Raw genomic sequence first — 56,452 nt, forward strand, 5'->3', positions numbered from 1 at the left:
ATTATACCAGCCTCTCCTAACTAGATGCCTCGTTTATATTAAACCACAATATATCTGCAGGGCATAACATGAGGAAATACTGCAGTAAAACTTCAAATGGGATGGCTTGCAAAGTATTAAGACCAGCCGCATTTAGGGCTTCCTGCAGTGGGTGAAAATCATCTACTCTGCTTCGCTTTGGTTAATAATTAGCAGGCCGCGCTGAAATTAGAATTGAGTGCAGTGTTTGATCCAGCCACTACTTTATGCAGGGAAAGCTTTTCAAGGGATGGAGAAACTGGTGTGAGGTTGTATTGCCACAAAAGCATCTGTTCTGTCTTGCAACTAGAGAGGGTTAAATGCAACAGGAGCCCTGAGAGAATGAAAAGATGGCTACTTTGCTGGGGTGCAGAATAGAATAGAATAGAATAGAATAGAATAGAATAGAATAGAATAGAATAGAATAGAATAGAATAGAACAGATTGTAGAATAGAATAGAATAGAATAGAATAGAATAGGAATAGGAATAGAAGTAGGAATAGAAATAGAAATAGAATAGAATAGGAATAGGAATAGAATAGAAGAGAATAGAATAGGAATAGGAATAGAATAGAATAGAATAGAATAGAAGTAGGAATAGGAATAGGAATAGAATAGAATAGAATAGAATAGAATAGAATAGAATAGAATAGAATAGAATAGAAGCAGGAATAGTAATAGGAATAGGAATAGGAATAGAATAGAATAGAATAGAATAGAATAGAATAGAATAGAATAGAATAGAATAGAATAGAATAGAACCTTGGAGGTCTTCTAGTCCAGCCCCCCCAACGCCCCGCTCAAGCAGAAGTCCCTATACCATGTCAGACAAGTGACTGTCTAGCCTCTTCTTAAAAATCTCCAGTGATGGAGCACCCACGATTTCTGGTGGCAAGCTGTTCCACTGGTTGATTGTCCTCACTGTCAGGAAGTTTCTCCTTAATTCCAGGTTTAGATCTGCCTTGCTCTAATTAACCCCTTGGGTTAATTTTCTCCAGCTTAGTGCATTGTGCAAATCCATGGTGCTTATCGATTCGGTGTGTCCTGCAAAAGCAAAGTTGGATAAAACCATGCTTCAGCTAACTGCAATCGGCACATGTAGCCTCTGACTTGCCGATAGGAGGTTTCACAGAGGGCCACATCCTTCTACCAAAAGGCTTGGCCTCCTGCTTCTTTCGCTGGTCCACACAACTGACTACGCCTCCGATTTCTTCCTTTTACCCCTCCTTTCTCGGTGTGGTAATTCACACCTATCAGACCTTTGGGTCGATGGAGCTTCTCGGTCGCCCAGGTGATGCTTGTCCCAAAGGTGCTTTTTTCTTTTTGTTTTTTTTAAGAAGGCAACTGGACTTTCCCGGTTTTTCCTTGAAGACATTTCATTTCTCATCCAAGATGCATCTTCAGTTCTTAAGAAGCTTCTTGGATGAGAAGCAAAACTTCTTCAAGGAAGAAGCTCCTTTTTTCAAATTTTTATTTAATCCTTCCTCTTGAAATACCCTCAAGAGAAGCCACGTTTTGCAGCTATTACTGCAAAATTAATAACCCCTTAGAGATGTTGAACACATGTTATAAACATCTTTTGCAAGAAGATGGCTGGTGGAGGGTTAACCTGGATGGTCATCCAAGTATTTTCCTTTACAGCTCTTCTCCTCTAGATACTATGGTTGGCTTCCTCTCCAAGGGATATATATACATTCTCATGTACTTGTGACAGTGACGCTTCTGAAACAGTTTGGCTGAGTTGTTGTCCATTTCTATGAGGGAAGGGAAAGTGGATGGCTTAGCAGAGGTCAACATCTTAACCAGAATTCCAAAGACAGTGGATTGCTGGTCACATAAGGACCGGATTCACAAAACATGCTAAACTCGAATCGGCAAAGCACAATTGCTGTGTTCATGTACAACAGAGAAAAGGAATCTGCCTTGATCTACTTGAACTTTTGTTAATCCTCAAGGAAATCCACCCTGGTTGTTCCTTGGAAGGACAGGGCTTGAAGCTGAAACTCAAATCCTTTGGCCACCAAAGGAGAAGAGGGGAGCTCAGTGGCAAAGACCCTGATGCTGGGAAAGATGAAAGGCAAAAGGAGAAGGGGAAGGAACAGGATGAGATGGTTAGATGGGGGTCATGGATGCAATGAACATGAGTTTGTGCAAACTCTGGGAGACAGTGCAGGATGGGGAGGGGGAAACCTGGTGTATTGCAGACCTTGGGGTTTCAAGGAGATGGACACGATTTAGGAACTGAACGACAATTATTTGAATTTTCTAAAGCTTCCTTGGCATAATCCCGCCAACTTTTGGAACGCTATTCCTAAAAGCCATGCCACGGCTATCTGGAAGAGCACGCTAAGTTTTGGCTACAAGTTTCATCTTTACATTCAACAAGCGTAACTGCAGGCATCTCATACAATCCACCAATCATATCACATGATGTCTGCTGTGCTGAGTGAACTCAGGCACTGGACTGAATCAAATCTTCATGGTTTGCTTTTGAGCAGGGGTCTTCAAACTCGGCCCTTTGAGGACTGGTGGACTTCAACTCCCAGAATTCCTCAGCCAGCGTGTCAGGCATGCTGGCAGAGGAATTCTGGGAGTTGAAGTCCACGAGTCCTAAAAGGGCCGGGTTTGAAGACCCTTGCTTTTGAGTAAAAGGCTGTGAGACTATAAACACCCAGTGGGATGTAGCCAAGGGCAAAAGCCAATTGCTTTAATGCAATGGGGCCTCAAAGAAAAGGGAATGGAGATCAGGGCATAAAGGGGCACTTTACCCTTATCCGCTCGCTCTGTTGGTCACTTAATACAAAGCAAAAAAGCAGATTTTCATGAGCACTCAACTTCATGAGATATTCCAGAGCTTCCCATGCAGAGCAGTGTAGCTTTACTACCACCCGGTGATCATTTTCAGCAATACTAAACCTTTTACTAAGAATATCTATGGAGATTCTCAGTCACGGCTGTCCCAAAGGTGCTTTTTGAAGAGGCAACTGGACTTCCTTTGTTTTTCCTCGAAGACGTTTCGCTTCTCATCCGAGACGCTTCCTGAGTTCTTCGGTCCAGATGCCTCTTTGGGACATTTACTAAGAAAGACAGGTGACTTCCTAATGGCAAAGGTAATTTAGCTCCAGGATTTATACCTCCCCAGGAAGGAGCCAACTTCTCCTTTATTTATTTGAATCATTTAAGCGAGGGGTCTTCAAACTTGGCCCATTTGAGACTTGTGGACTTCAACTCCCAGAATTCCTCAGCCAGCATGCCTGGCTGATGAATTCTGGGAGATGAAGTCCACAAGTCTCAAATGGGCCAAGTTTGAAGACCCCTGATTTAAGCAAACGTTGCCCATGGGGTTGCAATGGGTCAGACACAACTTCGCAACTAACAACAACAACAACAACAAGTAGACATTTGCCTATGATGTTCTGATTTGGAATCCTTTGCCAAGAGGGAGCAAGATTTGATGGACAGGTTGCCATGATTGATTGATTCCCTGTATAAGTTAGGATGGTGGCAGCATTTGTATCTTGGGCCAAGAGTTATGTTTGAAAAAAGGGTAGGTGGGTCTGGCACAACCTAGTGGTGACAATCTTGATTCTTTGGGGAAAAAGTTTCATTGTTGGGATGTTCTTCTCTAAAAATAACTCATTTTCTCTGCCTGCTAGCCTGTCCCTTAGTGGTGGCAAGAACTATAACTGGGTTTCTATTAATTATTATAAATTATAAGGTGGTTAATATGTTGAAGGCTGACCTTCAGATATTTATTCCAAATAGCCATTGTATTGCTCATTCTGAGAAGAGCTGGGTTATTGATCGGTTTGGAATGCATTTGTTCAAAAAGTCCCAGGAAGTCAAACCCAATTAATTGGCATCTAAGTGACATCGTATTTTCTTTCTTACGTTACTATTAGTTAACCATTCTAAAAATCTGTAGTGGTGAAAGTGCACAACAGAGTCACACATCTTGATTCACACATTATAAGAAGCCACACTGGGCTTTGCTTGTTTTTTAGCATCTTTTGTGAACCCAGAAAATTGTGGTTTACTTCACAAACTGTGGTTTGCATTCAGTTATCCAGCCCAATCAACAAAAACCAACACAATCCTGCTCTGTTCTGTACTGTCCTTTAAGCTCTTTGCTTAAACCTGGTTTGCTAAATAGCTAAAATCCATGGTTTACACCTCTTCTGTTAGGTTAAATCCAAGCTATAATGAAACATTCCGCAAGCCTTCTTGTCATCAGTGATGACAAATTGCAGCCCTCTTGAACACTGGGAGGTTGAGAAGAGAAAGTAGTTGATTTATTAAAGGTAAAGGTTCCCCCGCACACGCGTGCTAGTCGTTTCCGACTCTAGGGGCCGGTGCTCATCTCCGTTTTAAAGCCGAAGAGCCAGCACATGTCCGAGGACGTCTCCGTGGTCATGTGGCTGGCATGACTAGACGCCAAAGGCGCACGGAACACTGTTACCTTCCCACCAGAGTGGTCCCTATTTTTCTACTTGTATTTTTATGTGCTTTCGAACTGCTAGGTTGGCGGAAGCTGGGACGAGTAGCAGGCGCTCACTCTGCTACGTGGCACTTGGGATTCGACCCGCCAAACTGCCGACCTTCTGATCGACAAGCTCAGCGTCTTAACCCACTGAGCCACCGCGTCCATAAATACTTTTTTGTCTATCACTCAGTACTTGAGCATTGTGAAGAATTAGTACAACATAGCTGTATTTGTTTATTTTCCTAACATAGGAAAAGGGGCACCCGTAAAAATGCAGTCATTGCAGCTGTATAGATCACAAACAAGTTTTTAAAACATTTATTGAAAAACTGGTCAGTTAACTTAAATCTTAATTTAATGACCTGATGAAGGATTTCTTTTTCTAAACAGAACTTTTAAAGGAGTGTTTTCTGTACACAGCGTTTGCCTGTCTTTTTCAGCCAAGCGTCCTTTTCACTCGTGCAACTGATACCATAACTCACAATCTTGTCTCTTGTTTCTTCTTTTTCATTTCTTCATTGTCCTGATAGCCGGTCTTACGTACTTAATTCCAGACTGAGGCCTAGATTCACACTCTATCTCTAAATAAAATAATTCAGAATGCACAAAGAATAAAAATCAAGACTCTATAAGGAAAGAGGAAGTATAAATAAAAAGGAATGCAGAGTTGAAGAGTTCAAAAAAAGAAAAAGGGTGGACATTGATATAGTTCAAGCAGATGGTTTTAATCCTAATCTAGATATTCCTGTCTACCTTTGCTAATTTTCTATATACGGTAAATAGTCCAACATATTTGGAACACTACTTTGGTGTAGTGGTTAAAAGTATTGGGAGACCAGCTGCGTGATTTGGGGAACAGTCACTCACTCTCACTCATGGGAAAATATTTATTTATTTATTTATTTATTTATTTATTTATTTATTTATTTATTTATTTATTTAATTTTATTTTATTTTATTTAATTTTAATCCCATTTATATCCCGCCCTTCTCCGAAGACTCAGGGCGGCTTACAATCTAAAGCACAAATCAATGTGCTTAGCAATAGCCTTCATTCTATGTATATGCCTGCTTATTAGGGCTTTCGGGGGCCCCCCAGAGGCATTATTACAAAGTCAGCTTAGTGTGTGTGTGTGTGTGTGTGTGTGTGTGTGTGTAAATTTTTTGAATTGCTAACAAAGAATTAAAGGGAGACTGATGAGAGCAAATAAGTTTGAAATGCATATCCGTCTCCCTTTAATCCTTTGTTAGCAATTCAAAAAATTTACACAAATATGAGCTGTCACTATTGTGACCACTGCCTGTGGATGGCCCTGGGTTGGGCTGAAACAGGAAATAAGATTTGTCCCATGTTTGGGGCCTAGCAAGGTAATCTGAATACTTAGCAGACATTTAACATATATGTATGTATGTATGCAGTGCTTTCTTTGTAAAAGAAAAAGGTGCCGGAACTCACACGTGTCATACAACCCGCCTTGCCTACCCTATAAGGTTCCATCCCCAAAAGGTGCTGGAACTCCGTTCTGAGCGTTCTATGAGAAAAAAAGCCCTGTATGTATGTATGTATGTGTGTGTGTGTATATATATATATATAAATTTTATATGGTCACCCAACCTGGTCTCAATGACTCCTGCTGGCTTATGACATCAGCTTCCAAAAATGTTGTCAAATCCATGGCAGTTGCAAGAATTCAATATTGACTGCAAATTGCACTCAGGAATCAGTGGCATTTCTTTCAACTTGAGTTGAAAGCTGAAACTTGAATTGAAAGAGCACTAAAATCAGAATTCATTCCTGGGCTCTGCAATTGCGTCTGACAATTACATCCAGGGCTTCCCTGATAGAGATGAATTGAGAAAGAGCAGGATTGACAAAGCCTTCCTATCTCTACTTGGAGCCCACCAATAAGCAGCCTACCGATCAAATATGGTTAACCTTTCCCTAAAGCAGATTCCAGCTGCGTGGATTTTCCTTGTATAAAGCCATTCCGCTCTTCGATAAAATCAGTAGGAAGCCACACTTCTGAAATCATATTAGAACATTATTAAAAACTTGTCCAAACTGTTTTAGGTCTTATCAAAATTTAAATGCATGAAGATCTCTGTCTAAAAAGGTTATGCTCTAAATTCTTTCCCATTCTTAAGTGTTCGGAGTTTTGTTTTGTTTTTAAAAATAATAATAATAATAATTTCATTGCATATCCCCCAGACTGCATATTACAAAAGAGGCTCTTTTTTCAAGTTCTCTGCTAAGTCTACTGATCTGCAATAAAACCAATCATGGACTTTGGTTTAGATGTGGATGCAAAAAGTCTTATTTGGTGGGTTGGGTTTATGATACAGCAGGTAATGACGCGAGACGGTACTGGCTGGGCATTAATTAATATTATTGTTATTTAGGAGAGGATTATTTAGTCCATTCTTCATTCCATTCTTCATACATTCCCCTTCCGTATCGCTGAGAGAGTTGTCTTCTTCTTCTTCATCACTCCGTTCATCTTTAACATTCTAGGAAGAGAGAACATCAAGAGCGTTAAGAAGAGTCAACTGTGCACTATGTGAATTGCTTGGTGTCACATCAAACAAGGAGAGAAAAAAATGTGACGTTCAGAAGAAGTGTAAGCCGGCAGTTTTTGATCATCAGACACAAAGGATCAGGACCATATGTGAAGTTGGGATAAGTTTCAGTACCATTCAACCGACTTATGGGTAAGTGTTTTTGAAAAGTGTACATAGAAGTTCCAAAGCAATGAGAAAAGATTATAAGATTTTATAGTCGTTATGGGCATCTTTTCCATTTGTGGCACTCCCTAAAATTTGATGCTCTAGGGGGATTGTTTATGTTGCCTAAGCATAGAACTGGCCCTAGAGCAATCATATACACATATATCTTACACCAACTTTGCAGAGGTTTATGAATTGTTTAGTTACTTTTTATACTAAAATAGTACAATGCAAGTTAAACCTTTAGCTTGGAAGAATGTTACTTTGACAGCGACACAAAATATTCTTGCACAACAAGAACACATTTTCATTGGATCTTTGGCGGGGGTGTGTGTGTGTTTGTTGGGTTTGATTTGGGATTTTATTTTTGTAAACCACCCAGAGTTCTCTTGAGTTGCGCAGCCATATACCGGTACATTTTCTTAATAAGTAAATAAATACATCTTAAATTATTCTTAGATCTGCCTCTTCATATATATGCTCAAAAGGCCATATCACACTACTCTTAGGATAGTAGTCTAGCCAGGTTTGGGACTGAGCGGTCTGTCCTTGGTGCTCTCTGAGCTTGGTTATTTTCTTGCAGATGTTTCATTACCCAAACTAGGTAACATATCAGCACTGATGATGCTACCTAGTTGGGTAATGAAATATCTGGAAGAAAACCATTAAGCTCAGAGAGCACCAAGGACCCCACAGTTGTTGTCCTCTCTTTTTCCTCTCCACAAACCCCACTCCCTTCTAGCACCGATGATGTTACCTAGTTGGGTAATGAAACATCTGCAAGACCAACAAGCTCAGAGAGCACCAAGGACCCTACAGTCTACTTCCACCTCCTCTTCCTCCTTCTCCCCATCTCTGCAAACCCCACTTCCTTCTAGCACTTTGATGTTACCTAGTTGGGTAATGAAACGTCTGCAAGAAACCAAGCAAGCTCAGAGAGCATCAAGGACCCCCTCCATTTCAACCCTGAGCTAGTAATATTCTCCTTTATTGGTACTGTAGGTAGGCATCAAACTTCAGAAACCATGCAAGTTTGGGATTGCCCATTTTCAGCTCAGTACGCTTCGGTTTGATGAAAACGGAGCAAAGCTAGAACAGAAAATGAAAACATAAACTCCATCAGCTTTGGCCACACAGCACAGACTTCCTGGAGTTTTCTTTTCCGAAGCTATATGCAGAAGTGTATCCAAACAAACAATCTATAGTGTAAATATTGAAAGATAAACTTGGCAGACGATCAGATAAAGGAAAGGAAAAGCATCTTTCTGCACACAAACAATTGATGAGGTATCATGTTGGCCAAATCACCCCTAGGACTTCCTGGGTAGAATTTCCCTTTGCCCTGAACATAAGGCAACAAGTTCTTCTGGGGCTCCATGACGACCGTTGTTAGCATTTTACAGAGAGGGGGGGGGGAAAGCCCTCCACGAATCAAAAAATAATATATGTGCCTCCTACAGAGAGCGGAAATATTTTGATGGAAACCTGGCTTATGTTCCAGGGTTGGGTCAGCAGGTTTTAAGGTTGCCTTGTTGATCAAGCTCTTGATGATGTGTCGTTGTGGGGATGGCTCTTTGAATAGTCTCTGAGTGCTTTTTATATTGAACTTTATGCTGACTTTTGCTTTTGGACTATCAAAGGGAAAGGTATATGCATAATTGCTCTGTTGAAACATATGTGAAATTTTGCCATATGGCATTAAGCATATTAAGGAGCCCAACCAGTTCTGCATCAAATGAATATATATTGTTTGGCTAAAAAGATAATAGAATAATAGAATGAAGAGAAGGACGAGGGGTGACATGGTAACAGTGTTCCAATATTTGAGGGTCTGCCACAAAGAAGGGGGGCTCAAGCTATTCTCCAAAACACCTGAAGGCAGGACAAGAAGCAATGGATGGAAACAAATCAAGGAGAGAAGCAACCTAGAACTAAGGTGAAATTTCCTCACAGGGAGGACAATTAACCAACAGAACAGCTTGCCTCCAGAAGTTGTGGGTGCTCCAACACTGGAGGTTATTTAAGAAGAGATTGGACAATCATTTGTCTGTAACGGTATAGGGTTTCCTGCCTGAGCAGGCGGATTGGACTAGAAGACCTCCAGGATCCCTTCCAACTCTGTTATTTTGTTATCCTGTTAATTATTCCATGTATGTACATCTAATTTAAAAGTCAGCATTTGTTCATTTCAACATATAAACAGATGGTTACATGTAAATCTTGAGGATAACATTCAGCTGGCCCATTAATAAACGATTTGTGCAGTGATTAGCAACAGTTCTATTTATGTGTATTAGTACCGTATGACAGCCATCATTGCCCTATCATAGTTTGGTTCATTTTGAGAATATTTATCATGGGATGCTCATTTATAGCCTACTTTGATTGAAAGCAATTTTTCCCAGTCTGGTGTTCTCCAAATCTATTAGATCACAATTCCCATAAACCATTGTGGATCTGCAGTTTTGACATTGGTGAATATGTCTGTTGAGAATTTCCATTAAAGACAGAATATTGATGTCGGGGAAATTTGTCTCTTAAGGAAAACAACTTTAATAGCTGTGGGTTTTGCCAAATTACAAAGATTGGGAGATTTCTAAATTCTCAGGGATCAGACTGATGAGCCAACTCAGCAATTGGAAACTTAAAGGAACTATTGAGCAATGAAAATATTACTCCAACCTATCTGTAAATTATTGTTACCAAATCATTCCAGGGGCATCCGTGTAACTCCATCCACATTGTTAATATAATCAGCTAAAATAGCCAGCCCTTTCCTATAGAGTTTAACTCAAAAGTGAGTTTCCCCGAGTTAGAATGGGTATTACTCCAAAGGAAGTGTATATAAAATTATAGGCCCTCTATAGAACACAGATAGTTCTCGACTTATGACAAGTGAGCCCAAAAGGTCTGTTGCTAAATGAGACATCTGCCCCATTTTACGACCTTTCTTGTCACAATTGTTAAGTTGGGGGTTTTCAAACTTGGCCCTTTTATGACTTGTGGACTTCAACTTCCAGAATTCCTCAGCCAGGCACGCAGGCTGAGGAATTCTGGGTGTTGAAGTCCACAAGTCATAAAAGGGCCAAGTTTGAAGACCCCTGTGTTAAGTCACTGCAGTTGTTAAGTTAGTAACATGGTTGTTAAGTGAATCTAACTTCCCCGTTGACTTTGGTTATCAGAAGGTTGCAAAAGGGGATCCCAGAAAGACACACACACACACACACACACACACACACACATCCCGGGACACTACAACCATCATAAATATGAGTCAGTTGCCAAGCGTCTGAATTTTGATCATGTGGCCCTGGAGATGCTGCAACGGTTGTAAGTGTGAAACATGGTCATAAGTCACCTTTTTCAGTGCTCTTGTAACTTTCAATGGGCACTAAGCCAAACAGTTGAAAGTCAAGGACTGTCTGTAAATGACAAAACAGCAAGTAATCTTGATTGGGAGTGATCCTGCACGAAGAAATGAAAGGCGGATGCCTTTTACTTTTCTACCCAAACAAACCACATTAATTTGCCTTTCTCAAATCTAAGTCCTGGCATGTCCGCGCCTTTTCTGAAACCAAAACAAGCCTCCAATATTATCATTCCTTAAAAAGGTAAAGGTAAAGGTTCCCCCGCACATGCGTGCTAGTCGTTTCCGACTCTAGGGGCCGGTGCTCATCTCCGTTTCAAAGCCGAAGAGCCAGCGCTTGTCCGAGGACGTCTCCGTGGTCATGTGGCCGGCATGACTAGACACCAAAGGCGCACGGAACACTGTTACGTTCCCACCGTAGTGGTCCCTATTTTTCTACTTGCATTTTTACATGCTTTCGAACTGCTAGGTTGGCAGAAGCTGGGACGAGTAACAGGCGCTCACTCTGCTACGCGGCACTTGGGATTCGACCCGCCAAACTGCCGACCTTCCGATCGACAAGCTCAGCGTACTAACCCACTGAGCCACCGCATCTTGCCAAAGCACAGTGCTTCTTTTCAGGTTTGCTTCATAATTGTTTGGCTGAATCCAGTGGAGATATAATGACTGTAAGTAAACAGTTTTTAATACTGGTTGCAGACTTCCTTCATTCTGCTAACTGGGTTATTGAAATTCAATAAGTTCTCCTGGGCACAAATCTCTGGACTCATGTCAAAAGCCCAGGTGATCAAGTGTGAATCCCGAAGTCCCACTGTTTTCTGAGTGAATCCAATTATGAATCCATTCTTTGGCAGTAAAAACAAAGGACACCATCCCAAGACTTCTAAGCATTGTTTTAAATGCCTTTGTTAACCCTAAAATGATGCTGTGAGTCAAGCTGAAGGGGTTTCTTGCTATGAGAATTTGACCATCTCAAAGCTAACCAAAACCAATCCAAAACAATTTAGATAATAAGATTTACTGCATCCTGCTGAGTACTGTAATTGGAGGGATTCAAAGAAAAACTGTAGGCTTGCATTTTCCTCTAATCCTTTCTTTGAAACTTTCCTCTGTGTATATTCATCTATTCTGAAAGATCATTCACGATGCAGTTTGTTTTCTAGACCGCCCTGACTACAAGGACCAGCAATCTTACTGAATTATCCATTTCGGTTTGCAATTTAACCTCGCTTCCTTCTCATCTACTGCTGTCAGCTAAGCGATTTTTAGCAACCAAACACTTAATCTGTGATTAAACCTGGACATTGGAAGGGGCCCACATCCCAGTTATTAATAAACGTTGCTTCTATATGGAAACTTGGTTGGCAAATTCAAACTAGGTTCTCCTTTGCCAGAAAGTGCATTCTTGTAAAACGTGGCTTAGTTCATTCCACAGCTGCCCTCTTTGGAGAAACGCCCCAGATGAGTCTAGAACAAGGGTGTCAAACTGCTGGCCGGCGGGCCAGTTGCATCATGCAGAGGCTGTGCCCACCCTGGCTCCAGCAATGCAAAAAAAAGTTGCAATACGTTGCCACAAGTCACGTGACATGGCGAGTTTGACACCCGTGGTCTAGAATAAATCCCCACTACTTCAGGACTTTTTCATAGTTGGTGGATCTGGCAGGTAGTCCTTGACTTATGGTCACAACTGACCCCAACATTTCCAAAAGTGAGTTTTGCCCCATTGTGCCAGCTTTCTCACCACAGTTAAGTGAATCACTGCAGTGGATAAGTTAGTAATACGGTTGTTAAATGAAATTGGCTTTCCCAATGCTTTTGTTTGTCAGCACTTATAAGGATAAAATACAAATGTGAAACAAATCTATACACAGCTGAAGTTCAGCATGACAGGGATGCGATAAGAAAGCACCACATTCAGTACCTCCCTCCAGTTTGTTGAAAGAAAATACTACTAGTAATAATGATAACAACAACAATAATAATGTTGTTTGTAGAAGATCACCCAGACTGACTACAAACAACGGCATAACAAAGTAGCAACAATGGTGCATTGGAAGATCTGCAAGAAATATCATTTGCCTGCAAACAAGAACTGGTGGGACCATAAAATAGAAAAAGTCATAGAAAATGAAGAAGTTAAATTGCTCTGGGACTTCAGAATTCAAACAGATGAGCACCTGCCACATAACACCCTAGTCTTAACAATTGTCGATAAGAAAGACAAAAAAGTCTGGATCATGGATGTGGCAGTGCCTGAAGACAGCGGAATAGGAGAGAAAGAACTGGAGAGGATAACAAAATGCTAAGACCTACAAATAGAAATAGAATGCCTGTGGCAGAAGCAAGCAAAGGTAGCACCAATAGTCATAGGCGCCTTGGGTGCAATCCCCAAACAACTGGAGCACCACTTGAACACCATCATCGGCACTGACAAATTCGCCATCAGTCAATTGCAAAAGGCGGCTTTACTGGAAACAACTTCCGTCCTGTGACAATATCTGTAACACCATCAAACATCCACATCTGCCTATCCCAGGTCCTTGGTAAGGACTCGATAGGTAGACAAAAATGCCAAATCCAGTCTGAACATCTGGCTGACTGTGCAATGATCAAGAATAGTAATAATCAGAATAGAGCTGGAAGGGACCTTGGCGGTCTTCTAGTCCAATCTCCTGCTGAAGCAGGAGAACCATTTCAGACAGGTATGTTGTGATTCAGGGTCAGCCTGTGGGTTCGGCAGTTGGGTCGGACGACTCAGAGGAGGAGGGGGGTGTTGAAGACCTTGCTGAGGGGGTTGAAGATCTTGATGATGATAGCCCTCAGCCAGGCCCCTCCCACTTGGTCACCATGGAGACCCAGCTGTGTGAGCCTGACAGTGTGGATGAAGATGACCCACAGCTGGCCCTGTTCAAGGACGCCCGACGCAGGAGGCAGTCAAGTAGGAGTAAACAGAGGAAGGCTGTGGGGCTTCTCGGAAGGAGGCAGAGAGAGGCCACGCCCTGAACTCTTTATAAAGGGAATGTGTGGGGAGGGCTGGTTTGCTGAAAGCAACCGCTCAGATAGTGTTTCAAAGCTCCTGTATCTTGGTACGTGTCTTGTTTGTTTTTTGTAGTAATAAATTTGGCAGACGTCATTCTAGCCTCTTGCCATTTATAAAGGGGTTGCCTTTTCTGCAGGGCCGGTAGCAGGCTGGTACAGAACAAGGTATGATACATGGCTGTATCCTAAATATCATAAATACATGCAAGTTGCCAACCACCCAAATTCTGATCCTGTGACCATGGGGATGCTGCAACAGTCATAAGTATGAAAAACAGTTATAGGCCACTTTTTTCAATGCCCTTGTAACTTTAAACGGTCACTAAACAAATGTTTGTAAAGCGAGGGCTACCTGTACAATATAGGAAAGTGTCTATGGAGATTTTTGGTCATCCAGGTCTTGGTTGTCCCAAAAGTCCTTTTTGAAAAGGCAAATGGAGTTGGTTTTCCTTGCAGACATTTCTCTCGTCATCCGAGAAGCTTGGTCAGAACTAAAAAAGCTTCCTGGAGGAGAAGCAAAATATCTTCAAGGAAAAAACAAAGTCCAGTTGCCTTTTGAAAAAGCACCTTTGGGATACATAGGAAAGCCTTTTGTTTCGCCTTTGATTGAGAAATGATGCTCTTTTCTAGGGTGGGCAATCAATTTGCCCAAGGGGTCATATGAAAAACTGGGATTGCTATGGATGGCCAGACTAACAGGGCTGTGAGAGGCATATAGGAACACACAAATGTAAATCGAAAATAAGCAGTCACGTACAAAATAAAAGCAGTGCAGTTGCATTGTGTGCACGGTGTACACTTGAGGTATTTACATTTGATTTCTAATTTCCGATTGACCTCAGGCAGGCAGGACACGGGCAGTCACACGGCTGTAAAAGGCCCAGGTCTACTCTGTCTGGTAAAAGTTCTCTCCCTGCCAAACATTTAAATCTGAATGGAACTTAAATGTTAAGTTAATTAAAAGTTAACTTCAAAGTTAACATTTAATACTCTACATCTAATTGCTATGCTAATTCCAGCCTTCGCCAACTAGCTATGCAGGAGACCCACTCTAAAGGGAAGTTGCCCAAAACCTAACCTTTTTTTGCCTAAGTAAAAAAGGCAGGGGAAAAAAAATTGAATTCTAGACGCTTACAGGAACATTCCACTTGTTTAAATCCTTGGCTAGCTAAGAGGAAGTGACACCATCTTCCCCAAATAAAATAAAATAAAAAAGCCACCCAGATGTAGGAGGAAATTAGAGTGTCACAGAGATTCTCAAAAAACATTTTCTGAGAGAAACTCTACTCGGTTCGACACTGTTTCGAGACCTGGTTTGGAAACTGATTTGATGGGGTTTGGGCCAAAATACTGGGGAGGAAAGGGAAGAGGACACTAGATATTAAATAATATACAAAATGGGGTTGAGATAGTGACAGCAAGTGTGTTATGAACTGTTCTAGTCTTCCCAAAATGCGGATCAAATTGTAACATAAAAAAATAAGGTCTATACTTTTTCCAGTTATTGGTGAGTGATTACGCACCCTTTGAACAAAGATAATTTGTTCATGAAGAAAAATAGCCAAGGAACAGACATCAGCCCCTCCCTCTCTCTCATATGCTACTTCTTTAGGAGCTCTGGTGCTGCAGTCGTTAGAATGCAGTATTGCAGGCAAACTCTGCCCACAACCCAGAGTTCAATCCTGACCAGCTCAAGGTTGACTCAGCCTCCCATCCTTCCAAGGTTGGTAAAATGAGGACCCAGATTGTTGGGGGCAATAGGCTGACCCCGTCAACCTCTTAGAGAGTGCAGTAAAGAACTATGAACTGGCATACAAGTCAAAGGGCTACTGCTATTTAGAGGCACTCAAGATTCCCCCACCACAGAGAAAAAAATGCTGAATCCTGACGTGTCTTTTCCTTAAATCCAAGAACGTTTTCTCCATTTGATTTTGCAGATTCAAATTAGAGGTTACAAAGCTTTTTCGCTGTGTGTGTAATAGAACAAGGTTCCCAAAAGAGGGTTGCAAATAGTTTGACTTCAGATCTTCAGTTCACTTATAAAAAGTAACTGTCATGAGATGTGGAGATAACAAGAATTTACATGGTGTCTAAGAAAAAAAAGCAGACAATTTCACAGAGACCCATTACCGCTATTAATTTGTATGTTCTGAAGTTGGAAGCAAACAGCAGAGAAAGAACTGTGATTTTGGGGAGGGGGCATTACTCATGTGTCTGCTGGAAACAGTTGGCTTGCAGTTGGTGGAAACATTATTCTGGCTAAGTGAAAATAGATTGGAAAGACCCATTCTTGAGTCTGGAACTGGGATGCCTCAGGGGATCTAGCATATTAACAGATGTTTTGTTTGGGGAAAAAAGTGAATAGCAAAATACATCCATAATTAGCAAAGCTGAAATACAGGAAAGTTAAAACAAGAGGTAAAGTTGTGAATGGCCCATGTAAACAAAATGGCACTGACATCTGACAATGTCATCAATTCATCAATCCTTGGCACATGCATTGCCATGGCGACCACTTGTTTTCTTCCTGTGTGCTTCACAGAAATTTAAGCAATAGAATCTATTTTAAAAAGTAGCGTTTTCCTTTACCATCTACTAAACATGCTCCTGTCGAAGCACCTGAGATCTGGTTTGTCAAGACCAAGATCAGCATTGCCCACTCCACCTTGAATTTAATGAGAATGCAATCCAAAGAAAGTGATCAGTGTCGTAAAGGAAACGATCTGAGAAATCTGTTGGATCTCTGAATATCAGTGACATTCAAATCAGGAGAGGGAGAAAAAGAATTTAAGACGATCAGCCACCCCAGTGTGGAAACCTATTCTTCCATCAAATCAAGTCAAGATTGATATTGAAAGTCCTACCAGTTACATTAGGCTAGTAGTGTTAGTTGTTGTTTTTTTAGGATGATTAAAAGGTTGGTCTTCCATCTACTGGGGGGAAGCAGTAGAGGGAAAACTTGATTGTGAAGAAAAACGATTTTCAGAATCAAGACAATCAATAACCCATTTAGAGAATGAATTGTATTTCCAGAGGAGATGACTGGACAGTACATTTCGAAACTATTCATTAGCAGGTAATTTGGGTTGATCCAGAGATTCCAGTTGATTTTTCACAAGGACACAGCTGTCCTCACATCAAACATCCAAGATTGAATACCTCTGATAAAGCATGCATAGACCACACACTGCTTACCTTATCATTGCCTATTTTAGCCCAAGCTGGTATAGGAATCCTGAGCACCTGGAAAGGGTAACTGGTTGTAGAATAAACAACACCCAAGATGCAAGATGCTGGGTTGGCCCAGGGAAAGGTGATCTTCTGCTCACTTCTTGAATTCAAACTTAAATGTTTGGCCTTGGAAGATTTGACACCATAGTTGTGGTTTGTAGCTATGTTCTTCATTGGAAGTCATAAAACCATTGCTCGTAAAACTGTCATTTAAACTAAGAATATAAGGAGTTACGTGCTTATGAAAGAAAAGTCAATTCTTTAACTCATCCTTTTCTCAATCCTAGCACATAGGTAGCAGCCCGATTCTGAATTTAGGTGGCTCAACACAGGCTGCATTCATGTTTCCCAACATGGCGTCCATCTCTGTTTTCTCTGTGGAGATTCTCTGTCATCCAGGTCACAGTTGTCCCAAAGGTGCTTTTTCAAAAGGCAGCTTGACTTTTGTTTTTCTTTGAAGGCATTTCGCTTCTCATCCAAGAAGCTGAATGAGGAGCGAAACGTCTTCAAGGAAAAACAAAGCCCAGTTGCCTTTTGAAAAAGCACTTTGGGGATCTCTGTTTTCTCCTCCTGTAGCCTGAGAGAGCAGGGAGTTTTGAAATCCAATATATTCAGAGTTCACCAGCTCAACTTGATTACCCAGTTTTTGTGATTTCCAGTTTTGAAATAGCAGTAACCTTTTTTTCACTTCTTTGCGCATAACATTTCGCTACTCAGAGGCCCTTTGCAGGAAGGCTACTAAGAAAGCGATGCATTTAAATATCTAGTGTACTGTCCATCCTTACCTTCACAAAAATGAATTTCTTCAGAATCTTGAAAACTAAATAGGCCCAATAGAGGTGAAGACCTTGGAGGACCAATAGCTGCCCATTGTATACAAAATATGCTAGGACAAGTGTCTGGGTATAAAACACAGGATAATATAGTGAGGCCCGTAAAATCCTGTTAGGAAAACAAGAGGGGAAAAAAACAGTTGGATTTTTAGCTGCTATTTCTCCTAGCCTAAATTTAAGCATAAATATTCATATAGGTTATGAATATGTTTGGCATCCAGCCTAAAAAAATATCTAGAGTTCATTTGTTTCTTGGGTGCTTGCTAAGAACAGGTGTAGCATCCAGAGATCAGATTTCTCAAGCCAAACAGTCCAGAACAAAACTTACCAAAATGGAAAGAGAATGAGCCGTGTGATAAAGAACACAACTGCGAAAATGAGAAACAGACCACCGCAGGTATTATCCCAGCGAGCGTAGTTAAACAACTTTGCAGCCTGAAATTGAACAATTTGGAGAAGTTACCACCTTGAGATCATCTCCTGAAAAACCATCAGCTGTAACTGGTTGGAGAAAAAAAAATGCTTAGTGAGTTCTGGAAGTGACATTTCCTTCTCAGGATAAAATATAAATGCCTTTATAACAGCTGTGGCTGTTTCTTTTTCTCTGCTTTCATTTCTTTATTTCTGTACTTATGGGTCTTCTCTTCTTTTCTTTTGTTTAAATTTTTTATTATTTTTACTCTGTAACAATGTCTTCAATAAATGTAAAATATTGAAATATATTATGCTATACACACACACACACACACACACACACACAGAGAGAGAGAGAGAGAGAGAGAGAGAGAGAGAGAGAGAGATACAGGTAGTCCTCGACTTTCAAGAGTTCATTTAGTGACAGCTCAAAGTTACAACGGCACAGTGCCATTGTAACTTTGAACTGTCACTAAATAAACTCTTGAAAGTCGAGGACTACCTGTATCTCTCTCTCTCTCTCTCTCTCTCTCTCTCTCTCTCTCTGTGTGTGTGTGTGTGTGTGTGTGTGTGTGTGTGTTTATAGCATAATATATTTCAATATTTTACATTTATTGAAGATGACCGTTTTTCACAGTTACAACCTTTGCAACATTTCCCGGGGTCACGTGATCGAAATTCAGACGCTTGGCAACTGACTCATATTTACGACGGTTGCAGTGTCCTGGGATCCCCTTTTGCAGCCATCTGACAAGCAAAGTCAATGGGGAGGCCAGGTTCACTTCACAACTGTGTTTCTAAGTTAATGACTGCAGTGATTCACTTGACAACTGTGGCAAGAAAGGTTGTAAAATGAAGCAAAACTCACTTAACAGATGTCTCACTTAACAACAGAAATGTTGGGTTCAACTGTGGTCGTGAGTTCAAGGACTACCTGTATACACTCCCCTTCAACCCTAATCAAAGAGGAATACATTGTTTTTACATCTTTGTAACTTTAGGAAGAGATACCTTTGAGGGGGAAAATCTACCCAATGTTAACATTGGACACTTGGTCCAGAAACATTACTAGTTGGTAGCTGTCCCAGACAAAAGGTACAATATTTATATTTCAGTTATAAGGCCTATAAGATGTAACACTGCTTCCCTCTGACAAAAATAGTTTAGGACAGAGTCTTGAAGATATGTACAGGGAGTGCAGAATTATTAGGCAAATGAGTATTTTGACCACATCATCCTCTTTATGCATGTTGTCTTACTCCAAGCTGTATAGGCTCGAAAGCCTACTACCAATTAAGCATATTAGGTGATGTGCATCTCTGTAATGAGAAGAGGTGTGGTCTAATGACATCAACACCCTGTATCAGGTGTGCATAATTATTAGGCAACTTCCTTTCCTTTGGCAAAATGGGTCAAAAGAAGGACTTGACAGGCTCAGAAAAGTCAAAAATAGTGAGATATCTTGCAGAGGGATGCAGCACTCTTAAAATTGCAAAGCTTCTGAAGCGTGATCATCGAACAATCAAGCGTTTCATTCAAAATAGTCAACAGGGTCGCAAGAAGCGTGTGGAGAAACCAAGGCGCAAAATAACTGCCCATGAACTGACAAAAGTCAAGCGTGCAGCTGCCAAGATGCCACTTGCCACCAGTTTGGCCATATTTCAGAGCTGCAACATCACTGGAGTGCCCAAAAGCACAAGGTGTGCAATACTCAGAGACATGGCCAAGGTAAGAAAGGCTGAAAGACGACCACCACTGAACAAGACACACAAGCTGAAACGTCAAGACTGGGCCAAGAAATATCTCAAGACTGATTTTTCTAAGGTTTTATGGACTGATGAAATGAGAGTGAGTCTTGATGGGCCAGATGGATGGGCCCATGGCTGGATTGGTAAAGGGCAGAGAGCTCCAGTCCGACTCAGACGCCAGCAAGGTGGAGGTGGAGTACTGGTTTGGGCTGGTATCATCAAAGATGAGCTTGTGGGGCCTTTTCGGGTTGAGGATGGAGTCAAGCTCAACTCCCAGTCCTACTGCCAGTTTCTGGAAGACACCTTCTTCAAGCAGTGGTACAGGAAGAAGTCTGCATCCTTCAAGAAAAACATGATTTTCATGCAGGACAATGCTCCATCACACGCGTCCAAGTACTCCACAGCGTGGCTGGCAAGAAAGGGTATAAAAGAAGGAAATCTAATGACATGGCCTCCTTGTTCACCTGATCTGAACCCCATTTAGAACCTGTGGTCCATCATCAAATGTGAGATTTACAAGGAGGGAAAACAGTACACCTCTCTGAACAGTGTCTGGGAGGCTGTGGTTGCTGCTGCACGCAATGTTGATGGTGAACAGATCAAAACACTGACAGAATCCATGGATGGCAGGCTTTTGAGTGTCCTTGCAAAGAAAGGTGGCTATATTGGTCACTGATTTGTTTTTGTTATGTTTTTGAATGTCAGAAATGTATATTTGTGAATGTTGAGATGTTATATTGGTTTCACTGGTAAAAATAAATAATTGAAATGGGTATATATTTGTTTTTTGTTAAGTTGCCTAATAATTATGCACAGTAATAGTCACCTGCACACACAGATATCCCCCTAAAATAGCTATAACTAAAAACAAACTAAAAACTACTTCCAAAAATATTCAGCTTTGATATTAATGAGTTTTTTGGGTTCATTGAGAACATGGTTGTTGTTCAATAATAAAATTAATCCTCAAAAATACAACTTGCCTAATAATTCTGCACTCCTTGTAGAACTGGTTCCAAAGTTGGTAGCAACATTGAGAGACAGCCTTGTCTGTTCTTGGGGGGCGGTGGGGGGATTGAGCTGGGTTAGGCCTTAGTTTCTTCTTGGAGGGAAGACCACCAGGTATGTTTTTTTCTGGGTCCAATGAACCAATATTTAAGGTCAGGCCTTGATGGGACAGCTCATCATTCAGGCTGAGGGTTCCTTTAGAACTCCTTCAGATATCACAGTGAATTAAAAATGATATTAACGAAATTCTGACGTGTAACTGAACACAAGCATAGACAGATGCGGAGATTTACCTCTAGCCAGATATCTGCAGAATCGTGGACAATCATCACCACTGTTCCAAGACGGAGGTAATTGGCACTAAAGGAACAGAACATCAAGCTAAGGGCGGCAAAATGATGCACCACATGGGCCATGAAATCCTGAGGAAAAGAAATAGATAACTTCTTAAAGCCAAGAAGATTTTGGAAGGTGGAGATTGATGGCTCTGTCTTAGGTAAAGCCAGTCTGGCCAAAAGGATTCTGGATGAGTAGCTGAAAATAAGGAACTCATCTATTTAACTGCTTCAAAGCCATAAAACGGCAACCCACAACTTTTTGGGCACCAGGGACCAGTTCTGCGGAGAGAGATTGCACTGGTAAGACCACACTTGGAATACCGCATCCAGTTCTGATCACCACAAAACAAAAAGGATTTTTAGATTACAGAAAGAGTTCAGAGAAGAACAACAAAGATGATTGGATTTGTGTGTGTGTGCAGGATAAAATATACAGTACAATGAGCAGTTGGAGGAAGTGGGTATATCTAGTTGTTAGAGAAGGACAAGGGGTGACACAACTTCTCCCAATATTTGAGGGACTGTCCCAGAGAAAAGGGTTCAACATATTCTCCAAAGCACTTGAAGATAGGACACGAAATAACAGAAGGAATCTTATCAAAGGGAGATCCAATCTAGAATTAAGGAGAAATGTCTTCCGTGAGTACAATTAATCAGTGAAACTTGCTTGTCTAGACATTGTGGGTGCTCCATCACTGGAGGTCTTCAAGAAGAGGCTGGACAACCATTTGTCTGGAGTGGTATAGGGTCTCCTGCTTGAGTAGGGGGTTGGAGTAGAAGACCTCCAAGGACCTTCCAACCCTGTAATTCTATATTCCAGAGGTCCCCAACCTTTTGGGCACCAGGGACCATTCTGCGGAGATTTTTCCAAGGACTGGAGGTGGTGGTGGTTCCATGTGATGCCTGCATCCTGTGGTTGGGGCTTTGCTTGTTTGTTCGGCCTGGTTCCTGGCATGGCATGGACCAGTGCCAGTCCATGGATCAGAGGTTGGGGACCTCTGGACATAAAAGGTAAAGGTAAAGTCTTGCCTGACTCTAGGGAGCAGTGCTCACCTCTGTTTCTTGGCCAAGCCACTCAGTATTGCTTGGAGACATTTCGGTGGTTGTGTGGCCAGCATGACTATGCACTGAGGCGCACAGAATACTGTTACCTTCCCACCGAAGTGGTACCTATTTATCTACTTGCATTTGCGTGCTTCCAAATTGCTAGATGGGCAGGAACTGAGGCAAGTATCGGAAACTCACCCCATCCTGCAGGATTTGGGTCTCAAACCCGAGCTGTCGCCTTTCCAGCTAACAAGCTCGGCATCTTTAACCACTGAGCACCCCTAGCAAAGCCACATACTCTCTATATAAAGACCTGTTCTTTCTGAATCTCACTGAAAAATAACAGTGAGCAGTGGTGCACCTCACTTGGATGAGTAAGACATGAGTAGAAGTACTGAAGATATTCTACAAGGAAACAGCTGCAACGGGCAACGGGGCATAGTTTAATTTGGAGGCAAGCCAACTTTACAGGCGTGAGAGAATAACAAGGAAAAAGACCTAAGGTTGTTTTGAAGATAATTGAGTAAGTCTGAGTAAGTCTTAGCTCATTGTGGCTTTTTTTTTTTAGTGCCGCCCAGCTTTCAATGCTACAAATAATCTGGGCCACCCTGAATGTCAGAGCAAGAATGGCTATCAAATTTAGAGTGACAAAGGATTCAGTATGCCATATATTTGTCCTCCTGACAGTTCTCTAGCATCCTGGAAACCAGGATCTGAGAGTGGCTTGCATCCTGTTCCTAAGCAGAGGACGTTGATGGGCCTCCTTACCTTCCGTTTAGTGTCAGTCCCCAGAGTAAAGAGCAATGACCAATAAAAGCTCATCTGGAGCATGTAGTACCAATATTGGGAGGGGAGCATGGGCTGCAAAGAGAGTCGAAAAGAGAAAAAGGCAATTACTTGTTGTTGTGATTATGATCATGATTTATCACTTCTTGTTCTTATGCACACTGCGAGTTTATGCACTGGAGACAAATTCCTTGTGTCCAATCACACTTGGCTAATAAAGAACTCCTATTCTATTCTATTCTATTCTATTCTATTCTATTCTATTCTATTCTATTCTATTCTATTCTATTCTATTCTATTCCCATTCTCTATTCTATTCTATTCTATTCCCATTCTCTATTCTATTCTATTCTATTCTATTCTATTCTATTCTATTCTATTCTATTCTATTCTATTCTTATTCCCATTCTCTATTCTATTCTATTCTATTCTATTCTATTCTTATTCCCATTCTCTATTCTATTCTATTCTATTCTATTCTATTCTATTCTATTCCCATTCTCTATTCTATTCTATTCTATTCTATTCTATTCTATTCTATTCTATTCTATTCTATTCTATTCTATTCTATTCTATTCTATTCTGATGGAACCAGTATTGGAGCAATAACTAGTAGAAGAAGACCAGAGCGTGGGGAGTCAAGAAAGGAATTAGTCCAAAGTCACTATGTTCCCACAAGCGGTTCAAATCCAGCCCTTCTCAAATTCCATCAACTCTTAACTAGCACCTGTGCTCGCTTCGGCAGCACATATACTAAAATTGGAATGATACAGAGAAGATTAACTCTTAACTAGAACCAGTTTAATTCTGACTTTTAATTGACTAGATTCTTGTATATAGGCATGAGCAATAAATCATCTCAACTGGAACTTAAAACATTGTCCTGATTCATCACATCTGATATGAAGAATCAAGACTATACAATTAAGTTCCAGTTAGCAATAGCAGTAGCACTTAGATGTATATATCGCTTCACAGTGCGTTACAGCCCTCTCTAAGTGATTTTCAGAGCCAGCATCTTGCCCCCAACCTCAGAAGGATGGAAGGCTGAGTCAACCTTGAGCTGCTCAGAATCAAACTCCTGGAGTGAGCAGTGAGTTAGCCTACAGTAAAAGGTAAATGTAAAGGTTCCCCCACACATGCGTGCTAGTCGTTTCCGACTCTAGGAGCCGGTGCTCATCTCCGTTTCAAAGCCGAAGGGCCAGCGCTTGTCCGAGGACGTCTCCGTGGTCATGTGGCCAGCATGACTAGACGCCAAAGGCGCACGGAACGCTGTTACCTTCCCACCGTAGTAGTCCCTATTTTTCTACTTGCATTTTTTACATGCTTTCAAACTGCTAGGTTGGCAGAAGCTGGGACGAGTAACAGGCGCTCACTCTGTTACCCGGCACTCGGGATTCGACCTGCCAAACTGCTGACCTTCTGATCAACAAGCTCAGCGTCCTAACCCACTGAGCCACTGCTGTACTGCATTCTAATTCACTGCACCACCATGTCCCTAAGCAGATTTATCCTTTTGAGTTCCACCTGTAGTGAAGATGGACCTGGGAGGTCTGTCATTGTAAAACTGAGTACTACCTATATTAGCTTTTCATCCTCCCTTTTTATATATCTATCACTCAAGGAACCAAATATAACTTAATATGTCTAATACAGGGTATACTAATAATACTAGCAATAATAGCATTCCTAATGATGCATGTTGAAGCCAGGTCACTGTTTGTGGTCTGATGATTCTTATTTGTTTCGTCACGATAGTTTCTCATGACCACATGAGAATGCTTCATTTACCATCTTCCCCTAAGGGAACCCTTTATTCCTGGAACCTGCAATCCAGAATGGTGAAACAGCTATTCATGTGCCATCAAAAATGAAGGTAGGACTATTTCTTCGCACAAAGTCAACGGTGGTACCTCCAAAGAACAAGAAGCACCGGCACCCGTAAGACACTCACATGGTTTGGATAGTTGAGCCACACGTGCCAAATGTCATAAAACCAGGATTTCTGGAAGGAATGTAGAATGAGACAGAAAAAAAATCATTAACTGACCCACATGACAACAGTGCAAATCTCATCTCTGCCACCAACTCACTAGGTAACTTGGGGGCCAGGCATTATTTCTTTTTGCTGCTCATAAGGATAACCTTATTGGCCTCGCCCAAGATGGTGGCCACCCCAGAATGGAACTGAAAGTCAAAGACCTTCTGATTGTAGTGCACCTTTTTCCTCACAGCTACCCCTGTGAAGTAGGTTGGGCAGAGAGAGATAGTGACTGCTTGAAAGTCATCTAGTAAGCTACCTTGGTTGAAGGTGGATTAATGCCCTCCCCCAACTCTGTGACTCTAGCATTAGGACTTGCATGTTCCTGGCCCACTCTAAGGATCTTCACCCTTCTCCATTTTTGGAAGATCCAAATTGGACATGGCTATGACAAGAGTCTTATGGGTAACTGAGAAAAAAAAAACATACACAAAATACTTGGTTGAATGAAGGCAAATGTACATGTCCCAGGATAATGTTGCAGGATCTAATCTGGGACGGTTACCAGGACCAGAGGTTTAATCTTCCAAGCTTTTGGACTCGTGCTGGAGCCCATCCTCATGGAACTTCTCACATGTTCCAGTAGAGAGAAGCTGCCTGAGGATGGGCTGTAACATGAGTCTGAAAGCTTACCCAGATTGGATCCTGCAAAGTACTGTACTTTGTGAATCAAACACGTAGATACCAATTGGGGTTAAATGGTATGCAACTCTCTCAGTCAAAAATGAAACTGCCAGCCCTGTGCCAATTTAGGCTTCAAGTGAACATTTTGTTTCTCTGTTTTACCAAACCAAAGAGCCAATTTGATGTAGTGGTTAAGGTGTCAGGCTAGAAGCCAGGAGATTACAATCTGGCCTTAGACACAAACCCAATTGGGTGATATTGGGCCTGTCATTTTTTTTTAATCCCATTTATATCCCACCCTTCTCCGAAGACTCAGGACAGCTTACAATCTAAGAAGCACAAATCCTCTCAGCCCTAAGAAGGAGGCAATGGCAAACCACTTCTGGAAAAAAACCTGACTGCAAAAAGCTTGTAGAACCTATCCAGGCAATCTCTGAGAATCGGGCATGTTTGTCATGGGAGGATGCAAAACGTTATCTAACCTCAAAATCATTATAGCGTTGGTAAACTGTTTCGATAAAACTGCCAAGAAAATGGCACAAAGACAGCCAAGCTGGGCCAGAAGGCATCTATATCTTTAAGAATTATGGAATTATAGGACCACGGAGGTCAAAACTGTCTTCTCTCCCAGGTCATTTTCTGACAGTGCAAATGTGTGTGTACTATTCCTGCTTAATGCCTTGTCTGGTTTAATTCCCTTAATTTTAATGCTTCAGACAAAAGTGAAACAACCCCACCTCCCCATAAAATTACAAATTCTTGATTATCCCAATGACTCTCTCTGGATAATAACAATAGAAGTTTAGCTTATCCTATTTGGGGGCAGATTACATCTGTCTTTATACTAACCCAAGTTTAACAACTCATGGGAAGCTGCTGTAAAAACAACCTCAGATTAGGCTCTTACCACCTGAGTCCTCCTTCCCTGTCCCATATTTAACTTACATCACAGAGAAATATAATTCCAGCAATAAATGAGGTGCTGTAGAATAAACATCGCCAACTGCAAAAATAAAATGAATTTTAATACCAAGGAGTTCACATGGACCCAGAGGAAGATGGTAAGATAGAACAGACTTGTCTAGTCTTCTCATCATAGCTAGGAGAGCAGTACTGCCTGTTTACCCATCTCTCTCTCTTCCCAAATTAATTTGTCTCATTTTTATTATTTACATTAACTACAGTGATTTGAGCCACTTTTAAGTGTAACTGCAAAAATAAGCCAGAGTACTGACAGAGAGTATTGGTAGCTCAGGGTTGAAATGTGGGATCCGTGGTGCTCTCTGAACTTGGTTGTTTTCTTGGAGAGGTTTCATTACTCAAACTAGCTAGCATCATCAGTGCTAGCTAGTCAGCTAACTAACTGGCACCGATGATGCTACCTAGTTTGGGGAATGAAATGTCTGCAAAAAACAACGAAGCTCAGAGAGCACCAAAGGTTCCCCCAAGCTTTAAATTGTCATGTCACTTCATTACAGGAATAAATTGGCATTATTTCTGTACACACACACGAGGAAGCACAAGCTATGGAAGTCATTAGAACAGAAGAAAAAAATAATTTCTAATCATATTCGAATTTAGTAAAAAAAAAAAAAAGGCCTATATCCATTTGGAAACTCAAGCTACAGCTTCAGTGTATTCAAGATTGGCTGGAGGAGGCTAAAAAGACAAGACGGTGACTGCAATTTTGCAATCGAAGCTGTAATGTAACGTAATCAGTGTTTCTGGAGAATGTGCAAGACAAGGCTTGTGGATAATAGGATAATAGTTTATTATTGTTATTATAGTTGGCTGCACAATCAGCCAGATGTTTAGACTGGATTTAACATCTTTATCCACCTGTCAAGTCCATCTCAAGGACCCGTGTTAACGTTGTTGTTGTTGTTTGATATTATTATTTATTTACGTTGACTGACAAGAAAGGAAATATCTGGTTATCCAATATCCAGAATGCCACTAAATATCAAATTTCTGGCTATTTTTCTACCTGAGAAGATTTTTGTTTTTTACAAGCAGAGAATGGAGGACAGCGGGCTCTTTTCTTACCAAGCTTCCTTGAATTTTTTATGCAGAGTTGGGATTTCTAGGTTGCGTCTTCGCCTGAACCATTTTTCCACCTGGTGCACAGTCCAATTACACTTTTTAGCTAGACTACGTGTTTCTGACTGCAAGGTTGGAGAAAGAAGGAGGCAGAAATCAGCATGCTGGAAGTCAAGTTATCAAAACAAGCACTGCAGCTTTTATGAGGAGGAGGAGGTCACTGTCCACCCTTCTCAGAGAGCAAATGTGTTTGTTAGATTAAAAGTTTCATGACACTAAAAGTTCTAAAAATGACCCCATCATTGTTTTAAAAAGTACTATATGGATATTCAAATGAAAAAATGCTAATGGTTTAAGCTTTCTTAGACTGGAGACTGCCTAATCCACTGGAGACTATGTACAGGGAAGGTCAGAAAAAAGGCTAGGGGTGACATGACAGCAGTGTTCCAATATTTGCGGGCTGCCACAAAGAAATAGGGGTCAAGCTATTCTCCAAAGCACCTGACGGCAGGACAAGAAACAACGGATAGAAGCTAATCAAGGAGAGAAGCAACCTGGAACTAAGGAGGAATTTTCTGACAGTGTGGAGAATTAACCAGTGGAACGCCTTGCCTCCAGAAGTTATGGGTGCTCCATCACTGGAATGCTTTTAAGAAAGGCCTGGACAGTCATTTGTTTAAAATGGTATAGGGACTCCTGCTTAAAAGTAGGGGGTTGGGTAGAAGACCTCAAAGGTCCCCTTCTGTTAAGAGCATCACTTTTCTGGGTCTTCTGCTCTTTAGAGCTGCTGCACCTCCTTGCGACTCCTCCCCTTGTTATCTTGCAACATAATTCCTAATCGATGAAAAATGCATCAGGATGCATCTCTTTTTTTTGTTTTTTTAATCCCATTTATATCCCACCCTTCTCCGAAGACTCATGGCGGCTTACAATCTAAAGCACAAATCAATGTGCTTAGCAATAGCCTTCATTCTATGTATATACCTGCTCATTAGGGCTTTCGGGGGCCCCAAGCGGCATTTTTACAAAGTCAGCTTATTGCCCCCAACAATCTGGGTCCTCATTTTACCTACCTCGGAAGGATGGAAGGCTGAGTCAACCTTGAGCCTGGTGGGACTCGAACCTGCACTAATTGCAGGCAGCTGGTGTTACTTAAGGAGGCATTAGCCCACTGCTCCACCAAGGCTCATTGTGCTTCAAAGGGTTGGGAATTCAATGATATATGAAAGAAACCAGATTGACCAACAGCCTTCCCATGACACCCGTGTGTTGAAACTCCACCACAGTTAAAAAGTTCAGAATATGAGAATCTTCAGCAGCAGCAGCGGTGGCGGCCTAGCTGTGCAGAGAAGCAGTTTTGTTTGCTCATGCTTCAGAAAACAAAATGGTCAGGATCACCTAAGTGAGGTATCCACGCCAAACACAATCTCTTTCCATAGCTCCTCCCCTTCACACCACTTCAGTGCTAAATTTAGTGGAAAGAACACAGGTCCTCCTCGAGTTACGACTCTAAAGGAGCCCAAAATGTTCATTGCTAGGCAAGAAAGTTAAGGGTTGTTGCACGGCTCACTTGTTAAGTGAGCTGTTCCCCATTCTACGACCATTTTGCTACAGTTGTTAGGTGACTCGTGCAGTTATTAAATGAATCTGGCTTGCTCCATTGAGTTTGCTTGTCAGAAAGCAGCTGGGAAGGTTGCAAATGGAGATCAAATGACCACGGGACAATGCAACTGACATAAGTCCATGCCAGTTGCCGAGTACCTGAATTTTTTTCCCCAGGGATGTCGTAACTTTGAACAATCAGTAAATGAATGGTTGTAGGTTAAAGACTATCCTGTTTATAAAGCAAGGCAGAGCTAATCAAAATCACTTCATATCTTTATTCTCATACATGCGGATGACGAGTCTGCGTTCCAGCCCGTTTTCAAATTGTGATGCAATCATGCAAGGCAGGTAAAAAACTGCCCAGCTTCGTACAGCATAGAGCTTGGAAACTCACAGAAGCTGGGACAACCCCTTGCGCCCGCAAATGAATTATGCCAATCTAAGACTTGTAAGCTTGTTAGTTCCAATAACCCTGGTTTCAATGGGGCTTCAAACTCCTTGAAAATGAAAGATAAGATCTGGTTTTTAATCAGGCTAGGGAAGTTGTGGCAAAATATGCATAGACTGGATGAATATTTCCCAACAGTCTGGACGTGTGTGAAATTTTCACCCCAGCTCCCTTTAGTCTTAGCAACAATGAGTACACAAGGAATTACCTAATACTAAATAAACCGATGGATTGTGATACTAAGAGTTGTGATTCTTAAGTATTCTTTGTTAGATAATACTTTGCTCTGTTGCAATGAAGAAGTGTTTGTGGGATGGGGCTCCCACACTAGCAACAACCCCTGAAAAAAGACCATTTTGTTGTGATGGCATATAATAACAGTGCGTTTTTGTGTGCTGTTTGTTCATGCACAGGAATGTACTGAAAAGGCATTAATGTGCTGCATGCACGCACTCTCGCAGGGTGTAATCTTTATACAGGTAGTCCTTGACTTACAACTCTTTGTTTAGTGACAATTCAAAGTTACAATGGTAGTGAAAAAGTGACTTATGACCTCTTTTCCCCACTTACAATCTTTGTAGCATCCCCATGGTCACGTGACAAGTATGAGGGTTGCAGTGTCCTGGCGTGATGTGATCCCCTTTTGCAACCTTCTGACAAGCAAAGTCAATGGGAAAGCCAGATTCACTTAACAACCGTGTGGCTAACTTAACAACTGCAGTGATTCACTTAACCAGCTGTGGCATGTAAGGTCATAAAATGGGGCAGAACCAGTGGTCGGATTCAGCCAGTTCAATTCTATTCTATTCTATTCTATTCTATTCTATTCTATTCTATTCTATTCTATTCTATTCTATTCTATTCTATTCTATTCTATTCTATTCTATTCTTACTCTACTCTACTCTACTCTAATCTACACTATTATTACTCTACTCTATTCTATTATTACTCTACTCCACTCCACTCCACTCCACTCTTTCATTATTCTATTCTATTCTATTCTATTCTATTCTATTCTATTCTATTCTATTCTATTCTATTCTATTCTATTCTATTCTATTCTATTCTATTCTATTCTATTATTACTCTACCCTACTCTACACTATTATTACTCTACTCTATTCTATTATTACTCTACTCTACTCCACTCCACTCCACTCTTTCGTTATTCTATTCTATTCTATTCTATTCTATTCTATTCTATTCTATTCTATTCTATTCTATTCTATTCTATTCTATTCTATTCTATTCTATTCTATTCTATTCTTTATTACTCTACTCCACTCCACTCCACTCCATTCCATTCCATTCAAATGGGATGGACAGCAGGTGAGGTCTTCAACAGCATGGCTGGCTAGGGAATTCTGAAGCTGAAGTCCACAGCCCTTAAAGTTTCTCAGGGTTGAGAAACACTAAGTGGAGAACTTGTAAGAAGCATGCAGGGGGCTAACAAGATTGGGAAACTCCTGGTGTTACTGAACTACAATTCTGACACCCCTCTCTGAGAGCTATCGTTGTCTGGAGTTCTTCATGCTCTGAAGGTTGGCTGGATCACCACCATCCCTGGGCTGCAGAACCAGGCAGTGATTTGGGGCATGAAAATCTCCCATGGGACAATTTTTTAAAAAATAAAAAAGTCCTCACCTGGGATGGCTTTTTTGTGCACCTCCGGAAAAATTTTTCCAGGGTGGGATTATCCTGTGGTTTGATCCGCCTCACATTCTTTATGCCCAGATAGTCAGCCAGAGGAAGAGCAATATGTCTGAAAGAATTTTTAAAAAAGGAAGTTTGTAAATGTAATGATTTCAGTATTAGGCTAAGCTGTATTATTGCACAGGAAAATTAAGCGCTGCCTGCTTGGGCTGAAGGACAGGTTTCCTGTGTTCATGGCAGCAACCCATTTGCTTTCTCTCATGGGGAGTTGTGGAAGAATCCCTCGGTTGTTGCATTGTGTCATCTCTTCATTAGCATAGCTTAGCCCATGTTCCAGGACAGATGAGCCTTCCTTAAATTGGGCATCCTCCAAAGGGTTTAAAACAACAATTAGAATTGCAATAGTGGTGAATATCTGTATCTGTTGACACACTCACACCTGAAGCCCTTATAAGCGTAAGAACACAGACACAGACTGTAATGTATTGGGCCTTGTTTTACTGATTGTACCACGTGGGGTTTGAATGCTGGAAGGTTGCTTTAAGCAGGGAGCTGGCTAATGGCTCCCAGCTTCTCAGACAATCCGTCTCCAGCGCTGCCATTGGCTGCCTCTAGGGCGGCAATAGGTTGCTTCAAACCTATTGGCCGCCACCTAGAGGCCAGGGTATAAATAGCTGGATTCACAACCCTGTTTCCCAGTTCAGTTCCTGCAAGCAAATAAAGAATGTTCCTGACTGAACTTACTCGCCTCGTCTCTTCTCTCAAGCAACAAACCCAGTACACAACACAGACAATCCCCTAAACTCCGCTGAAGATGTTACCTAGCCTGGTAATGAAACATTTGGGAACCAACCCACAAGCTCGGAGAACGAAGCTTCAGCAGAATTTCCAGCTAACACGTACCTTTCAGATGGCAGATCCAACCCATTTCCCTCTAGTAGTTAAGGAAGTTATACCACAGGTGCATGGAACAGTAGGAAATTGTTATTTTGAATTTTTTGAAGCGGAAAATAAGATTTCTTTAAAAAAGAAAAGAAAATGTTTACCTTTCAACAAAGAACCTGATAACCAACATCACAAAGGCATATGGAATTGTGGCAAATAGCATTCGTGGTTTGGGAAAGATGTATCCATTATGATCTTCTAAATCTGCCCATGTGCAGTTAGCAGGCATCCATATGTTCTCCCACCAAAACCAGCTGTATATAGTTTGTATTATGTAATGCATTGTAAGTGGGCTGTAAAGAAATAAAAATTGAAGCAAATTAATTCCATTTACAGGTTAAAAACTAATACTCTTTATATGGATCCAAACAAACTTAGCTGAATTTACATCCCATTGAAATCAATGAGACAAGGTATCTGTCAGTCAAGTGCTATTATATGAAGAGCCTCAAGTTTCCATGAAATGGGAATTAATGTCAACAGTCTTTTAAATCAGGCCACTGAGCCTACTCATTCCAATATATTTACAGATAAGGACAAGATGCACGCTGCCAATCAACCAAAATGAATTATTCATGATACGGCGGTAGAACATATCCTTCTGTTTCACAAGTTCTTAGGTTCAACTCAATTTTTCAAACAGGACTACAAAATAGTCAAGCAATTCTTGGCTGAATGAACTTACACTTTGACGTAATAGAAGTTGGCTTCCCAAAGTTTGATTTATAACTTGTGGAAGTCAGCTCTGGAGTGTGTAAAAGCCCTCGCCATGACTGCTACCTTCTCCTATTGCAGATGTCATGAGTCCAGATTGTGCATAGGACAGTGATGGGATTCAGCCGGTTCGCACCAGTTCGGCAGAACCGGTAGCTAAATTTTGTTGAGTTCGGAGAACCGGCTGAATGCACACCACTTCCAGAAGTCCGTTCTAGGCCTGGAGGCCTGGAGGAGGTCTCCCAGGCCTAGAACGGCCTGCTGGAAGTGTGGGAATGCCACTTCTGGAAGCCTCGGAGGCCCAGGCCTGCATCCACGCAGAGAACCAGTTGTTCAGGGATTTGAATTCCACCACTGGCATAGGGTCTTTTTGAGATAGTACAATCCCATCCAGCACCAGAGATGGTATAGCTGTAGAGCCAGAGGGCCTTAAAGCCCAAAGCCATTCAATCTCGCCAGGCTTTAGCTGAAGCCTGATGTCTTCCATCCAGACACTCGAAGCCTCCAGACACCAGAATAGGAGATCTAGTACAGCACTGCTTACTTCACCAGAAGCAGAGATGTACATCATCACCCCAAGGTGACAGTTGAGTTCGCCCAGCAATCTCATGTAGATGTTAAGTCCTGGGAACTCAACTGCCAACTTGGAGGTAAAGTCAAGGAACTCAAGCAGGAAGATTGCTAGGAAAACAGCAAGAATCCCAACTGATCCCTAGAGCCAAGCTTAATAAGCAGGGTATCCCATTGGGTGACCTGCAGAGTTTGGACCCTGAAAGCTGTAAACAATTTCTGGGTGACATCACCCATGCCCAAGTTCTCGGTTGCTGCCACTTGAAACCCCGCTGGGCATAACTCTGAAATTTAATTTATTTAAATTCTCTCTCCATTGGCAAGAAGATAGGAAAATCACAAGAGATTTCCCTTTCTTAGGAAAAAAATTCAGGCTAAGACAATATCCTTTTCCCCTGTTGACTGTTTCAGTGTGCAGTGTATCTTTGGTTGACTGTTCAACTATTTCTGGAGAAAAAACTCGTCAAACACCATTTGGGAAGATTAGGAAACCGCTGACAAAATGCTTATTTTTCCTTGTGAGACACATGCGGCAGTATTTATGACTCCTACTGCAACACTTAAGTACTGACTATTAAAAGGAAAGTGGAATGTGTGTATCCATGCACCAAGCTAAAGTCTATTCTTTTTGCAGCACTTGTATAGCCAACATGTAAGCCAATGAAAAATGTATAAAACCGCTACCGAAGTAAACAGAGGTTGGTTGACTAGATCCAGAGAGAAGAAAATTTGACTCTGGCCCCTATTTCAAGGTCAAAAATTGCAGCATTAAAAGTTCTAAGAAGTCTGTATTAAAAATATACCAAATAACCTTTTATAAGAGTGAATGAAGTGGGTCAATCAGATTTTTTTTTAAAATCACAATCCTGACAATTGTAACCCTGTGTCTTCAAACTGTAACTTAGAGCAACATTTTACTGCTGACCAATAAAATTAAATTTTATTGAATTGTCCAAAGGATGTTTCTTAAAGGCCTTCCATGCACCACATCAGAAGCGGCTCTTTAAGAGATGTCATTTAAGGAGAGATTTTAAAATAAAAAAAAGTGTTAGCCTTGTCTTTCACAATTGCTGTGTGGGAGAGTGTTAGTAACGAAAGCAAAATAAAGAAATGAAATCCATCCATAATCATAAGAAGCAATTTACAGCAGGGTTGGTTCATGGGAAAAAAACCCTCAGAATTAATAAGATAATATATTTTCCTGGTTAACAAAAGTAATCTGAGAATCTCAGAACCCTCCATTAGGCATGATGTTAATCTTCTTAGAAAACAAAAACTGGAGCAAGGGATAGAGAAGAAGTAAGAAAGACCCCTAATTAGCTGAGACTTCACTTGATCTACCATCCAAAATCAACCCTAGATAGAGATTGAAGGTGATGCTGATACACCTTTTGGGTCTCTGTTCACACTTTGTATCCTGGCAGAAAGAAAACAGTGCATCTACTCCACTCAGATTCAGACGCTTGGCAACCGACTCATATTTATGATGGCTGCAGTGTCCTGGGTGTGACCTTCTGTCAAGCAAACTCAATGGGGAAGCCAGATTCACTTAACAACCGTGTTACTAACTTTACGGCTGCAGTGATTCACTTAACAGCTGTGGCAAGAAAATGGAGCAAAACAGCTGCCTCTCTTAGCAACAGAAGTTTTGGGCTTAACCGTGGTCATAAGTCAAGGACTATCTGTAGCTTGGACTGTAAAAAGGCTCTTAAACTATGATTAAAAATGCCACTATCACTGTGGACTGTGATAGAGTAGTGTTAGTTAGTAGAATATAAACCAGACTGTGATGCTGTATGACAATCCGGTTTGGAAGCATCCCTGCTTCAGACAGGAAGGCAGTGCAGAGAGTGGTGAGGACGCCAGAAAAGTTTATTGGCAGTTCCCTCCCTCCCATCCAGGACATAGCACAGAAGAGTTGCTTGAACAGGGTCCGCAAGATTGTCTGGGACACTACACATCCTCTTCACAACCTGTTTTCCTTGTTACCTTCTGGGAAGGGGGGCTTTGTGGTATCCGAAGCAGAACATCCAGATTTAGTCTCAGCTTTGTTCCATACAGTATCAGCCTTGTGAACTCTCAAGCTTCCTCCTTCCGTTATGTATTCAAGATGGACAGCAATTAATATTTACATGTTACTTATACGTAAGGATGCAGGTCTACACATATGTTGTACACAGTATGTTTTAAATGTGTGTTATGTACGTGTACCCTTTGAGAGCAAGCAACTAAATTTCATTTTTAATGTCTGCCATCGTGCTCACAGTTAAAAAAAATGACAATAAAGGTCACAATAAATCTATCTAAACATACCCAAGATACTGGTCCTTCGGAAAAGCGGGAGGATCAGAGTACTGAATCGCTTGGAAGGATGTTGGAGTTATTGTAGTATCCTGGAAGTGCTTTCCAAGCTTGTAAGATCACATCCAACTAATTATTATTATTATTTTTTAAAAAAATGTATGTATGTATTTATGGTCCAGGACCAAGGTACAGATTTTACAAAATACAGCACGCTATTGAACTTCCGGTGGCTCCGCGGCGACGGAGGGAGCCTTCCCGGGCTGCCCGCGGCTCAGCTGGTGTTTTTTCGCCCGAAACAGCGCCGATCAGCTGTTCGGGCGAATCTGAAGCCCCCTCCTCGGGAGAAGAGGAGGGGGTGAGCCCCCAGGTGGGGGTTGAGTTCTCCGGGGCCGCCTGAGCTTGGAGCTTGGGCGGCTGAAGGATTGAACTCCCCCGTAGCCTGGGCTGCTCCCAGCTGGCTAGCGTCTCTGCTCCGGACTTCATGGAGCAGAGCCAGGCGTCTGCGACCATCCCTGCTTGAAGGAGAGACTATGAAAGGGAAAGAGCAGGCAGAGCAGTACAAGAGGGAAAGATGAAGAGATGAAGAAGATTTTATTTTACTCTCAAGCTTGATGGACTTTGCTTAAAACTTAAAGTGAAAGTGCGTCACAATTGTAAGTAAAAGATGGCGGCTAAACCTCCCCCTAGAACTTTTCGGAGTGCTGGAAATTCTCCGGTGCAACAACAATCATTGCTGCAGGCGTTGCATTCTCCTGATGTATTGACATCGAAGGATCTTGAAAAACATACCCAGTTAATTTTGGAGTCAATGGGTGTTAAATTTCTACAGATGGAGGAGAAATTGGAGAAATTGGAGCAGAGAATGGAAGAAAGGATGGAACAGAAACTTAGAGAAATGAAGGTAGACATTTTGTCCTCAGTGCAAAAAGTTGCTAAATGTGTGGAGGTGCTGGATGATCAAGTGCAAGATTTGATTCAAAAGAATGCTTTATTAGAAGCAAAAGTATTGGAAATTGAAGATTTAAAAGACAAAATCGACAGTGAACAGAGCTTGGCCCAATTTTACCAGATGCAGTTTGCTGTGAGAATTAGAGGCCTAAAAGAGAATATTAAGGAAGATTTAAAGCAGCTGGTTTCTGAGGCTTTTGAGGGAGTATTGAACCATCCAGCATCTGAATTAAAACAAGGTATGGACAAAGTGTTCCGTGTGAATTCGTGGATTGCTAAACAGAGAAAGTTGCCTAGAGATGTGGTGGTTTATTTTGTAAAAAGGGAAATTAGAGATGAAGTTATACAAGCTGCCTACGATACCAAAGTTGTGATTGCTGGTCAACAAGTTTTGGTTCTAAAAGAAATTCCTCCAAAGATTTTAAAGAGAAGGAAGGATTTTATATTTCTTGTGCAAGAGCTCAAGCAAAGAGATATAAGGTTCAGATGGGAGATCCCAGCTGGGTTGAGCTTCATGTATGATGGCAAAAGGTACTGTTTGAGTAATGTGAAGCAAGCGCATGATTTTTATAATAATGTCTTGAAAGTAACCCCATCAACACTTCTGGAAGCTGCAGAGGGATCTGGAGAAGGAGAACATCATGAGGATGAAGATGCACAGATAGACGAGAAGGGTACAGGAGGAGTTCAAGCTGCAACTCTTTTGGATGATCTTAGAGAACAGAGGGTGACGCGTGCTGCCTTAAAACGCTCAAAAAAGGAAAAAAAATAAGACCAGTAGAAATCTATGGAACTTCCACAAAATATTTATAGTTAAGTGGTAGTTGTGTTTTTTTTTAAAAAAAAAAAGTTTTGGGATGCTATGTATGGTAATAGATTTTTTTTTTTTAATTTGGAATTAATGGATAACTTACTACAGAGGAAGAGGAAGAAAGTTTTGTGGGTTAATGTGGGTTAATTTGTGTAAGAACTATTTATTAATGTGCAAATGAGAATATGTTAAGGTAATAGTGAATTGTGGAAGAACATAGATGGGAATGATGCTAGTTTTCTTTTATTTTAGTTTTTTATATATATTTAGTATTATTAAGGATTGGTTTACTATATACAAGCTAGAGAGTGATGGATTTTAGAGTTTATAATTGTTAGTATATGATTGTTTATGATTGCCTTTTAGATATATACCTTGTATTTTGCTCTGGGAAGTGGGGGGGGGGGAGGGGGGAGGAGGGGAAGTGGAGGGGGGGAGGTAGGGGAGGGAGGAGGGGGAGGGGGTAGGGGGGAGGTAGGGAGGGGAGGAGGGAGGGGGAAGGGGGGTTTTTTTAAAGGAAAATTGTATTTTATAAAACTTTTCAATAAAAAAAAAAAAAAAAAAAAAGAAAAAAAAAAAAATACAGCACGCTATTAATACATGTGTAAATGACTATATTACAAAGTCTGAAGTTAGGTTTTCACATTTACTGAACTCACAATACATGGTAATGTTTTCACAAAGCTCGCTCCTTCTCCGCAGAATGGTCATCAAAAAAAGAAAAAGAATGGATTCACTGAAATGACATTTTTTTAGTATAAAATGATTGTATTTGTTCATACATCTGTATTGGTCAACTTATGTGTACACAGCTAGTCCTTGACTTACGACAGTTGCTTTAGTGACTGTTTGAAGTTACAGTGGCATTGAAAAATTAACTTAGGACCATTATATACACTTAATGTATATAATGGAGCTCCGGGAGATGAAGCGTCGGAAACGGGGCCTAGAGAGCTGCTGGAGGTCTAGCCGATCCGAACCCGACCGGTTGCGGTTAAGAACCTATATTAGGTCTTATCTCGCAGCGATGAGGGTGGCGAGGTGCAATTACTTCTCCACCCTCATCGCGTCCGCAGATAATCGCCCGGCCGCCTTGTTTAGGGTGACTCGCTCACTTCTTAATCAGGAGGTGAGGGAGGATCCCTTGCAGGGTCGTGCCGAGGAATTTAGTCAACATCTGTCGGATAAAATCGCTCGGATTCGGACCGGTTTGGACTCCAGCTGGGCAGAGTCAGGCGATCAGGACACGGGCGGTCTTGTCAATGTTATCTGGGAAGAGTTTGATTCTGTGACCCCTGATGAAGTGGACAGGATTATGGGGAGGCTGAGCTCCTCCACATGTTTGTTGGACCCGTGCCCTTCCTGGCTGGTTTATGCAGCTAGGGAGAGGACACGAGGCTGGCTCCAGGCGGTTATATCTGCTTCCTTGAGTGAGGGTTATTTCCCCACCATCTTGAAGGAGGCGGTGGTGAGATCTCTCCTCAAGAAGCCTGCCTTGGACCCAGCTGTTTTGAACAACTTTCGTCCAGTCTCCAACCTTCGCTTTCTTGCGAAGGTTGTCGAGAGTGTGGTGGCGCATCAGCTCCCTCTGGTCCTGGATGAAGCGGATTATCTGGACCCCTACCAATCGGGTTTCAGGCCCGGGTACAGCACGGAGACGGCATTGGTCGCTCTGGTGAATGATCTCTGGAGGGCTCGGGATAGGGGATATTCCTCTGTCCTAGTCCTATTAGACCTCTCGGCGGCTTTCGATACCATCGACCATGGTATCTTGCTGCGGCGTCTCAGGGGATTGGGAGTGGGAGGCACAGTTCTTCAGTGGTTCTCCTCCTATCTCCTGGGACGCACGCAGTCGGTGTTGGCAGGGGGACAGAGATCGGCCCCTAGGTCTCTCGTTTGTGGAGTTCCTCAGGGGTCGGTTCTCTCGCCTCTCCTGTTCAACATCTATATGAAACCGCTGGGTGAGATCATTCGTGGTTTTGGAGTTGGGTATCATCAGTATGCCGATGATACCCAACTTTTCTTTTCGACCCCAAACCACCCCAGTGATGCCCTCGCTGTGATGTCCCGTTGCCTGGAGGCGGTTCGGGTCTGGATGGGGAGGAACAGACTTCAACTCAACCCTGACAAGACTGAGTGGCTGTACATTCCGGCATCCTGGGACATTCAAAATGTTCCATCTCTTTCTATGGGGGGTGAGCTCTTACCCCCCGTGGATAGGGCTCGCAACTTGGGAGTCCTCCTAGATTCACGGCTTACCCTGGAAGATCATATAGTGGCCGTGACTAGGGGGGCTTTCGCCCAGGTTCGCCTGGTGCGCCAGTTGCGGCCCTATCTGAACCGGGATGCCCTGTGTACGGTCACTCATGCGCTCGTGACCTCTCGCCTTGACTACTGTAATGCTCTCTACATGGGGCTTCCCTTGAAGACCACTCGGAGGCTCCAACTGGTACAGAATGCGGCCGCGAGAGTTGTCTTGGGAGTTTCCCGGTACTCCCATGTTACACCTTTGCTCCGCGAGCTGCATTGGTTACCAGTTGTCTTTCGGGTGAGGTTCAAGGTTTTGGTAACGATCTTTAAGTCCTTACATGGCATGGGTCCGGGATACCTCAGGGACCACCTGCTGCCGGCGTCAACTCCCCTCCGCCCTGTGCGTTCCCACAGAGAGGGCCTCCTCAGGGTGCCGCCAGTCAGGGAATGCCGACTGGTGGCCCCCAGGGGGAGGGCCTTCTCTGTGGGCGCTCCGGCATTATGGAACCAACTGCCGGTGGAGCTCCGGATGGCACCAGACCTCCGAACTTTCCGTCGTGACCTGAAGACCCACCTATTTGAAATAGCTGGTCTGGCCTGATGGGGATGGGTTTTAATAGTTGTTTTAGATTTGTTCACTGTTTTTAACTGGGCATGGGTTTAATCTTTTTTTAATTTTTGTATTGTCTTTTTTATATATGCCCTGTGAACCGCCCTGAGTCCCCACCAAGGAGAAGGGCGGTATATAAATTAAATAAAACTGAAACTGAAACTGAAACTTAAGACCATTGCACCATCCCCAGGGTCACGTGATTTATATTCGGATTCTTGGCAACCGACTCGTACTTAGGACGGTTGCAGCATCCCGGTGTCACGTGATCTCCTTTTGCGACCTTCTGGCAAGCAAAGTCAATGGGGGAGCCAGATTCACTTAACAACCATGTTACTAATCTAACATCTGCAGGGATTCAGTTAACAACTGTGGCAAGAAAAGTCATGAAATGGGGCAAAACTCACTTAAGAAATTTCTCACTTAGCGACATAAATTTTGGCTGTAAATCGAGGCCTACCAGTACGTAACTGAGTATGAATGTGCTTGTCCATTTGACAGAAGATGGCGATAGCGGTAAGTTATATTTCTGTTCTTTATTTCTTCCAGCAAGGACTTCTCTTTGAAGGCTTTATTAAATTATTTAACATATAGCCATTCGTCTTCCAACAACTTTGGGTGGTTCCCAAACTTCAGAATGACTCAAAAACTTCAGTTCTTATGAAATACAGAGGTCTGTGAGTTGATTTGAACACCTAGATTTACAGATATAACAAACAACAACTACAGGTTTGCTTAGTTTCTTCCTGTGAAGTTGTGATGTTGTTATGTAGCTCTAAAGTCCTAAAGGTCCCAGGGTCTAATTCCTTATGGAGCGTTTGTTCCCATATAGGTTTCATATACGTATATATGTAAATATGCATAGAAAGCATCAGTGAAAGCTTTAGTCCAGATTCTCCCTTTGTTGAAGATGAAATATCCATCAAGAAAGGTGATGGCTTAATGCCAAATGTGCAATTTTTCCAGCAGCATTTATTTAGGGATGTCAAACAGCGTTAAGCTATTTTTAGTGGGGTTTTTTCCATTATAGGTAGTCCTTGACTTATAACCATTCATTTAGTGACTGTTTGAAGTTACAATGGGCCTGAAAAAAGTGACTCATGACTGCTTGGTCACACTTAGAACCATTGCAGCATCCCCGTGGTCATGTGATCTAAATTCGGAGGCTTGGCAACTGGAATATACTTATGACAGTTCTGTGGTAATGTGACTCACCTTTGGTGAACCTTGACAAGCAAAGCCAATGGGGAAGCCAGATTCACTTAACAACCGTGTTACTAGCGTAACAACAGTGTGATTCACTCAACAACTGCAGAAACACCGGTTATAAAATGGGGCAAAATTCACTTAACTGTCTGGCTTAGCAACAGAAATTTTGGGATCAATTGTAATGAATGATTGAGGAGGACCTGTAATATGTGCTCATATTCATTCATTCATTCATTCAATTTCTGATGCCAGATTGTTCCAGGACTGCTGTATATAATTGATGCAAGGTTTATTTATCATGTGTTACTGTAGCGCTGAAGTTGCAAAAAAACAAAACCCTCATAAAAAATGAAATAATTTATAAAAAGATTTAAAGAAGCACTGGCCCCTCAACCTCAACTGCCTTGAAGTTGTTAGGTAAAGGTAAAGGTAAAGGTTCCCCCGCACATGAGTGCTAGTCGTTTCCGACTCTAGGGGCCGGTGCTCATCTCCGTTTCAAAGCCGAAGAGCCAGCACTTGTCCAAGGACATCTCCGTGGTCATGTGGCCGGCATGACTAGACGCCAAAGGCGCACGGAACGCTGTTACCTTCCCACTGTAGTGGTCCCTATTTTTCTACTTGCATTTTTACGTGCTTTCGAACTGCTAGGTTGGCAGAAGCTGGGACGAGTAACAGACGCTCACTCTGTTACACGGCACTTGGGATTTGACCCGCCAAACTACCGACCTTCTGATCGACAGGCTCAGCGTCCTAACCCACTGAGCCACCGCGTCCCTTTGAAGTTGTTACACCATATCATATGAACTACAAATAAAGAACACGGGAAATCACATAATCCAGCCTGTGCGTTTAGTTTCTGGTTCAATGTGTTGAACAAATCCAGCAGCCCAACAAATCCAATAAATTGGAGTGAGTAAAAAAAAATGGTTGTCATGAGTTTCCATGGGGGAACATGGGGACAAGTTTGGCCTCAAAAAAACCAGCATTCCAGAGTAGCAGCATTGACTGGTCCTATTAATAGGGCAGAAGCAAGCTTCAGCAGTTATGCTGAAGCAATTCAGATGTTCTCCATTGCCTTAGCAGTCATGGGTTGAAAATTAATAGGTCTTTAATGACTTCAGAGAAACAAGAAACTGAACCTGTTCCAGGACTTATCCTGAACAAGGACACAAGGTGCAAGAAGCTGCTGGAACTAGAACAAGGGTTGTTGAGTTGCGTCACATGAAATGACTAAGAAAGGCAGTTTATTATCATTTATAGACCAGGGGTAGGCAACCTTGGCTCTTTTATGACTCGTGGACTTCAACTCCCAGAATTCCTGAGCCAGCCCGTTCCTGGGCTTCCCACAGCTGATATCAGCCAAGGTTCCAAAAGTCTTATCTATAGTCTGGGTGTCAAGCCAAGTCTCTTGTAAATGTAAAGGTTCCCCCGCACATGCGTGCTAGTCGTTTCCGACTCAAGGGGCCGGTGCTCATTTCCGTTTCAAAGCTGAAGAGCCAGTGCTTGTTCGAGGACGTCTTCGTGGTCATGTGGCCGGCATGACTAGACGCCAAAGGCGCATGGAACGCTGTTACCTTCCCACCATAGTGGTCCCTATTTTTCTACTTGCCTTTTTACGTGCTTTTGAACTGCTAGGTTGGCAGAAGCTGGGACGAGTAACAGGCGCTCACTCTGCTACGTGGCACTTGGGATTCGACCTGCCAAACTGCCGACCAGCTGATCAACAGGCTCAGCATCCTAACCCACTGAGCCACCGCGTCCCTTAAGTCTCTTTTAGACAATAACAAATTTTAATATCAGGTTTAGCCACAAGATGTTGCCGATACCATTTAAGATTTTTTTTAAGTCCAATTTTTTAAAAATCCTTTTTCCAATTTTACTTTTTTTTGTAAGTAAAAACCCAAATCTTCAATAAGAATAAGACATCTTTTAGTCCTCAAATTTTAATAAGATTTATTTATTTATTTATTTATTTATTTATTTATTAATTAGATAGAAATCCAGTTAAAATCAGGTTATGCTTTCAGCATTTTAAACTCCCCTGGATAGTCAGTCACCGCTGTTTTTAGAGGGTGGGATAGAATTTCCCTTGCCTCTCTCCACAGGGGGGGAAGATACTTTGGGCAGCTTGTACAGGTAGAAAAAATAGGATCAAAGAGAGGTTCAGTTCTCACCCAGTCTCATCCACGCTGCTTTATAAGTGCCTGGTGGTAAGTTTGACTTCGGCTGTCTGCAGCCTAGTGACGGGCCATATTTCTATGGCTGGTCTTTCGTCTGCTGGTTTGCAGGGCTGCCCCGGATCAGTCAGAAGAGGTACCACCCTCCTGCAATCAAGTGGGGGGGGTTGCCTCCTTGCTTGTCACCCCAGAGTGTGACTTTCGACCCTTTCCAGGGTCCCCCAGCGGTGCAAAATCAGACGTGGAAGCTGGAGCTCGCCTTCCAGCGTCTGTATCGGCTGCATTGGCAAACCGGAAGTCCAATTTTATTTTCTTCATTTGTTGATATGTGAGTTCAGCTAGAACATGATTTCTAGATGAAATATATGTTAATGTAGAAACAAGCAAGTGCTCTATTTGAGATCTTTTCTCTGCTGCTGGTTGACTGGTTAGCTTTTTGGATTTTGATCCCTGTTTGTTAGCCAAGCTGGCCATTGCTGAGAACTGGAAACTCAAACTTCTAAAGATAACCTAATTCCCCTCTAAATAGATCTTTGCTTCAGGTCTGAAGTGGACAAGGAACCCCCAATCATCATTTAAATTGATTAAATATAAAAAATTGTATAAGCACTAATTAGATGGAAAAGGCATCTAAAAATGGTTGGTTGGTTGGCTGTCTGTCTGTCTGTCTGTCTGGCTGGCTGGCTGGCTGGATGGATGGATGGATGGATGGTTGGCTGGTTGGCCAGTCCATCAGTCCATCCATCTGTCCATCCATCCATCCATCCATCCATCCATCCATCCATCCATCCATCCATCCATCAATCCATGTCTTTGTCTCTGATTTGAGGCTTCCCATTTGCAGCTGCTTGCTTTCTTCATATCAATCCCAATGTCTTTACTTATTTTTTAAACTGATAGGCTGACACATTTTAATAATTTTAGCAGCCTACTAAATTAAAATGCAGCAATGTTAGACAGTGAAGTCATTCATGGTTCACTACAACTGCATCTAAATTGGAGATACTTTATCAATCACCTTCAAGGTCCTCAGGAACCATTTCATTTTCTTTATATTTTAACAGTTCATCTCTTTTCTCAGAATCTCATCTCTTATGGATCTTTTAAGAAATCTAACATGTACTTGGAACAAAGCAATAGATATTCTCCAGTTCTGTTAAAGTTCTAAAAGTGAGACTTCCCTGTGGTTGTAACACATTCAAATTGCAGAATTAGTGCAACCTTCATTTCCCTTGCAAATTCATTCTGCCCAAAGGAAGACACCACGTTAGCTATGTCTACAACCTGCAGAGGCAAATGCAATGCCAACAAATCTGAAGATTGTAACAGAAACTGGAAAAAATACAACCACCAATTTTTGCTAAAATTAGCATCCAATCTACTTGTCCGGCTTGGAGCCACAAACATGATTCTGTAGAATCAAACCACAGAACCCAAAACAAATAATCAAGGCTCACTGCAGTGAGTTATTAGGTACGGGGTCCTTCTCCAAAAGAATAGTGAAAGACACACCCCTGTAGACAAAAGAGATGCACTCCTGTTTAAACATTTTAGACGGGAGGAGAAAATGATGCATGCACACATGTTCATAAGTAATAAAATACTGGATCTCATGTTATTTCTACCCTTCTGTTACCTGCAGAGAACAATGGTCTTAGCTGAAAGAAGCATTTGCATCTTGAGAGCCTGGAGTTGCTATGGAAATGTTCACAGTTAGCATAGGCCACTGTGAGCGACAAGGGCATCATAGTCTGTATGTCTCAATTTGTCTATTAAACAGTCCCATGCAATTGAAAAACTGATTTCCCCCACATCTGGAAACCATGGTTCTTTTATGACTTGTGGACTTCAACTCCGTGCTGGCTCAGGAATTCCCCACCCCTGCTGTAGGCCAACATTTCTCCACTTTTAAGGAGTGTGGCCTTGAAAACGTCCAGCATTCTCCAGCCAGACATGCAGGCTGTGGATTTCTGGGAGGTGGAGTCCACACTTCTTCAAATTCCCATGGTAGAGAAATACTGTTCTAGGCGGGTTTTCCCATGGCACTTAGAAGAGACAGGAAGACTCCACCAGTATGAAAGCCGACGAGTTCTCTGCATGATATTGCTTATGTATGAGAGCTGAGTCTGTTTATTTCTGACTCGTGTATAGTATCCATTAAACTGCAGTAAAACCTGGTTAGTAATCACCGTGAAGCACTCCGGTGAAGTGAGCCCTTGATTTCGCCACTTGATGGAATTCCTGCCTCATTCTATTGGCTCCTGGGCTTTTAAGGGGAAAGATGGAGATTTTTACAGCTCTTTCTCATTGGAACTGCTTTTTTCCCCCTTTTGTATGGAACCAGACTTGAAATTAGGATGAAGATAAGAAGATGGAAGCAATTTATTCTATTTTCCTTTTTCGTGAAATGGGGCTGAGATTTTGATTGCTGCTGGGTCTACACAGTATGTGGTGGTACGTTCATGTTTGCTCTTTGTCCTGGGGTTTTCAAGGTCCCGAAGCTTCAGTTGGGATCATTTTCAAACCGAAAATGGAGAAGGAGAAATAGCAGCAGTATGGAATGAGGTATATGGAGTCCTTGCTGCTCTCTGAGCTTGTTTGTTCTCTTGTAGACATTTCATTGCCTCACCAGATAATATCAGTGTTACTGAGGGTGGGGCTTGTGTCCTGTTTATATACAGAAGCTTGCCTTGCCAGTGCTGGTGAGGTGTGGTTTTTTGTTTGGTAGATCCTTGATTAGCGGTATTGTTTCCTGCTTGATTGTTTGTACGTTGTTCATCTTTGCTTATGTAGGAGTTGTTTACTAGAGAAAAAGTGGTCTGGTCGTTTTGTTTCCTTCTTAACTATTTTTTATCTCTTTCGAATGATGTGAAAGTGGGTTCCCTAGTATGTTTGGGTTTAGCTTTGTGAGATGGCCTCACGAGACCGATGGTTCGTTAAGGTGCTTCCAAGTAAAAAAGGCAGCACACAGGGATGCAATCAGATAAGGCTTTATTTAACGATAGAGTAAAGAGAAAGAGTTCCCTGGCGTGGAGGCATCCACGCCTGGATTGAGCTCATGGATCACTCCCACAAGAGAGCAACAAGAGAGAGCAAGCAAGCAGAGCGAGAGAGAGCAGCCCCTGAGCAGAGGTTTTTATGGGGGTCCTCAGCCCCTCCCTTACCAATTAACTCTCTCCAATGGGGCTGCAGGGGCCAGGGACCCCTGACCCACCAGTGGGAGCAAAGATGCCTCTTTGCTCCCATCTGATGACCTTTTTGGGGAACATCTAACAAGCTTGGTCTAGGACAGAGGTCACCAACCTTTCTTGGTTGGCTGGCTGGAGGGAAAGGAAGGGAGCAGTATTTTACGTGTGCATGTGCGCGCGTGTACAAATGGGACTGCGAGCACATGCACGACACAATTGGGGTGCTAGTGCCCACGTGATACTTGCTAGGAGTGCCCCATTCTTGTGCGGCACGATACCCCTTTTTTGTGCACCACGGGGTGTCATCCCATTTTCGCACCCTGCAGGGCGGCAGTGACCCATTTTTGCGGCCCGCAGGGTGGCAACATCCCATTTTCATGCCCCATGGGGCAGCAGCGATCCATTTTTGCACCCTGCAGGACAGCAGCATTCCGTTTTAATGCCTTGTGGCACGACGTCCCATTTTCATGCCCAGCGGCTGCAGTGCTAGCACAAATGGGGTGTGTGCACACACACATACACGCACTGGCCAGCTTGTCCCACAGCAGTGGGCCACGGCCCCACAGGTTGGAGACCCCTGGTCTAGGATGCTCATGGTTTGCTGCTTACAACTAAGGCTGAGTCTGTCCATGTGTTAAGGAGATTTTGTGGCCTGCTAGTTGGTGTTCATGGATGCGCTCTGCTGTTCTTTTGACTGTCTGTCCTTTGTGGTGGCTGTTACAGTCCTTACCCTGTATGTTGTAGGTGAGTTCTGTTTTTTAATTCTTGGACATCTAGGTCTTTTGGTTTGCTTAAGTTGTTTCAGAGGGAAGATGTTGCATTGTTGGTCTAATTTCATTTTTCTGGGATTCTGGGTTGCTGCATTTATACTTATCTAAATGATATTCTTAAACAGAGGGAGATTGGGTTGTTACTTTGCTAATGGAATATTTACCTAATGAGTGTTGTTCTTTGATAGACAGGCATTGCCCAAACCAGCTCAAGGGCTCCAAAAGCAAACCAAAAGACCCAGAGGACCGCACTGTTCAATCCTGAGCTACATCCCCTTCTATTTGGATGACGATGATGGATGTGAATATGTCCGACTCTTGGCAATCTATGGGCCAAATCTCTCCATGTCATCTAATGTTGCATTACATATTAGGATGGTGTACACATATAAAAGGAATTACAAACATTAGAAAATCCCATCATTTGAACCCAGGTCACACTTACACACTCACAGAATTGCTAGGCTTTTGCAATATTTTTCTAATCTCATTTTTCGTCATCTAACATGTTCTGCAACCTAGCTGTGAAGAAAAGAAGTAAGAGAGTACTAGACAAGAATTATGTAATGTGCAGAAGTTTTTTTAAAAAGGCAAAAGAAATCTCAGCATTGCTCTCTGCTTTTCAGTATCTTTCCTGCGCACTGTACAGATCTCATTTTGTCTCATTATAGGACCAGATCTGCAAGGATGCTAATGTTTACATTGCTTTTGACTGAGTTTATTTATTTATTTATTAGATGTATTTTCCACCTATCTCACTACAAGCTCCTCGGTATTCTTCAGAACGAGTCAATCGTTCATCCTTCAAAACTGCTCACCTTTCTTTCTTAAGACCAACTGAAGTGAATTATCTGAAACAGAACAATTAGGAAAACTGGTCATCTTTCCAGCTGTTCCCTCCATAGATTAAAACTCTATGTCTCTTTCTAATTTGTTCTCTCCTTAAAAATTGACTGAATGTTTTCAGATAAAGCCTGGATCTTTCAGGAAATTTACATCTGGGTTTCCTTAAAGGTAAAGGTTCCCCCGCACATGTGTGCTAGTCGTTTCCGACTCTAGGGGCTGGTGCCCATCTCCGTTTCAAAGCCGAAGAGCCAGCGCTTGTCCGAGGACGTCTCTGTGGTCATGTGGCTGGCATGACTAGACGCCAAAGGCGCACGGAACGCTGTTACCTTCCCACCGTAGTGGTCCTTATTTTTGTAGTTGCATTTTTACGTGCTTTCAAACTGCTAGGTTGGCAGAAGCTGGGACGAGTAACAGGCACTCAGTCTCTTACGTGGCACTCAGGATTCGACCCGCCAAACTGCTGACCTTCTGATCGACAAGCTCAGCGTCCTAACCCACTGAGCCACGGCGTCCCTTAATGCTTCCACAAATAGTAGATCAACCAATATGTCTCCATCCCCTGTTTGCAGGCAGCTGAGAAGCAACTGGGTAGTCACTGTGAGAAACCAAATGCTAGATTGAAATGGATCTTGTCCTGAACATATGTCACATTCCTTCTCCTTGTTCTATCCATGACCATGGTAGAAAAAGAGCTGAGATAACATTCACGTGCTGTGCTGTTTTCTCATGGAAATTCTCCCAGGCTTTGCAGACATGACAAATACGGAGACATAGCATCATTTTCCCTCCAATCTGTGATATCCGACTGCTGTAATCTGCTCAGTTATTCAAAAGCAGACATCTTTGGGGAAAAGGAAGTTGCCCATTCAGGAAAATCCCAGTGTAACAAACTGGAATGTTGCCTTATTTTTCTTTGAGCAACTGATTAAAATGTAGATTTTGGAAAAAGACAAGACATTTTTGGTCAAAAAAGCAAGCAAGAAAGCCTACGCAGCGTACTCCCATTTTTGACATAAACTCTGAACACATGTGCACAGATGACCAAATGTGTATGTATGTATGTATGTATGTATGTATGTATGTATGTATGTAGTTACTTATTATTGGGACTTATATGCCGCCCTATCTCCTGAAGGAGTCAGGGCGGCTAACAACAATAAAATACAATAACACAGAAGTTAAAAGAAAAATAAATTAATGGCCACTGTAGAATAAATTAAAATTAAAATAAAATAAAAATTAAAAACATAGTTAAAATCCCTGTCAGTCCAGGTCAGCCTGATGGAAAAGAAGTGTTTTGAGGGCGCGGCGAAAGGACCAGAGATCTGGGGCCATCCGAAGCTCAGGGGGGAGCTGGTTCCATAAGGACTTGGATTAATCCTCAGCATCCGGGCTGCAACTGGGAGTATTTCCCAGTTGAAGCTCTGGGGATTAGCTTATTATTATTATCATCTTATCATTAACTTTCACTCTGTAGGGTGAGATGGACAAGTGCTAAAGCAGCGTAGGTCTCGAAAGTTGGACGTTATCAGATCCAACCAGGGCAGGTACGTTGCCACTAAACAGTTGCACAAACTTGATAGAAACATTTATGGGATACCTACTGATGCAAGGAAGAGTGAAAACATTTCTTGAATTTAAACTATGAAGGCAGAAGAAAAAGAAAAAAAAAGGTGGGAGTCACAAGAACACAACCACATTAAGTGGCTGTTAGAAGACAGATATATCACAGTTTGGTCTAGAGATTAAGGTTCCTGGCTAAGAAAGCAGGAGACTATGAGTTCTAGCCCTGCCTTAGCCATGAAAGTTGGCTGGGTGGCTTTGGGATGATCATCCTCTCTCTGTGCCCACCTTGTATGATTATTAGGTTAGATAATTAGAACAACTTCACAGGGCTGTTATTGTGGGGAAAATAGGAGAAGGAAAGGGTGTTGCATATGTTCGCTGCCTTGACTTATTTATAAAAAAATAAAAATAAAGGTGGGATATACATTAATGAATTAAAAACATACAAAATATCCACAAAGAGGCCCTGAAGAGAATGGAGAGATGCTAGTACACAAGTACTGTGGCTGATTTCATTGGGTATTTTGATATTCGATATCAGCATGCTCTATCTTATAATTTTGTAATAACCTAATAATCGTGCAAGGTGACATCTAATTTGGAGAGGCAGATAACTGAGGTCCTAAAAATGTCGAAATTAACCATTGGTAAATTGGAAAAAGAGAGGTGAGACAGGAAAGACATGCCTAAATCTAGAAAGAAAACAATGTCAAGAAAGCAATGGGGCTGGCTACAAGCGTATCCTACGTCATAGCTACTTTGGATAGAAAGTGGCAAAACAAGTTTCTAAAACAATTAGTGTACACAAATGAAAGGAACTATGACTGAGCTCTCCATTTTTTCAAATACTTTATGGCTTTCTTTCTTTATTAAATTAAATTTAATTTAACTTAATTTAATTTAATTATTTATGGATGGATGGATGGATGGATGGATGGATGGATGGATGGGATTTGTATGCCGCCCTATCTCCCAAAGGACTCAGGGCGGCTAACAATGATAAAAACACAACATTAAAAGGTATTAAATCCAATTATCCCATAAATAGTCCGATTAAAAACACAATAAAACAAAATCAAGAGAACCTCCCTTCCATCAGTCCAGGTCGGCCTGTTGAAAAAGCCATGTTTTAAGGTCGCGACGAAAGGAACGGAGATCCGGGGCCATCTGGAGCTCCAAGGGGAGTTGATTCCAAAGGGCAGGTACCCCACAGAGAAGGCCCTCCTCCCCCTGGGGGTCGCCAGTCGACATTGTCTGGCCGACGGCACCCTGAGGAGGCCCTCCCTGTGTGAGCACAGGGTGCTATAGTGGTACTATAGTATTATACTGGTATTCTTCTGTCTTCTGTCTAGTCTAATGAAAAGAAGGACTAGAGGTCACAGGATAACAAGTGTTCCAATATTTGAGGGGCTGCCACAAAGAAAAGGGAGTCAGTCTATTTCCCAAAGCACTAGAAGGCAAGATAAACAATGGATGGAAACCAGTCATGGAGAGAACCAACCTAGAACTGAGGAGAAACTTTCTGACAATGAGAACAATCAACCAGTAGAACCGCTCTCCTTCAGAAGTGATGGGCGCTCCATCACTGGAGGCTTTTAGAAAGACACCCACTTGTCTGAAATGGTATAGGGCCGTGGTGGCAAACCTATGGCACGGGTGCCACAAGTGGCACGCTGAGCCCTCTCTGTGGGCACGCACGCCATCGCCCCAGTCCTAGGATTTCAGCTGGGCTTTATAAAACCTTTTCGCTTTAGGCCTCCACCGCAGTGTACAAAAAAAAAGGTTCGATCAATCAATCAATCAATCAATTTCAACGTCTCGTGGGGAAAAAAAAGTTCTCGCCAAGTTGGAATTGATTGATTGAACTTTTTAGTCCTGCCCAGTCTGCCGTTACCACTGCAGCCATGCCTACCCAATTGGCCACACCCACCCAAAGGGTCACGCCCACCCAACACCTGATGATACATAAGTGGGTTTGGGGTTGCAGTTTGGGCACTCGGCCTCTAAAAGGTCGTTTCCGACTCTAGGGGCCGGTGCTCATCTCCATTTCAAAGCCGAAGAGTGAGCGCTTGTCCGAGGATGTCTCCATGGTCATGTGGCTGGCATGACTAGATGCCAAAGGCTCACGGAACGCTGTTACCTTCCCACCGTAGTGGTCCCTATTTTTCTACTTGCATTTTTACGTGCTTTCGAACTGCTAGGTTGGCAGAAGCTGGGACGAGTAACAGGCGCTCACTCTGCTACGCGGCACTTCGGATTCGACCCGCCAAACTGCCGACCTTCTGATCGACAAGCTCAGCGTCCTAACCCACTGAGCCACCGCATCCCTATGATCTCCTTACGGCATCCTATTTATGTAGCCTCAAAAATCCGCTGCTGACATTGGTGATGGTGGAGGGATCTCCAGAGACTCCCCGTGATAGGAGCATGTGCTCCTTAACTGTGCCCCATAATAGCAATAGGAAAAGCATTTAGACTTAAATGCCGCCTCCTAGTGCTTTACAGCACTCTCTAGGCAGTTTACAATGTCAGCATACTTTAACAATCTGGGTTCTCATTTTACTGACCTTGGAAGGAGGGAAAGCTGAGTCAACCCTGAGCCCCATTAGGATTGAACTCCAGACTATGGGCAGAGTAAGCCCGCAGTACTGCATGGTAACCACTTCACCAGCAGGGCTCCTGGTATAGTATAGGGGGTACCTTGCTCGATAGTAGTAACTGTGAGAGAGATCTCGGAGTCCTAGTGGACAATCACTTAAATATGAACCAGCAGTGTGCTGCAGCTGCCAAAAAAGCCAACACAGTGCTAGGCTGCATTAACAGGGATAGAATCAAGATCACGTGAAGTACTAATACCAATTTACAATGCCTTGGTAGGGCCACACCTGGAATACTGCATCCAGTTTTGGTCACAGTGTAAAAAAGATGTTGAGACTCTAGAAAGAGTACAGAGAAGAGCAACAAAGATGATTGGGGGACTGGAGGCTAAAACATATAGGGAACGGTTGCTGGAATTGAGTATGTGTAGTTTAACGAAGAGAAGGGTGACATGATAGCAGTGTTCCAATATCTCAGGGGCTGCCACAAAGAAGAGGGAGCCAAGCTATTCTCCAAAGCACCTGAAAGCAGGACAAGAAGCAACGGATGGAAACTAGTCAAGGAGAGAAGCAACCTAGAACTAAGGAGAAACTTCCTGACAGTTAGAACAACTAACCAGTGGAACAACCTGCCTCCAGAAGTGGTGAATGCTCCAACACTGGAAGTTTTTAAGAAGAGACTGGTCAGCCACTTGTCTGAAATGGTATAGGGTTTCCTGCCTGAGCAGGGGGTTGGACTAGATGACCTACAAGGTCCATTCCAAATTATTATTATTATTATTATTATTATTATTATTATTATTATTATTATTATTATTATTGATTTCTAAGACTATAATAATGGTCTTATAATAGACTTCATTTGCAGTTGATCTAGCACATTTTATAGAGAAATAACTAGCAACGATAAACACAAGCGACTGGAAGGAGCTACAATTCTGCACACACACAACGTCTCAGATACATGCAAAGGTCCTTCCAGACTCACATGCAAATAAAGGCAACCAGATTGCCTTCCCTCTTTAACCACACAGAGGTGATAAACTGCTAGCTGAGCTGCGTGCATCAGAACGCAGGTGGAGAGCAAGCTGACTGAAGAAAAAGCTCTACCTCAGCCCTTCCTATCTAGCCTTGTACTGTATGTCATGAGTTTTGTCTGCGTGGGATCACTATTCTTATTATTTATCATATGGCATAATAACTCACATCAATTTTGATAAAACAAACCACAAGAGATAAAAATACAGACTTATGGTTTGCTGCCACAACTGCCGCAGACTTGGAAGGTGAGCTTCCGATTTTGCACCACTGGGGGACCCTGGAAAGGGTCAAAAGTCACCCTGCAGGGGTGACAAGCAAGGAGGGGACCCCCCACTTGATTGCAGGAGGGTAGTAGCCCTTCTGCTCGATCCAGGGCAGCCCTCCAAACCGGCGGATGAAAAACCAGCCATAGAAATATGGCCCATCACTAGGCTGCAGACAATCGAAGTCAAACTTACCACCAGGCACTTATCAAGCATCGCGGATGAGACTGGGTGAGATCTGAACCTCTCTTCGATCCTATTTTTTCCACCTGTACAAGCTGCCCAAAGTATCTTCCCCCCTGTGGAGAGAGGCGAGGGAAATTCTATCCCATCCTCTAAAAACAGCGGTGACTGACTATCCAGGGGAGTTTAAAACACTGAAAGAATAACCTGATTTTAACTGGATTTGTATCTTATTAAAATTTGAGGACTAAAAGATTTCTTATTCTTATTGAAGATTTGGGTTTTTACTGACAAAAAAAAGTAAAATTGGAAAAAGGATTATAAAAATGGACTTTAAAAAATCTGAAACGGTATGGGCAACATCTTGTGGCTAAACCTGATATTACAACTTTTTATTGCCTAAAAGAGACTGGGCTTGAAGCCCAGTCTACAGATAAGACTGCAACCTTGACGGATGACAGCTGTGAGAAGCCCAGCTGTGTTCTATACTCAGTGACAAAATTATTTCCATTTTCTGATTGTAAAGCTTTTAATTTAATACACCACTAAGAGAACATGAATGAAGATCAGGAACAGATTCTCTTTATGTTGAAAGCAATTTATGAAACTATTCTTACAGCTTCTGATGAAATAAGAAGCTACAGAAAAAAACAAGATGTTAGCCTAGATATACGAACCCAAACTTTGATTACAACTAAAGAATCAACTACACAGAATATAGTAGAAGAAGTGGAACAATCAAATACTACGATAGAAGATTCAACTGATCAACAAACGCAGTTAACGGAAAACCCAGAAAAGGGACTGACAACAGTGAAAATTGAGAAGACTTTCTATATAAAGCAGAAGAAACCAGGGCTGGTCAAATCCAGGTGTTTTTTTCGAGACACAAGGCAAACTTCGATCTTGTGGGGAGCAATTTTCTATCCAATGTTGTTTCCACATATTGTGTAGGTCAAAATCATCTTCTACAAATCTAGGGAGATTCTCAGTCATCCAGGTCACGGTTGTCCCAAAGGTGGCTATTTTTTTTTCTCTCGAAGAAGTTCTGCTTCTCGTTCAAGAAGCATCTTCAGTTCTGTTTCTTTAGAACCGAAGATGCTTCTTGGATGAGAAGCGAAATTTCTTCCAAAGAGAAAAAACAAAGAAAGTCCAGTTGCTTTTTGAAAAAGCACCTTTGGGACACCTTGTACAAGTAGTTTAGCAGACGTGACTACTCTCCACCACATGGCAGAACCTAGCGTATCTTCCCCTCTTGGTAAAACTAACCACTGAGTGCCCCAGTTTAGTATTTGGATGGAGCACCATCCTGTATTGTAGACCAGGAATTTTTTTTAAAAAAAAAATCCTGAAAGAGTTAGTGGCAATTTCTTTCATACTGTTACCTGCAACACTACATCAATATCAGTTCAAGAAAAAATCTCTCAGCTTGAATACTACGTGCAATCTGAAATAAAATCACCAAAGCATGTCTCTTTGGTAGAAGACCCAAAATTAAGAAGAAGGGCAAATATATTCAACCACCTATTTATGGTTTTATCCATACATATTAAAAAAAAATTAATGGGATACTTAGCATTCAACCCATACAGCAGTCACGTTGTTCCCTGCAGACAAAGACATGGATTTTCAAAGGAACTTACATTAAGATATTTCAGCGTGATCTAAACAGTGACCAGAGCAAGGGGAAAGGAGCAAAGAATCAGCAGTGGTCCATAGTTCTTACTCTGTTCAAGTCAATTTAATTTCAAGTCCATAAATGCCACTGTCACTCAAAACCGTTCTATTTGGTATGAAGTTAATAACAGGCATGAACACGAATTCCAGCATAGAATACAAATAGTTGACATTCTTGTAAAAGCTGTACCTTCAACTTCTGCAGTTCAGATCATGGGAGAGAGGCAAAAATTCTTACCTCTGTGCTTCACTCCAGAATGTTGCAGTACTTCTACAGGTGAGCAGTGAGCAACTACGCCAGTTACTTTTTGAGCAGTGCACGCCCCCTTCTCTG

The 56,452-nt window shown here is 42.1% G+C and overlaps 1 protein-coding gene across 1 annotated transcript; it reads right to left on the bottom strand.

Moving 5' to 3' along the window:
* Positions 1-6,878: 6,878 nt before the first annotated feature.
* On the bottom strand, positions 6,879-32,677 carry CERS3 (ceramide synthase 3; the record flags this gene model as incomplete). Its single annotated transcript, XM_083371381.1, has 10 exons — positions 6,879-7,010; positions 17,649-17,805; positions 18,025-18,131; positions 21,160-21,288; positions 23,020-23,112; positions 24,992-25,042; positions 26,648-26,705; positions 27,749-27,867; positions 31,441-31,558; positions 32,496-32,677. The coding sequence occupies 10 exons, from the start codon at positions 32,675-32,677 to the stop codon at positions 6,879-6,881; spliced, it is 1,146 nt and encodes a 381-aa protein (XP_083227507.1).
* Positions 32,678-56,452: the final 23,775 nt, after the last annotated feature.

The sequence above is a fragment of the Vipera ursinii genome (assembly GCF_947247035.1).
Source record: "Vipera ursinii genome assembly, chromosome: 11".
NCBI lineage: Eukaryota > Metazoa > Chordata > Lepidosauria > Squamata > Viperidae > Vipera > Vipera ursinii.